Source organism: Trachurus japonicus, chromosome 13 (genome assembly GCF_045865225.1).
Source record: "Trachurus japonicus isolate A0001 chromosome 13, Traja_1.0".
NCBI lineage: Eukaryota > Metazoa > Chordata > Actinopteri > Carangiformes > Carangidae > Trachurus > Trachurus japonicus.
The window spans coordinates 24,383,406-24,444,353 of record NC_140919.1 but is presented as its reverse complement, the minus strand read 5'-3'; the positions used below and the strand labels follow the sequence as shown (position 1 = coordinate 24,444,353).

The 60,948-nt window shown below is 40.5% G+C and overlaps 2 protein-coding genes across 2 annotated transcripts in view; one reads left to right on the top strand and one right to left on the bottom strand.

The window, feature by feature from the left end:
- Positions 1–2,673: 2,673 nt before the first annotated feature.
- On the top strand, positions 2,674–43,854 carry gucy1a2 (guanylate cyclase 1, soluble, alpha 2). Its single transcript, XM_085795505.1, has 9 exons — positions 2,674–4,091; positions 10,710–10,771; positions 11,983–12,107; positions 15,438–16,339; positions 26,982–27,194; positions 29,195–29,467; positions 31,448–31,591; positions 38,393–38,547; positions 38,804–43,854. The coding sequence occupies exons 1-9, from the start codon at positions 3,780–3,782 to the stop codon at positions 39,021–39,023; spliced, it is 2,406 nt and encodes an 801-aa protein (XP_085651631.1). The 5' UTR covers positions 2,674–3,779; the 3' UTR covers positions 39,024–43,854.
- Positions 43,855–59,114: 15,260 nt separating this feature from the next.
- Positions 59,115–60,948, bottom strand: part of aasdhppt (aminoadipate-semialdehyde dehydrogenase-phosphopantetheinyl transferase) — a 10,484-nt gene continuing 8,650 nt past the window's right edge. The window contains exons 6-7 of the mRNA XM_085795504.1: positions 59,704–59,772; positions 59,115–59,527 (exon numbers count right to left, since the gene is read on the bottom strand). Of these exons, the coding sequence (XP_085651630.1) occupies positions 59,360–59,527; positions 59,704–59,772 (237 nt within the window). The 3' untranslated portion in view covers positions 59,115–59,359. The remainder of the gene's footprint in view (positions 59,528–59,703; positions 59,773–60,948) is intronic.

Here is a 60,948-nt window from a genome sequence, read left to right as displayed (position 1 = left end):
CTTCCTATTCTCCTATTTGTTGCTCAGAATTTGCCTAAACTTGCCAAAAATAGCCCGGACCCGACCCATCGCTGCGCAGCAGCTATAATTATTTATTGGTCTTATAACATCACCTTGGAAAGACCCTTTTTCATTGTCAAAGATCTGGGATGGGGTTAATGGGTTTGTTATAGTGTGGGTTATTGTTCATGTGTGCATCAGTGGGTCAGTTCTGTCATAAATTAGCAGTAATTCAGTTTGTCAGCTCCATCATCCACCCCTTGGCCTTGGATATAATGCAACTGCACAAAAAAGACATACCCCACAATCAAAATGTGTATTAAATGGGCATCTGAATCTGTAATACAATCTTCAGTGTAACACCACAACATGCAATTAGCTCTTCTTTAACCCTGTTTGTTCAGTGTCAACCGTCCCTCAGGACAGGACGGTGGGTTATTTATATTGCACAAGTGACAGAGAGGCCCAGGTTCATGGTTAATAGCAGCAGAGTGACGTGGAGTGATGTATGGTTATGGCCAATTAGACTGGCTCAGGGCAGATTTATGAGTGAGACAGCCATTTTCTCTTTCCCTGTCTCTGCTTTACATGCACGTACACACACATATATTGTTTTGCAACCCCCCACACCATGCTGTTTTTGTGATGTTCACACTATCTGCCTTGGATTTCTTCTTTTCTTCAATTCTTTCTCATTCTCTCTTACATTTTACACAGTCATCACACATGATTAGCAAGCAGAGGAAATATATCTGACAAAAAGATAAAGTATTTTCTGTGTCACAAAATCGAACCTCACACGCCTTCTAAAACACTTGACGCATAAATACAAGATCTAAACTCTGGTGACTAGTTTACAAAGCAATAAACTGCTCAAATTGTGTGTGTGTGTGGTAGTCACATAGGTAAATGTAGAACTGTGTTAACTGTCTGCTTATTTCTGGAGGAAGACACCTGGGTCTGACTTACTGGTGTGTCATGAAGCTGAACTTCTTCTTATCTTCCTGCATTCCACGACTTACACGTATTTCAGATTTGACGCTGTAAACTCTGTTCAGTGTGTGTGTGTGTGCGTGCGAGTGAGAGAGTTTCTGGATGTTTTTGTCTATATATGGTTTCTTCCCCTCTTTTTTCTTGCATTTCTACAAAGTAGGCTACCTGTGTGTTCCAGGCTTGACACTGTAAATCTGTCTGCCAAACATGCTAGTCATCTCCTCTTCTTCTCAGTTACTTTTTATTGGTCTATTTACTGTTAATATTGTAAACCGTATATAGCTTGATGCTTTATTAATTCATCCTAAATTAATCATGTGTCTGGCTTTAAGTAAGCTAGTGTCTTCAAACCATTAGGCTAAGGATAAATGCCAAAACCGGTATGTGCTCAAAGAACACGACAAAAAGTTTCAAGATTAGACCGATAATAAATTGAAATTCGTACCTTTTTTACTCATAACTTGGAAATGTTTATTATATGGGCAAATATATGGCGACCACACAACACAGTGAGTCCATCAAATCATTTCAATTCATAGGAACAGTGTCACTGGGAGTAGAATGTTATTTTGTGATAATAATGCAAATTTGATGCCATCCATGTTAGATGCACCTATTGAATGATACATGGTGGCAGCATGGCAGTGTAGCCCTCCTATCTTTTCAATTCCCTGATAGGATAGCACAGTTACAGAGCTTTTGCCCATGTCTGCAATCAGCTGTAGATGGCAGGTTGCCAGCTGAGAGCAGTGCCTCAGCCAGCGGCCTTATCTTCTCTGGGACTTTATTTATTCCATTGTAGGGTTGACTTTATTAAATGCCCACATTATTAATGATTGATGGCAGACCAATTGTTGAAAGCGAGCGACCAGATAAGGAAAGAGAGATGCAGACTATGTGTTAGAGTTGTGTGTTAGAATGAGAGTGTGTGTTAGAGAAAGGAGAGAGAGAGAGACAGAGGGAGCTAAATTCTAAGCAGTGTATTGGGGTCATGCTGCTCCAGAAAGTCAAATGAATTAGTAGGCACCTCCAGGAAATTGCACTGTGCCGTGTGTGTGTGTGTGTGTGCATGATGCACACTTGCATGATGCATCAAGTCTGTTTCAATGTCTCTCCACTTGTCCCTTTGGGGCCTTTAATGAACAGACATGGTCTGCCAATCAAGGTCAAGGTCATGGCTGTGATTAGTGCCAGACATGAGCATCATCCCACTCTCTGATGGGAGGCAACAAGCGTGCACCACTGCTGCCAGCTCCATTATCTTCCCGTGGAGCCATATTTGTCCTTGTATGCTCATGTTGAACACATCTGGCACATTGCCAATCAACTTGGCTTATTGGCCATGACTGTTGTTTGATTGCTATCAGATGTTGCCCGATTACCATTTTCAGTCAGTTAATTGAGGAACAACCACGTGTAAGTAGCCCACCATGTGTTAAAGTTAACTGATTCCACCTAACTTACCAAGTGTTACACAAGAGGAAATCTATCTATCTATCTATCTATCTATCTATCTATCTATCTATCTATCTATCTATCTATCTATCTATCTATCTATCTATCTATCTATCTATCTATCTATCTATCTATCTATCTATCTATCTATCTATCTATCTATCTATCTATCTATCTGTCTGTCTGTCTGTCTGTCACAGCGCGAGCCGCTTTCATCGGGAACATCAGCGGTGCGTGCTGCTGCTGCTGGCTGACCGCGCGCGCCGCGCTCACTGTCTCTCCTCATCTCGCGCCACCTCTCTGCTGCCCAGCACTCACACTCCGCGCGACGACCCAAAAAAAAAAAAAAAAAAAAGACAGACGCGGGCGACAAAAAGCCGAGAGCGGGGAGAGCGGCTCGGGGAGTCTAAGTGGAGTGATGAGCGGATGATGCGCGGACAGTTGGTTGGCAGACAGACAGACAGGAGAAGCGCTGTCGCAGAGGACGAGGAGAAGGAGGAGGAGGAGAAGGGACGGAGGAGAGAGGGAAGCGGCACACACATCTGGCGTGACTTTGGGCATTTCTCTCCGGCGAGAGTGTGCAGAAAACCAGGAGACGATGCTACGCTCTTCGGATGCCAAAATTCACTGCGCGCGAGAGGAATAATTAACATGTGTCGGAATTACCGTGGTGGACTAACACGTTGCGTGTGCTTGCGACATTTGTCATTTTTCCTCTTTTGCAATTTCGCCACTTAAAGCAACATCTGCTGCAAAATAGTTAGATTTTTAAAAAAAATTTTTATTTATTTATCCGAAGCATCCCTCTGGAGATTGTTTGGCTTCCTATAGGGAGCAGGTTGGATTTGTTTTGGGGGCAAAGCAGGACGGTTTTTAAGAGGCGATACCCTCCCCCCTTACATAAATGTTTGCGTGCCGTTAGTGCTCCAGTTCTCGTCGACCCCCCCCTTCTCCCTCTGAATAGGTTGCTGAGTCTCACACGCAGACACAGACAGACCTGGACATTACCTCACGCGTACATACACACACACAACTCATATGCATTCATAATCACATAGACGGACCTTACCCCCCTTCACCCACCCAACCCTCACCCCCCACCCCACCCTCCTCCTCCTCCTCCTCCTCCTCCCCCCTCACAATCTGATGACTCCCCGGCGTCGAGGTGGACGTGGTACGGAACCGGCTGTAGCATCATCACCATTATCATCACCACCATCACCACCACCACCACCATCATCATCACCACCATCGTCGTCCTCAACACTACCACTACCATCATTACCATCCTCCTCCTCCTCTTCCTCACCATCACCACCACCACCACCACCATGTCCTCGTCGTCGCGCAAGATCTCCTCCGAGTCGTTCAGCAGCTCGGTGGGCTCGGACTGCGGGCTCGAAAGCCCCGGGGGAGACGGAGGGGATGGCGGGTTGGAGCCGGCGGAGGAGAGCCGAGGCTGCCCCTTCTCCTCCTTCCCCTCCTCCCACAGAGCGCTGCTCTGGAACGGCCGCAGCCTGGCCGAGAGGTCGGCGTGCCCGGCGGGCGAGGAGCAGCTAGGACCCCACAAGAGGGTCACCAGGAGGAGACGGGTGAACCTGGACTCGCTTGGGGAGAGCCTGAGGCGACTGACCTCACCCACGGTAGGCACCCACCATAAGGTCTGGAGAGCTTGACTCTCCCATCAAGAAATGAAGAGTTCATTTGCAAAAGCAGATAACTCCGTTTTTAAATTAAAAAAAAAAAAGTTTAATTATTATTTACACCAGGTGATATCAGTCAAACCAAAGTTGAGTGGCTTTGACCAAGGAGATGTACAAAAACAGATGTAACTCAAAACAATAAAGCTTTATTGAAAACAACACTATGTAAAGAATAATTCAAAAACATCAGCTCTTTTTTTTCCCCAAAATGGAACTTATCTGTTTTTGCAAATTAACTCTTCAAATATAATTCAATGGTCCTATAAAAAGTTGCATTGCTGGTATCCAATGGTTCCCACTTAAAGGTGAAATGTATAGCAAATATCTTATTACTATGTAAATTCAAATTCTCCCAAAAAGTTTAAGAGCATTCGTTTGTAAAATGTGTCACAAAAATATATATTTCATGTCTGTTTTTTTTTTTTTTTAACCTGTGTACAATTAGAGCATCTGTTCGTCCTCAGATGATATGCAGTAGTAAACAGTCACTGGCCAAACAGCCAGAGGCTAAAGGCTTTCTCCAGAGTTCACAGGAACACAGCATTTGATAGCATGGGAAAGGGCAACATTCAAACTCGACCACAATATTCTTCAGAAACCCAGATGATGTCTCATATCATGATATGATGATACAAAAAAACCCCCACAACTCTTCATTCCTCTCTCCTACCCTGATTCATCTGGCAGATTATATAATAAGTATGTTGTTGTGAGCAAGAGAGAGAGAGAGAGAGAGAGGTACCCATGCCATGTCTGTGTACATGTAATGATGTGAGGAGTGTGACGAATGAGCCTGTTTCTGTGTTTGTGTGTCTCGGTTCTATCCGTGTCTCAGTTGTATTACAGGCTGTAATGTAATAAAGCAGCTATTAGAACTGAGTGCAATTGTGATAGATGGCGTGTGATTAGGACATTTGCGATTGGAATTTGATTGCATCTCCTGTAATGTGGCTCCCACTATGTAGCTGCTCAACAATAAGATATAGCTGGAAGTAGACGGATAGACAGACAGATGTTCAAGACGGAGACAAAACAGAAAAGCCATATGAGATGGGACATAAACTTTCACAAGAATAACTCATATATTGTCTTAAAGCACCTTCATAATCCAGTGATATTAAGCTAAATGCCCATTACGATTATGTAGTTTCAAGACTTCTTGCCATCACCATTTCTCAGTAACTGTTCTTTTTTCCTACCAAGTGGATTGTTCTCATATTTTATTGCATCTTGTAAAATGCAAAGTATTATCAATAAATGTTGCTCCAGATTAGAGAATTGCACTTTAAAAATAAAGTCAAACAAATTGACAGCAGAAACTCATGTTTTCTAACCATGACATTACATGAATGATGCCACAGATGCCACGGAGGTTACTGACCTGACCTCATTTAGTCAAAACCATACACTGTTAAAAGGGATGGACGCAGCCTCTGTAGAGTCCTACATGCTGTTTTGAAGCTCAGAGTGGCTGTTCTGTTTTTTCCATCTTGCAAGTACCCGACTACATCAGATCCTGCTCAACCTAAAAATGGGTTCAGCTAAGACTTCAGTGCAAGCATAAGCTCACCCTATTGTCATACAAGGTGACATGTCCTCAGTTATGTTCATTTTTAGGCCTTAATGAAATGCATACATATTTAAATACCTAAACTAGACCTGATGATGGCCATGGGGGTAATGACGGCTAAAATCTCTGGTGTGATTGATGTCAGGCTGGACTGTATACTCGATACTACACAGCTGAGAAAGCACGTTGTTGTTTTAACTAAGTCAGTTAACAAGCTGAAACAAGTTTGATTCAGCACCAGTGGCCACAACGTAACTATATTCCATTTCCAGCTGAACTAACAGCAACACGAACTACAGTATTAGGCATGAATTCAACTTCATGTATACTGGGAGTTCAAACTAATTGGAGGGGGTTTCAGCTGTCTGTTGGACCCTGGATAAATCCCCTTTAGAGAAACTTTCCCCCAGCAAAACTGCTTGGGCAGTAATAGAGCTATGTGAGGAGATTGGATACCTTGACGTATGATTACACATCCATGAGAGGATAAGTCATGTGTCCATTAGAGCAGCTCAAGAATAGGTTATTTCTTTATGCAAAAGTCTAAATTGAATCTGATAACCTCCTGCTCTATTGGAGATCTCAAAATTGGCCCCATATTCCTTCAACTCCCCCCATGCATAAGTCACAGCATTGTAATTCATGCATGGGGGGAGTCGAGATGTGGATATTTAATTTGTCATTTCTGAGCAATTTCAATTTTAGCTCCAATTTTATCACTGAATTCCAAAATATTTCAGACAATAGTCTGACAGTAGTTACCACATTCAGGTTGTGGGCTACTAAGTGAAAGTGAGAAAACTCCTGACTCCTGCAGTGGTACAGGAATTTGTCTAAAAAGTCACAAATAGCATCATGCACATCTTAATGTATTCATCCTATGATCACCTATAGAATCTAAAGATCAATAGTTAAAGCTGCTCTGCTTCATGTTTGGTGTGAACCCCGGAGAACAATATCTCCCTCTCTGGCTTGCCTTAATGCTCTTCTCGAGTCACTTGTGCTGTCTGTGGGTTTCATACTGGACTTCTGGCACATTATGAACCAGAGTCAGCTGTGATTGGTCGGGCATGGTTCAACAAGAGGCAGTGTCAGTTAAGACAACCCAACCAAGAGCTGTAAGCTTTTAGTATGGTGTTGATTCTCAGTGGTACCGGCTGCATTAGCAGTGAGTATGCATTGCTGTGAGCCATTTTTAACTTTTAGTTCATGTAATCTTTATTCTATCAGAGACAGAGACAGAGATGAGTTAATGGGTTGAGGATTAATGATGCATTAATAGATAAATAAGTATTTTTGGTGCGCAAGTGATTGCTTCTGATCTAAGAGTTTTGATCTCACATATGTTTCAGGTCTATTTATGTTGGTTCCCCAGATAATAAGAGCACTGCTGTGTTTTCATTAGACTACAAGAGGTTGTGGGAATAGATTTCTCCAAACTGCAAATTCTCAGACCCTGTGGTCCCATCCCTGGGAGAAATAGATGTTGTAGATAAATCAATATAAGAGAGCAGTAAGTGTAACAGTCAGTCTTTTTGCTGCTCATGCACAACCTTGCAAAAAATAATGAAATTCAACATTTAAAAATCTGAAGTTAGTGTATATTGGAGAGGGCCAGTGAGTGGCAACTTCAGCTCTCAGCTGCAGCTCTTACCGGCCCTGATCTTTAATAGAGCTGGGAAAAAATACGGCAGAGTGAACACTTGAAGACGCGTTACGATCACACTCGATTGTGATGATATTCAGCATTTGCATGTGGGCAATGTTTGGGATGTGTGTGTGTGTGTTCACATGTGTTTATCTGCATAAATGCATGGATCTGTTTGTTGAGATGTGATTGCAATTACAGGTATCAACTGGGCACAAATTGAGCCTTTTTAAAAATGTAAATATGTGAGGGCCATTATGGTGATGTGCTTCGGTCACAAGGACAGGGAAAGGGTAAATATCCAAGGTCTTTTTACAGCTCTGAATACATTAGTACTGGCTGCTCCATCAAAACAGTTAATTGCTGCCATAAGTAGGTACATACAGAGGCACTCACTCACTCACTCACTCACTCACTGTTTTTTAGCTTTTTAATTCTCAGTCTGTCTCTTTGATACACACACACAGTGGCTGCGTGTAGTGGCGGTGTCTTTTGTTGACTGCAATGGACCATGACAGAGCGAACAGAGCATGCTCTCTGTGGTTGTCTTCAACCTGACCACACTGACCCAGAAGCAACAACAGACACATAAACACACACGCACACACACACGTGTGCAAACATTCGTTTTCTCCCTCCCTCCCTCACCATTGTGTATACACGTGGAAGGTGGCCATTAGCTCAGTGACCTGTGACGCTGATCAAAAGGACCTGAGTGTTGGCCACAAGTATGAACATTGTTATGAACAAGTTAAGCCTGTGAATGTGCTTGCGTGTGTGGTAAATCCACGTTTGTGACAGTTTTATAAAGGAATAGACCTGCCTTGTTTTATGGCTGGATATAGGGTTAAGTCATCAAACACAACACTCCTATGATATGTGTGGTCCTGGAGATACTACCTACTACCAGATATGTATATTTCTTTCAACACAATGCCATTGAATGACCAGTAAATGACCACCGAGGTGGTATTATAAGGTTTTCCGGCCTAAAACCTTAAAAGAAAAAATACATTTGAAAATAAATCATTGTTTCACCAGTTGGTCAGAATTTACATTCATTTTTTCCAAAGCAATTTACACCCTATTTAACCTTTCCAGAGATTAGCAGCTAGATAGTATATGGCCCAATCAGGGTAAAAATATTAACCCCTGCCATGGCTGCATTATATCCATATAACAGACAACAGCAATAACTATTTTCTTTGTACCTGCTTTATTATTTACCCGCTCTCTTACAGAGAGGCCTGATGCGTCTCGTGCTGGGATTTATCTTTCGAGGTCTCATCTGGTGTATGAGTTTCTATTTTCTTTAGTGGTGGTGGCAGCTTTCCAACTGTGCTGGAGCACCACTACCTACTGCCCTGTGACCATAGACTACGCCGGTTCATGCTAATAGAAATTTGGAGGAGGAAGAAACAATAAGAGGAGCTAACAAGTGTGTGTACAGTATGTGTGTGTGTCTGTTTGTGTTGGAGAGAATCAGTCACACAGACAGACAGAGAAGGCAGATTCACCTACTATAGGGAAATGTATAACTCAGCATCACATGGAAAGAGAGTAATACAGAGCAATAAGGGCAGGGAGTAACGGTGAGATTCTGCTCCTCTACCCAAGTAAAGAGACAGAGCAAATAAGAGAGACAGAGTGGTCTGGATAAAAATGATGAGAAAGGAACATAAAGTAGAAGTGCATGTCAAAAGAAAGAGCGCTTTGGAGAGTTCATACCCTATTATTTGCATAATTGAGTTCATATATATTCATTGGCATTATTTAGTTGCTCTCAATGTAGCTTTAAAGACTCATCCCAATTACCAGGCGATGTTGATTGGTCTTTTCGCTGCTAGCCATACCCAACCACCTAAGCACGTTTGTGTGTGTGTGACTGAGTGAGATTAATGTGCAACAGGGTACGGAGTTGTGTGTGTACAGTAAACATGCCAGCGATAGTAACAATGCAGACTAATGATGATGTATGTGTACAGTGTGTTTGCACATGTGTGCGTTTGTGTGCTGATAACAATTTGTGCCTGTGTGTTTGGTCGTGTTGTAGAGTCTTGTGTGCACACACTACAATGTGCAACCTCGGTGGTAAATGGTTAGCTGATTCAAGGATGCAGTTAGAGGGGACTTTCATGAGAAAACACCATTTCTATTGTTACACATGCACACAAGCATACACCATAGATATTGACACAAGTGTGTAACTGGGGAACAGAGCGCTCAGGGGTAACAATACCATTTTTTTTCCTACAAAAAATGCCCATCTTGCTCCTGTTGTTGCAAAGTTGATGTGAGGCTCACTGTAGAGAGAATGTTTTCATATCAGCAGGTGATGTTTCAGTTGTTTCATTCAGCATAAAGAGAAAACATTTGTATTACTTTGTCTAGTTGGTTAGCTACAATATGACGCCTGAACTAACTCTATTAACCTTTGAAATCTGAGGGAACTACCACGATCTGTCGCACTTCCCCACTTTCTTCTCACACACACACACACAAAATCACTCCTGTATCTGTCCGGGAAGGGCGGAGGCCCCCCCCCGAATTACCTCTCCAGCTGGCACACTGTGTTCTAGTCTTGTCACTACAGCACAGAATTTGAGCCACATCACAGATAATCACATTGGGCCCGCCCTATTAAGCTTAGATAGACAGCAACATAAAATCCGCCAGCTGCACACATCCACACATGCAGAAATGATTATTATCACCAGTAATTAAAAAAAAAATCCATACCTTTGGAGGGCAAAAATATGAAAGTCAAATGAAAAAAACAAAACAAAATGTTCTTTTTCCCCAAAAATTTCACAGAGGGACTCAATCATAATTCAAAATGTATTTATATAGGCCTATAAGATATATTTGCCAAGTGTACTTTTTTACCAGGAGCCTGTGGTCTTTGATAATTAAGATAAACATTTTTCGTAAGAAACAGACACAGCACAGGCGCTAATAAAAACAGATGGCTGTGTTCTTTTCCAAGTGTCCCAAGACATGACCGTGAGACTGTGCGTTCTTAGTTTGACATGTCAAAATGTCTTCTGTGTTTCGCCTGCAATAACACTTGACGTGACATCACAGAAGGGTTGATGGTTTGTTTAGATGTGAGTCACACTTGCCTAAACCTAAACAGCAATAATTATCGAAACCACGACCAAACAAAAATATAGGATGTTGATTGCGTTATGGATTTAGAGGTAACCAATTACAGTGTGATTTTCTTAGAAGGGATTTGCAGGATGTGTGCATTATTGAACCTTGTAGGTGCAACAAATGCCCGGATAAATGCACATTCACGCTAATGTGCGCACACTAACGTGTTCACTTCTTCCTGCAGACACAGACTGTTCAGGAGGCCCTACAGCGAACTCTACACTTCTACAGACAGCAGGAGATCAGGCAAGACTGTCTCCCTCATTTGCCCTGTGCTTCTCTGACTGTTGTCCTCCTTTATCAATGTCCATATACTCAGCTCTCTCCATGTTGTCTTGGTGTCCACATCACCCAGCCTCTCCCCCATGGCCTTTTTTATTCTTCTCACTTCTCGGTCAGTCAGTCTGTCTATCCGTCACACATGCACAGGCAAACACCTGTTGCATCTCTGTGAGCCTGACACCGACACTCTCCTTGTCTCCCTGTCCTCTCCCTCTCTTTTTCAGCCACAAACACACTCAGAGAGTCAGACAGACACATTTTATAGACACACTCCTTCACCTCTTGTTTCTGCTTCTCTCTCACTGTCCCTCCCTGTCAGTAAACAGTAACATTGTCCATGAAGCATATTGCATTCAAATACAAACACTGGGTTGGAAACTTTTCTATTGGAAATTTTTCTGCTTTTCATTGACTATTTTTACTCTTCTTGATTCTTGCACACTGTAACATAGTTCTTGATTACTTAAAGCAGATGACATGTTCACACACATTACTTTATTGTGCAGGGTGAACATTTTTCTCTGGCCTTCAGCATTGTAGCTTCAGGCTTGTAACTAACACAAGTTTCTGTTTGTATCTTTTGGGATATGACTGAGTGAATTACCAGAAGTAATACTTCATCCTGTGTCCGTGTGTTTAAGGCTTGTGCTAATAGAAACTTTTTATGGTATAAATATCTTGGCCAATGTTATTGTGAGTTGCGATGTCTCTATAAATCTGAAAATAAATAATATTCTCTCTGTTGGACAAAATGTGTGTGGAATAAATCTGCCCAGAGAATTGAGAGAGCTTCCTTGTTACTATTCTTGAGACGACTTTCTCTTTGCAGGTTTCACTGTATTTCTAATTGTGCAGCCAACACAGTAGTGAATCTGCTTATTGACCAGCTGATGAAAGTGTTGTGTCGCCCGATTCACAAAAACACATAATGTAATTATCTGGTATTTAGCCATTCAGATTGTGTCTTTGAGATTTTTGCCACCACAATGATTTGGATGTGTATGAAAATCTCAGCAGCATCAATTCATCTATTTTCTTATATAGAAAATGCTGCTGACAAGTTGGCTCCTGGTAAATAGCCTATGAATGCCTTATTAGCTTGTTCTAATATCAGGATCTCATCGCTAATCATGGCCTGTGTACGTGTGTGTGTTTTTGGTTTGTGTCTTTGACAGGTGTCAAGAAGTTGACAGTGAGGGGCGGCAACGAGAGAAGAGAGAGGAGAAGTGTCCGTTTCTTGAAAATTCTGGTTCAGAGGAAGATGTCCTGCAAATCCTACAGTACATGGCCACCATACTGGGTAAGTACTGTATGTAAAGTTTGCACGTATCAGTATGAGAACTGGACAGCACGGAGGGAGGGGCTTCATACACATCTGCTCTACTCTATACGAGTTAATGTGGTTATGTTTTGTGTATACATTTAGAATACACCTCTAATACCCTTTTATTATGGCTGTATTGTTTTTTTTTTTTGTTATTACAATATCGTACTGTACTTTGATTCTGAGTTGAGTTTTTTTGGTCAAAAAACTGACAAGATGCACTGATTGGACCAAAAGGTGTAGGCGGGAAGCGATAGCTTATTGTGCCCTTTCTATATAAGAATTGCATTTACATAATGAAAATAAAGAGCTTAAAAAATAAAAAAACAAAAAATAAAACCAAACACGACTGGACAGAATTAATATTATGACTTGTATTTGCAAAACAAACGAGAAGACTAAGTAGTAGAACAGACAAGCAAATTCTACAATGCGTCATGTTCATTGGTGTCAATAATATGGGATTTATTCATTTTTTAAAATTGGTAGATTGAGCTACAGTTTTTTAATTCATGATCAAGGTTTTTCCACAGGTTTATTCTCTTTATGGATATACAATGACTTTTCATACTTGCATAGCTTTTTTCAAAGATTCCAAATTATGGCTCTCTCTCGGCCTAAACAGCTCCTGGACACAGCGCGAAAGCAACTAGTTATGTGCTTTATACATAGTGACAGCGGTTTTAAATTTCACTAGGTGATGTATTTTTAAGGCGTTTAATTTAATAAAGAGTGAGTTTGTTGGGTCGAGGTAGCCTGCTTTGGAAACAATTCTTATGACTTTGTTCTGAAGTAGACATATTGGGTGTATGTTTTCTAGGTGTTCTCCCACTTCCAGACAATACATACAGCATGAGGGAGCAATACAATATGTAGAGAGATTTCTGGTCTAATATAGCTTTCAACTGTGTCCAGGACCTGCTCCAGATTTTTTCCTGAACAGTGCAAACAGAATGCAGTTCAGGTGTTGCCATGTCTCACAAACATCATTTATGTACATTATAAACAGCTTTGGTCCCAGTACTGAGCCTTGCAGGACTCCATGTCTAACTTTTCTCATTTCTGAATTGACATGGTTTATACTGTATGTACATATTGGTGTCTTTCTGTGAGATAGCTGTTGTTGTTTTTTATTGCATAACAAGACACCAATAGCTTCTCTCGTTTTCCAGCTGTGCATGCCCCTGAGTCTTAGTATTGTTTGGTTATTTGTGTGCAGACACTTCTATACTTCTACACACACAGAGCAAACTGGAGAGGCTACACCTCTAAAAAGGTTGTAGACAAAAAAAGAGAGATACAGTATCATGGCCTAGGTAGAGTACATGCAGACACAAATATCCGAGCATTAAGACATGCAAAAACACACACCACACACAAAATGACTCACTCTGGAGGCTTCTACTTTCACTCTGGAGGCTTTCACACACACACTGTCCCGGTGAGTCACCCCTTACAGCTTCGTCCTCCCTCTGTATCATCTAAGATCTCTTCCTGCCTCTATCTACATCCCTTCACCTCCTTCGTGTCCTCCTCCTCTTTCCTGCTTCTTTGTTGTGCTGAGATCTCACCACTGCATGAACTCTACACTGCCACTGTTGACTATGTTCCTCAGATATCTTCTTTTCCATCTCCATCACTCTGCTTTTCAGCTTTCCACCATGCTCTGCCTTCTCTTTCTTTGTGTCCACCTGCCTTTGCCTACTGACCATCCTTTCTTTTTTCCCTCTCTCTTTACTTTCCTTTTCCCTGTCAGTCTCTCTTGAGTTGTGAAACATTTTAAAAAGGCATTTAAATGAGTAAAACCCAGAGCAAACTTGTGGTATGTTGTCCATTCAATTTGTGCATGCAGTATATCGTATAGTATATATATAATTATAGTGTCTGTTTTAGTAGCTTGTTACACAATTAACAACTGGGACAGCCGTGAGTAAAGCAGAGCTGACTTGATGCAGTGAGTGTATCCATCCATCCATTAATGCTGCTTATCTGGGTGCTAGTTGTGGTAGCAGACATTTCTCCCCAGCCACATCCTCCAGCTCTTCCTGAGGGATCCTGAAGTTACCATGGCCAGATGGGAGATATATGATCCCTGCAGCGTGTTCTGGATCTGCCCTGGGATCTCCTCCCAGTTGGATGTGCCTGAAATACATCCACAGGGAGGCATCCAGGAGGTCTTAGTACTGAAGAAGGCATCTGTGCCCATACCACCTCAGTTGACTGCTGTCAGTTCAAAAAGCAGCAATGTATCTCCAACATTGAACTTGAATGTTTTTGATGTTTCCAACACAGTTTTGGATTTTGCTGCCTTTTTTTTTTTGGATTCAGGTTTTATTCATATTCATGTCAGTTTTAATATTTTGCTGTAATCCTTTAATCCCATTTTTTTCCTCCGTTATTATTCATTCAGTAGGCATGTGACATGATTATCTTCTCTTATCAATATTCATTGCAAGGCTTTGATCTTTGATTACTTTGATTTTCTGTGGTTGATATGCTCAGCTTTTCTTTTGCTGAAAATCTTGGAGCAAAGGTAACATTAGGTTTAATTTAGAAGGCAGCTGGAATGACATGTTATTATATACAGTACATTAAGTGGGCCAAGCACTTAAAGCAGAAGTAAGTGGTCCGGTCGTTTTCGCTAATGCTGCGTTCCAGGCAGGCTTTTGAAATCGTAAATTACAGCTTCAAGTCACAACTTACGACTTTGTAGCGTTCCAGGCAACCCACTCGTGTTTTTCCGACCTGTTTTACCGGTGAAAGTCACTATAACGGCCACTCGTAACTTCCGACCGGTGAACTCGTACCAGATCGAACTGGTACCACTTCACGGTCGGAAAAATACGAGTTTCCTTGAACGCACCATAACAGTCCTCGTCCCTACGTCGCCACATTCACGGCGTTCCTTGGCTGCACACACAGCCCTGCATGCCGTTCTCTCTCCTCATTGGATAAAAACTGTAGGATACGATAAATGTTTTCTCTTCGGCTCAGAGCAGAGCAGAGTGACTGACAGACCCGTGTTTCAGTCCAAACACTCTATGTAAGTGATTGCTGTCGGAAGATATAACTATTTAAGACTTATATTAACACAAATATATCACTTACTTCTGCTTTAAATGATACTGAACGACAGCAAAACAAGATGCAAGTCTGCAGAATGGGTCATGGCATTCAATCATACTGTGGGTATTCTTTATGTTTTATTGTGTATTCCTGTCTGTGATGTTGATGGTTTGTGTGTACCCTCAGTGGAGTGCAATCCTCCATCACTGACATTGGTGTTTTTGTATTGCTCTCTCCTAGGAATACCATTCTGTGAGCTGCGGGAACATTTCGGAGAAGAGTTCTTTGGTCTCTGCTTTGAAGAAAATGAACGAGTGCTTAGGGCCGTAGGTGGCAACCTCCAGGACTTCTTCAACGGCTTTGACGCTATTTTGGAACACATTCGCACCTCCACAGGGCGCCGTGCATCCTCTGAGAGCCCCTCCTTCCAGTGCAAGGATCCCCTCGAGGAGGAGAAAGGGAGAAGGAAAATGGACAAAGTTGGAGAGAGAGGTGGAAGAGGGAAAGTGTTGCTTCTTCACTGTTTCAATCCTGCTCCTGTTGTTGGATTGGTCATGCCAGGGTTGATCAGAGCTGTTGCCAGACGTATCTTTCATTCAGAGATTGAGGTGGAAGAGGTGCCACCTCTAACTCCCTTATTGCCCAATGAAGATACAGAACACGCAGATGGTGACTCTGCAACCCCCACTCCGACTGCTTCCCCCACTGTTTCACCCCCCTCATCCCCGTCCCCTCCCTCTCTTTTTCCGACCACCGTCCCCACAGTTTGCTTGTCCTTCCAAATCCAGGAGATAAGCCCTCCTTCCCTCTCTTCCCTCCCAAACTCTGATTCAGTGAGCACCAAACGACCCCCTCTCTCCCTTTCCACCAACCCCAGTGATCTGCGCATTGGCCTGGCCACGTTTTGCCGTGCCTTTCCGTTCCACCTCGTCCTGGGGCCTCGCATGGAGCTACTGCAGCTGGGAGAGGGACTAAGGAGACAGGCTCGCATTGAGCCTCACAGGAGCCTCTCGTTCAGGGACTGTTTTGAGATTGTCTCACCCAAGATGGAGCCTTCGTTCCAGGGCATCCTGCTGAGGCTGGCATCCCCATTTACCATCCGTACCAGGCCTGATACCACGCAGTCTGGCACCAAGGAGAAGGTAATGATATCATACTTAACAGATGACATTAGCGCGTCTGATCCTATACTTATTTTCGCAGGAGTGGTAAGAGCCGCATTATGCCAGAGAAGAGGTGCTTTGCGTGATGTCCTATGCAACCATTTTGAAAATGAAAAGTATTTATACTTGATCCAAATGGCTGCACTCCAAGGCAGAGTGAAAAGCCGTCTGCCATAGCAAGTGGTTATGAGATCGTTTAGAAATGGTGGTAATGGTGGAAGGCATTGATAGTGTTTCACTTGATGCAGTGCTCAATTGGCTCAAAGCTGGTGTGTATAATGGATTGTGGGTTTTGTAAAGTTACTGGAATGGCAGGACACACAGATACCCAATCATCTGACATCAGAAACGTGTGGGGCTCCATGCTCAGTGTTGTTGCCTTTTGTTAAAGTTTCGTTGTAGCACCTTCAATAAAAATCAGTCAGTTTACTGTACTCTGTATATGCCGTATGTGTTACATCACAGCCGCAAGCCAGCAATGTTTTTACAGGAGTGAGGTTTGAATTGGTTCCAATTTGCCAGAAACAATTAATCAATTGGAGTTGTATGCTATATCCAGTTCTTTATTGATTGGATGGTCTCCGCAGGCTGTCAGTGACAGCACCAAACATCCTGATGCTAAACAGAACTGACAGAGAGGAGATTGATCAGCCCAGCCGCAGTGCTCTGCTGTGTGTCTTTTTGTTTGTGTGAGTGAGCTTGGTCTTGAGCTTTTTAAGTCTAGATTTTAGGTCTAAAAGAAGAAATCTGAAGATTTTCTTTTTAATTGCTCCTGTTTTGCAGTAGTTCTGTCTGTCCCCGCATCACCACGGCAGCGTATAATGGGAGCAGACTGATCTTACGCTGTTTAGGCTGTTTATATCCCACAAAACCACATTTTTTCCCACAGAGAACGTCAGATGGCTATTCAAACATACACCGAGGGGTTTGTTCACTTCAAGCAAGCGAACATGTTTGTAAATGGAGCTGTAATACAAAGTCTCGCGAAGTCTCAGGTGAGAGTCAAGTTGACACGCTCAGTATGTTTACAGGTAGAATAAATATATCCAGACTTACTGTTACTACTACGAAGACGTTGTGGCTCTGAGGTGATATTCCTTTGTTGATAAAACAAAGGGGAACGCTTCAGACGTCCTGTTAGCCGTCAACTTGACTCTCACGTGAGACTTCGTATTATAGCCCCGTTTACAAACATGCCCACTTGCTTGAAGTAAACAAACCCCTCGGTGTATAAATTGTGGTTTGAGGGATGTACTGTAAAAAGCCTAAACAGAATAAGATCTAACTGCTCCCATTCATTGCTGCCGTGGCGATGCGCGGACAGACAGAACTACTGCAAAACACAAGCAATTAAAAAAAATCTTCAGAATCCTTCTTTTAAAATATAGCTCCAGGTTGAATTTGCCTGGAATTGTCCTTTAAGTCCCACACCAAAAAATAGGAGCACATTTGAACTAAAAAAAAGTGCTATATTCATAGATGCATAATGTGGCCCCTTGGGAACAGATCTTTTATCTGCCACAGAGGCGTGAACTAGTTCCTGGTAGTTTTGCTTACAAGTTTGAACTAATTCATCCTGAGCTGTAGAGTTATTGAAGAAGCACACTGAAGCAGAAGTTATTTGTCTACCACTGCAGAGACTGTGCTAAACACAAACGGTGCCGTTGGTGGGTGGGTGGGAAGCTGATGCAGGATCATCTGCCTGCCTCTAACAACTCCTATACCCCCTCCTCAGTTATGGGAGTGCTAAAAAAATAATGTAGGTTTCTCAATAACAATAAACAAATGTAATTCTAGGATACAAATGGAAGTATAAAAACTCCCTCAATAACAGATACTCTAATGTTCTTTTATGGTGCAAATGCTAATGATGCAATTCTTAGCCACTCTTTTACACAATTCCCCAACTGAATTATTTAGTCTTTTTTTCATATGCTCATGCCCATCCTCCGTCTTCCGTACCTTGTCTAGCTTGAGGCTAGTCCTATGCAGGAACAAGATGAGATAAGGAGTTAGAGTGGTCTTATAGTCTTATATACAAGAATTGTTTGGCTGTTTCTATGCACACCTATGCTATGCTTGTTTGCTAATGCAAGCAAAGAAGAACTATGAGTAAAAGGGAGGGTGACTATGAAGGATACACTATAGGTCTTGGAGGGTAAGGTGGTAATCCTTATCTTTTCAGAAAGTGACTTCATTTTTCTCATGGCCTTGAAACAAAAAATGGCTCACCAACTAGAGAGGTAAAAATGATATTATTTTCATATATACAATGAACCACACCAATGATCTACAGCCAAAAGCAATGTCTTGTCATGGCTTTCTTTATTTTGCTTCCTTGTCATAGTACTTTTTGCACTTTGTCTTAACCCAGATATGAATATAGAAGCTGTAGCAGCTAGCATCCTCACACTGAAATCAAAGTGGAGACAACAGATCTATGTGTCTATGTACTTATTGCATTCAGCATTTGCAGATTATGTCTAGTAATTTGTTAGAGGCAAGATGCATACAGTGCTGTAGAGTATGTTTTATGTTCAAAGGATAATAGAGTAGACAGTACGCTTTGTATAAATATTTTATCCAAGCATATGCTGCAAAGGATAACTGTCCTCATCCATTTTTAAGGATACAACTAATGATCAATCAGTACTAGTGAAAAATGTATAAAAGTCACCAAACTCAAAAATGATGTCTTTAAATGTTTTTACCTAAATTCAAAGACACTCTGTGTGTCAGAAACAAATGGTTTGGTCATTGTTGCTTAAAAAATGACTGACATTATGATTCAGTAAATGAGTTGGCAAGTCGTTCTCCGCCAGATCACTAATCAATTGATCAACCAATGTTGCTGTTCTGCTATTTTTATTGTTAAAAACATGTTTTACTATTTTTTTAATGTGCAAATTACATTGCCTATGTTTTGTAGTCATAATTAGGAGTTGAAGTCAGCGTGCAAACTCGTGAGCTATGAGAAAATGTTCGGTGATGATACTGTATGTCTGAGTGAACATCACAATGGGCTCAGTCATTTGGGCTCCTCTCATGAAAGATGTTTGAACTGCAGGGTAAAGGTTAATGTTTCAGCTTTGTGCACACAGAGCTCTAATTGAATAATTTTGGCCTTGCATTGGCCAAATAAATCAATCCCAGGGTTGTTTTCATTTATTTGAATAGGTGACAACAACAAAGCACAACTGCATTATGGTCACAGATTGTAGGCTACACACATGCAGAAGCACATCACAATGTCCACAGTCCACATGCCCTCAGGAGCAGCATTAGGATTTCCCTCTTCACAATCTGACCTTGACTAATAATACTACACTTCCTTTCGCTTCTTTTATGTTGTTTCTGTCAACGTGTCTCATAAATTCACTGTGTTCTCTCTCCCTCTCTTTTACTCGTGTTTATCTTAGTTTTCTTGCATTTTCCCCTCTTCCCTCTACATTCAGAATGTAAATTAATTTGAAAAGAGTTATATGCCAAAAAAAAATGCTTCTCTTTTATTTCTCCTCTCCATAAACTGGTTCCACTTCTCTATTAGAGTTCCCCGACAAGACACTGCTTTTTCTGTTTCACCTTATATGTTAGCTACTTTTGAGGAGAATTGCACGGATCAGGTCACTCACAAGTATGTATTGTGCTGGATCTGCAGGAACATTTTTTCCCGGTTACTTACTCAAGTATATCAGTTTTGCATTTTAAAATGACATGTTTTCTGTTCTGTATTTTGAGGAGATGAAGTGCAGTTGTACATTTAGTGTAAGCCTTCATACAACATGAGGTTTCATATTTGAAGAGCTTACTCTTGTTTTGCAAGGACCTTTTCTTTCAATTTTATTGATTACATTGTGCACAGCTGTTGTCATTAAAACAGTATGCATGAATGGCACTCAAGAACTTGTATTTTTTTATGAGGTTTCAGTTCTTGCCTTTTTAGATACTCGATGCTGCTGTCTGATTCTGTACAGCGGTCTGTCTCACCTACATGTACAGCCCACTGGTCAAAAAGGTACTTCAGCACATTCATGCTGGTTTCACTGAGTCAATTTAGCTGCCTTTTTTGATTCCATTTTGTGTGTGTCAGCAGTGCTGAGGCGCTGCTTAAGTTTAAGCCAGACACTGCCTGCGAGCTCCAAACACCATCACCTGGACACTTGTAACAGTGCTACAGTGTGTGTTTGTGGACCAGCGTGGGCGGACATTGTTTTTCTTCCTCTTTGCCATATGAATCTTTTGTCACCTGAGCAGAGAGGCAGAAAAAAGGAGAGAGAAGGAGAAGGACGGGCTGACATTTTCACTAGAAAGGGCAGCGAGAGAAGGCGACAGGCCAAGGTAAAGAGGCCACTCTCCCCTGTGCTGCACTGTGTGTGTGTGTGTGTGTGTGTGTTTGAGTGGCCTGCAGTGGTTTTTCAGTTTGACTTCGCCCAGGGACACGGGCTGTGCAAGAGATGTCCAAAGACCCACTGAAAAGGTCAAATTGCTTATTTCTGTCTCTCTGCTTGGTATGACCGCTGTGGTCAACACATAGGGGAGTATACACAGGGTGCACTGTCAAAAGCTCTCCTCTCTAACCACAGCACACTCTCATTCACCATTTCCTTCGCACTACACTTTCTTAAACCTCTTGATTTTGACATATGTCAGCCAAGTTTTAGTATAATTCATCAAAGTTCACAAAACCGATGGAACTTAACAGTAAATGCCTGGAAAAGCAATTTCAACATGACAAATTAAGTGCTGAGTGGAAAAAAACTCACAGATTTACAGTCTGACTTGGTGGAAGTCAGTTATTTTTGATATACACAAGACTTGTATTGTCAGTCGTAATACTTGAGATATGAACAGCTTCCTTACTCTTTACTGGGGCTGTGGATGTAGATTTACTTGGATGCTGATTTTTTTTCTCTTAAGAATAAAAGGGAGAATAAGACAGAGAATCCATGAATCACAACACCTGCCTACACAGTAGGCTAGTGATGCTGTTGCTGTAAATAAGTTCCCAGACTCTTTGGGTCAACGAGTCATATTTCTGGTTAGGATCAGTGTTTTTTACAGTAAGCTCCTTAAGTCAAAGTGAACAATGAGTGTGGAGTGTTAGATGTCAGAGCAAACATGTAGCGAGAGCTAGAGCCTAAACCTGCAGCTGTTGTGGCCTCAGCAGATTTTCAGTAGTTGTTGACATGCTTTGAGTATTCAAATACAAATCCTGGTCTTTTTGTATACTCCATGTTCACGCTTGTAAAAGATAGAGTTTGACAAGAAGGGACTGTGAAGACTGTCAAGGCCAACCAACAAATCTGCACTGTCACACATAGTTAACAAATGCTACTGTATTGTATTTGTAGGCTGTCTGATTGAGGTTTGTTTGTGCGTGCATGTGTGCACCTGCGTGTTGCGAGTACAAAGGGAATCTTGACATTAGCACCACCTTTGATCTGTTTTGAGATAAATCACTGCCGTGATGGTTTGTTTGTTTAGTGGAGGGTGCTTTGAAAACCACTGCCCCCTCTGCCTCTGCCTACTCTTGATAGATTCACAAAACAGAGCAGATAAAAATACAAGTGAAGACAAAAAGTGAAAAAAAAAAAAAATTGCTTTTGGCTACAGTCGGCTAAAGTTGGCTTGGTTTATGATCACTTCAACATTGGCTAGATTAGCCAAAACTGATGCATTTACAGACGTTTTGACCAGTGTGTACTCCTTCTCACAAGCTGATATCGCCTCAAAATATAGTAGAATAGTAGAGAAGTATTAGTAGTATGAGAACTTTTAAGTTTGAAGTTTTTCTTCAATAAAACAGTACAAGTTATCTGTGAGATTAGAAATCACAGGCGTAGTGTGTGCACCATCCTTTATCAGTTGCAACTTGACTTTTATTTTTACTATTATTATTATTATTATTATTGGTTTAAGGACATGCACGTCATCTAAGTGTTGTGCACCAATATCTGTTGTACATTTTCAAGATGCTAGCAGCCTGTCTATGATTCTGGTCCACTGGTGGATGCCTTTAGACGTTAGCCATGACCAATACAGTAGTAGGTAACACACAGTATGAACAGAACTGAGTCATGGAGATGAATCTGTTAAGATTTGTTAAGCGTGTTACACTGTGTGTTTATTTCAAAAAGACTCACACCAACCTCTGATACAGCAGGTGCAGGTGTGATTTTCTTTTTAATGTGACATCATCAGCATTTTTCAGCTTCAACTGACTCGATCTCTCTCGATCTGAAACAGCAAAGCACAAAGACACTTCATGTCCTTGTTCCTTCCGCCTGGTGTGTGTGTATGTTTACTTTTTTTTTCTTCTAGGCTACATGCTGTGTATGCATTTGTGGTCGCGTTTGCGCACATGCTTTATTGTGAGAGTGGGATGTACTGTAGGAGTACTGCACGATATAGCCAGGGTCTGACAAGATAAGAGCATTGCAGCATTTCTTTGTGTGTGTGTGTGTGTGTGTGTGTGAGAGAGAGAGAGAGAGGGATGAGAGAGGCTGACTCATTGACTCTTTGCTGCTCAGTGCTTGTTCATGCAAATGAGAGTCTGTTGACATGCAGAGTCTGCTCACAAAAGACAATCCATTAGCTGTTGGTTCCACCTCATGCTATCCTCCCCTCCATCTCTCTCTCTGGTACCTCTCCTCCATTTTTCAAGTCCAGTGCATCTTCTTCTTCTTGCATGTCCGTCTCTGGTCTCCCCCTCTCTTTCTGCCTCTATCTCTATCTGTGGCCACTTCCCCTCTCTTCACTTCTTTTCATCTACCCTCAGCTCCCCGTTGCCTGTGGCGGTAGTAACCTGAATCTGTTCATTTTGATAATCTGTAATGTGTGAAATGTGCACATCACCATGTGTGCTGCTGCTCAGCTGTTACTGGTACAAGGCACAAGAACATTTACACAGATTTATGCATTGCAGCATAAACCTTAAGCATGCATAAATACAAAATATGCAAACTACTTAGAGTCAGAAAGGAAAGTCTCACCTCTTCAGGACTGCAGCCATCAATAATATTCGCTGTACAAGTCACGAAAAGAAGAGAGTTTGGGAGCGAATCTTTGACAAATAAAGAACTGTTAGTTCCCTTCTGACCTCTCAAGCTCTGGAAAAATTTGCTGCGGTCTGGATGTAGTATTTTTGTGAAGATAGTTTTGATTTTGTTGTCTATCCAGTGTAGGGTTTAATTTTTCCATTTGTGCATTTGTTATCTGGAAAAAAAAATACTGGTGAAACGAGAGTGTTTTAACCAGGCTGCCAAGGACACAAAGGATAAAATGTATAACTTTTTCCTGGTCAAGCCTTACAGACACAATGTCCTCATGTCCTGATATGTCACATTATTAACATTCTAACATGCATCTTATCTGTGAATGTTTCTCATCGTTACAGCTGCGGAACAACCTTGAAAAAATGTTATCTCCTTACACGGTGACCTTGAACACATGCTCAGTGTAATAACCCGCTGTTATAATAATTACTACTACATTGTACTGGACAAAAAAAACGCTTTCTGGTCTTGTCTCTAGGTCGAAACCTGGTTTGTGGTTGGACCACCTATGGTCCTCAAATCCTGATTTCATAATTGTAAACTTCGGGAAAGACAGACTGTCTGTCTATTATTTTCTCAGTGCAGTATAATATACAGTCATAGTAAGAGTGAAAGTTGGGAAACCAGAGTGGCTCGATACATCAGTACCATCAGTCAGTAAGTCAGCCAGGGACATTCACCATTATAGGTCTGGTCCTGTTGTTACAGTCCCCTCAAAATGACTCCCTAAAGATCAATCATGTATTATTACTGTATTGCTGTTTCTCTCTGAATATTTAAATATATATATTATTATTATTATTGTCTCATTGGGCTGTCATCACTTCTACAGTGTTACTGTTTCTCTGTTGTTTTCCCCATTCCTTCTCTCTTTTTTCGTTCAGCCGTCCCACCACACTTTCTATATGTCTCCCATCTGTCTGTGTTGTTTTCTTTTTCCTAACCACTATCTTTTTGCCCTGCTTTCACTCACCTCCTCTTTCTCTGTGCTGGGATGGCAGGAGATGTAGGCAGAAGGAGCGGAGAGTGCTGAGTTAAACAGAGACGCACAACTAGGCCAACACAACTGCCTCCAGGGATGTGCGAATGTGTGTGTCCATGTATGTTTGCATCCGTGTGTGTGTGTGTGTGTGTGTGTGTGTGTGTGTGTGTGTGTGTGTGTGTGTGTGTGTGTGTGTGTGTGTGGCAGAGTAAGACAGAAAATGAGAGTGACAGAGAAACAGAGACAGACACATAGAGTATAAGGTAGTGAGACACTGGCATAATTATACATACTGTTCATGATCAAAAAAGCTACAACAACAGCTGTTGGATGGAAATTCAAACCTTCACTTTCTGGCAGTGAAACACTAACAGAAAAACAAAGCAACACAAAATTAAAAGGAGGACGCAGGATGGTTTAATGAAGCTCCTGGCCTCTGGCAGGATCCGTCTCTTGTTATGCTGTGATGCAGAGCAACTGAGGCACTGCAGTGCAAACAGAACACCGACTTGTCTGGACTTCATAGTGTAGTGAACTTTGCCTTACGTTGGGTTTAAGCTTGGCCTCATTAGACATTGTTCCAGCCTGCACTTTTTTAGTAACAGTGTACCTACAGTAACCTTTTTTCATGTGAAAAGAAGGATAGAAGGATGCAAGAGCCGCACAATCTTTATTGCTGGTCACACTGCTGCTGTACTACATTGAGACAAATTGACCTTCAACAAATAATTATCTAACCTGTAACTGGCTGATCCTCCTGCTACTGCACATATCAGTTGTTTGAAAGCATGAAACAAATCTCCACTGTTTTCACCACCATGCCATGTTGGATGGCTCAGAAAATACTGAACCAATTTGCTCTAAACTTGGTGCAAGGAAAGGACATGGGCCAGGGAAGAACCCATTACATTTTAGTACTGTTGGCTCTAAGATTTAAAAAAAAAAAATAATAATAATCTTAGGACATAATATGGATCTTGATGAAAAAACAGACATATTTATGGTGCAACATCTGTATCTACTGTATGTGATGCAAATCCAGATCATAACCCACATGGATAATGGTATAGAGTTGCTTGGTCCTACCTCTCGCCATCATTGTTAATAACATTATTCTCACCAAGGTAAATGGTAAACTCAATGAAAATGGTGAAATGAAGCCATAAAAGCATAAAGCTGTCATATGTTTCCCAGTTGGACTTCACTGGAGCATGTTGCTGTATTCCCAGATGATGGTTGTAAGAAAAGTTACATAAACTGGAATTGTACTCTTACTGTAATTTGTAGTTTTAGCCTCACCTAAATGTTTGAAGATTAAACTTTTCTCATATTCTGTTTACTGAGTTAATAGACATATGAGAGAGACCGAGTGTGGATAGATAACAGACACAATAGCGTAGATGTATAAGCAGCATCAGACTATGTTATTAATTTTGTATCTGGCTTCCCCTTTACAGTCTCCATGGAGATGGTTGATAGTAAGCTCACGTTCTTCCACACAGGCCTATATACACTGAATCACACCAAGTTGTGTTTCAGGGGATGGGTGTGTTTTGAACTTGGACCCTGCAGATTGTACGCTGCATATGCGTATATGTTTGCATGTGTGTTTATATATATGTATGTCAGTGTAGACAGTCAGAGGCAGTGTGTGTGTCTCCCTGCTGGATGTATATTCTGTGTGTTGTGTGTAGGGAAATACTGAGTGTGTGTGTGTGTGTGTGTGTGTGTGTGTGTGTGTGTGTGTGTGTGTGTGTGTGTGTGTGTGTGTGTGTGTGTGTGTGTGTGTGTGTGTGTGTGTGTGTGTGTGTGTAGATGTAGATGTAGACTGTATGCATTATGCAGACCTAGGAGAGCCTTGTGCTATAAATAAAACAGGGCTGCAGTGTGCTCACTGGCGGAATAATCTATCTGACACTATGGAGAAAAAGAGAGAGAGAGAGAGGGAATGGGGGAGACAGGAAGAAAAGGAGCTTGGTGGGAGAGAGAGAGAAGGGAAGGGGGGCAGGGATGTAAGACAGGTGAGGATAGAGGGAGAAGGGAAAAGAGAAACTCAAGAAAAGGAGGGAAGAGGGGCATGTAGGGAAAAGGAGAGCAGTAGCTTATCCACAGGGCCTCAAGCAGAGGTAGTTAGCACCATGAAACAGCAAGGAGTCATATCCAAACGGGCAGTAATGTGTTTCTTCAACATGTCCTTGGGTAATCTGCCAAACATGCCTGTTTCAATCTCTCTCTACATTATCTGCTTGGAGTTAGAGGTACAGTTCTCCTCACACCTGTGTTAAGCAGGTCCTGCACATATTTTATCATGCTCAAGTGCTTCTGAGCAAAATGTCAAGAAGCTAATGAAACACATTCTTATTCAGATTGTTCAGATCCTACTGGATATAATTCTGCAATTGCTTGCTGCGGTCGTTCATAAATATATCATCTCCTAACAAAAATAGCTGCACTTAACTGACAGGTTTGATACTTAATTTGCTCCATCCCCATTCACATTTACATTCTTCACTGATTACAGGTTAAGTAGGTCACCAGTTTACCCAGTTTCCTTTTCTTTCCCATTAATTTCTCTGCTTGTTAGGTCATGGAACTGAAGGGTCAGATGATCCATGTGCCTGAGTCCTGCTCTCTGATGTTTCTGGGCTCGCCACGTGTGGATAAACTGGAGGAGCTGATGGGCCGGGGCCTCCATCTTTCAGATATTCCTATCCATGATGCTACACGAGACGTTATCCTGGTGGGGGAGCAGGCCAAGGCCCAGGATGGCCTGAAGAAGAGAATGGACAAACTTAAGGTAGATTGGTTCATTGCAAAATTTGGATCTATTTGTTTGACGTTAGGGGAAAAAAAATATTCTTATTCTTCTTTGTAACATTTTTTTGCTTGTTTGTGGCTTTGTGACAATTTATTTTGTTTTGTTTTATTTGTTCGGATCCCCATTAGCTGCGCACTAGAGCACCGCTAGTCTTCCTGGGGTCCACATTTAAAAGCAGTACATTCAAACATACATCTACAATCACAACACGAAATAGACAAGACAAGTCAACAAAAACTTACATTAAATCTGCACAATCGGATTGCCATCTACATCAAAGAACGTATGTAAAATACTCTAATGTACAGTGGTTATAAAATAACATAACATAACATAACATAACATAACATAGCATAAAATGAAATAAAAGGGTAACACAACTGAAAATGAAATTAGCAACTACTAATAGTTTGCAACAAACACAGAATGCCCCCCCAGCGCCCTCTTCTTACGTCAGCTGCCATGCCATGGGTTCAGAGTTGGTTGAGTTCTTTTAGGTTTACAGCAGACACACACAGAAACCAAACCAAAAATACTTTAAGGATGATGACTAATAGTCATTGTCCACTATGATCTATGGTGAGAACCTGTGACCACAATACTTAAAACAGTGAAAATAAACATCAGTGTGTGCATCACCGTTTTCAGTTTTCACATGTGCGAGCCCACCCTCTGATGTTAAAACCAATATCATCTGGCAACTTTATGTGACCAAGTAGTGTTTATCCCCCCCTTGTGTTTTTGTATTTCTGTATATGTTTTTATTGATTGAAAAAAATTAAGTTTAAAAAAAAAAAAACCCAATATCATCATCTGTAGTGAGTGGTTAAAGGGATACTTGACCCAAAATCGATAATTCACCAATTTTCTACTCACCGTCATGCCAAGGAAGGGTTCGGAGAACTTTCAGAGTCATCAAAACACTTTTGGAGTTCCAGGGGGGTCCGGCTGGCAACGGATTCATATAATGGCAGCGAATAGAGCTCACTTTTGAATCGTCCAAAACACACTATGAAACATCCAAATACCTCCATACTGCTTGTCTGTACTGACCCAAGTGTCCTGAAGCCGCCACATGAAAAAGTTGTTTGGAAAAAAATTATTTGATCTCTGTTTTTAGCCTTGTTGTAGCAGTAACTCCCAGTGGCTCTGTTGATGTTTGTGCACATGCAGGAGATTTGCTGCAAGATGTTTGTTCATCGTTGTAAACCACTGATGTAAACACCAAAGAACATCTTGCAGGCTAAAGGCTAAAAACAGAGATCAAATTAATTTTTGTCGCGGCTTCGGGACACTTGGTGTCAGTACGGACGAGCAGTATGGAGGTATCTGGATGTTTCATAGTGTGTCTTTTGGACAATTCAAAAGTGAGCACTATCCGCCACCATTATATGAAAATCCGTTGCCAGCTGGACCCCCCCTGGAACTCCAAAAGCGTTTTGATGACTCTGAAAGTTCTCCAAACCCTTCCTTGGCATGACGGTGAGTAGAAAATTGGTGAATTATTGATTTTGGGTGAAGTATCCCTTTAAATCTCAGGGTTGCCTGTTTAGATCCATTCTGGCTGTGAGATCGTCACGCCTGGGACTTGTTCTGATAATTGTCTTTCAAAGTGCCCTTGAGCAAGTCACTGAGTCTTGACCCAATCCTGTGCATCTGCTCGCTGCATCACTCCCTCACTGCAACTGCTCCCCCGGGCCTCTGTTATAAATAGCTATATTTTAGTCGACGTGCCTGCTTGAACAATGGTATAGCACAGCATCAGATGGGCTTGGCATTAAGAAGCTCGCCCACAGACACTCAGAGCATATGCAGATACACTATCAAAAATAAATCAAACTAATACACAACTACGTTCACGCACACCGGGAGGTTTAATTTGGAGCAGTACTACTCCCACATCTCAGCATTGTTGTCATCAAAAGCAAAGTAACAGAGAACAAAACCTCTTAATCTCCCTTTCTTCTATCCTCCCCCAGGCCACATTAGAGCGGACTCACCAAGCACTGGAGGAGGAAAAGAGGAGGACTGTGGATCTCCTTTACTCCATATTTCCAGGTGATGTGGCGCAGAAACTGTGGCAGGGTCAGCCGGTGCCCGCTCGCAAATTCGATGACGTCACCATGCTGTTCTCGGACATCGTGGGCTTCACTGCTGTGTGTGCCCAGTGTACACCTATGCAGGTCATCTCCATGCTGAACGAGCTTTACACGCGCTTCGACTACCAATGTGGCATCCTGGATGTTTATAAGGTCAGTGGGAGGGCAAAGATGCACACATTGACTTATTGATTTATTCAATGCAGTAATACCTGTTGACAGGTTTTCTACACTCAAACAAACTGGGATTGCCTGAAAAAATGTCATGGCTTTAGTGGTTTATGTGGAAACCTGTGTAGAATGAGGTCATCGAGTAGTAATTGTTTTCCAGGAAGTGACAAGTTTCCTATCCCTCGTGTCTTTAAAGGGGTTAGCACTTTCAGATAATGTGTGCGTGTGTGTTGTGGAAAAAGTAACTGATTAATGGCCAGTCTGGGAGCTTAACAAAGATGTGTCAATATTGTCCATCTGACAGTGCAGCTTTGGGCCTAGCTACAGTCATCGCCGTACTCTGCTGTCTCTTCATCCTCATCTTTTATTCTCAAATCACTTTTTTTTCCTCTTCATTCTTTCCACACTCCTTCTGCCATCACCTTTTCCTTAATCCTTCCTCTCTATCATTACCTCCTGTGACGACAGCATGCACTCACCACCTTCTTATAAAAACATGCTCTTCCTCTGTGTTATCCCTCAAAAATGTATCCGATGTCACTAGCAAATGAAGAAGGGATGCAGAAAGGCTGACAGATTGAGTGTATGTAAGAGGATTTATTTGTATCACTGTGGAAGTGTGTGTCTGTGGAAGAGAGAGAAAGCAGGAACAGGAGGACATGACGAGGAGATTGAGGCACCCATATGTTGCCATTGTCATGGTTACTGTCAAACTGATTTAGCTAGAGGCTGGCCTAAATGAGACCAGTTTGTCTCCTCGTTTTCTGTTTTCCTTCCTTTTCTCCCCCGGCAACTTTTATCTTTTTTTTTTCTTACGAAGGACTGCGCTCACTCATTCATCTGGAAGTGAAAGTGGCATTGCTTCATTCACATTTGAATAATACGACATACTGCTGTTGTAATCTCTGGGCTTTATTGGTTAAATCTTAGTTCATGTTTACAGCTTTGTTTACTGTCATTTTACTACTACTACTACTACTACTTAACTAATAAAATGGAAACTTAAAGCCCCTGTACGCAGCTTTTAACTGGATATGCAAAAGTCTCTGGTTTCTGCTGATGTGTCTCTGTTACCTACAACAGCAAATGAGCCCATCAGTGTGAAGATACGCTATTTCTAAGTAGTCTAATTCTATACCTTTGGAAGGCATGGTCGGGTCGGACCACTAACGAAACCATACGAATAGATCTATTACGCTGCTAAAAAAAAAAAAAAAGCAAGTCCCGTCTTCTTTCCAACATTTCCAAAACAAATCTACACGCGCCGGCCAGACAAACGTCTTCACGACAGTGGGAAATGCAGTCTTCATTCCGCCGCTTTCGTCCACAGGCGCCGCCAAAATCAACACTAAATGAAAAGTCTACAGGGGCTTTAACACAACAATTCACCATGCAGATAGAATAGAAACCTTTTTGCACAAATATATAAAAAGGAACAGCAAGATTTTTGACTGATTAAAACCTATAAAATATTTGTGAAAATATCCTGGGACATCACTACCATCTGAGCATCTGTCTAAACATTTACCCGGTGATTTTGGCTCTATGTAGTATGTGACATTATGGTAAAGACGAAGTAGCTTTTAGTGAACCTCAGTATGGGCGCTGTCAGGGATGTGTGTGTCTGCAAATTTTGCTTGATTTTTTTTTTATACTCTCGTTATTTTGACTCCTCAGACTGGGTCAGAAGCAGCACAAGTTTTCACAAGTGGCTTTACAGATATCCACTCCAAGCGCTCACCATCTCTTACTGTGTGTATGTAGTAGGTCTGGACAGAGAAGCAGACAGAAACAGTGCTTCTTAGTATATTACAAGAGGAGTGAAGGAGCGCTTTTAATTTCCGTTACTCAGCGGAGATGATTGTGAAGTTGCTACTGAGTTTCACTGCATTATATTCACAACCACACGTATTATTTTCAATTTTCGGCCCTCTTCCTCCTCCTCTTGTATTTCTCATACAGATCGAGACAATAGGCGACGCCTACTGTGTGGCAGGAGGACTTCACAAGAAGGTTGATAGTCATGCGAGGCCGATTGCGCACATGGCTCTAAAGATGATGGAACTTTCTGAGGAAGTGCTGACACCTGATGGAAAACCTATCAAGGTGAGTTTTCATTCATCCCCCCCAATGTGCAGTGTCTGAGGCAGTTATGAATATAACTGGCAAAAGGCTGGTTTTGTGTACTTGCAAAGCTCTTTGAGGCTTCTCTGTTTTCTTTAAAGCTGCTGTGTGATCATTGAGGGGAGGATGTAGGGACGTTACATCCGCCCTGAACTTGCCAATTTTGAAGCATTCAAGGGAATCGGCTCTAAAAAGCCTGATGCCTATTTTTGTCACACCTCTTTGCTGTCAGCACACAGACACTGGCTTAAACTGTCTCCCAATTTGCAATGTTCTTGTTCATCTGAGCATGTACTCCATTTCATATTACTGCTCTTCTTCCTTCCTGTGTTTGACATGTTTATATTTTGCTTTTATTTATCATAATCCTTCCTGACCCCATGATAGCAGCATTAAAAAAAAACGTTATATGTTTGTGTGTATTTTTAAAACATTTGTCAAGCTGAATGGTATATGTCTGTGAATGATTGTGAGGAAACTTATTGACATGAATGAATGATGGCTGATGGCTCAGCTCAGTAATGCATGTTTTCTTTTCATATCATTATCACAATCGTATTATTGGACAACAGTTGGCAGGATGCCTATTACACTGGATATGCTGTAAAACAATTATTGAAATTGTAAATGATTAGAGTTGAGAGCTGATATTCTTTATTGCTTGGATACAATTAGCAGAGTATTGTTTCTTACTGAGCAAAGGATGAGTAGATAATGTATGTTTAGCCATATGGACTTGGATTCATCTATAAAATTCCTGAAAATTATATATCCCTCAGACAAAGACCAAGAAAAGCTAATATCTGAATGTCTGATGATATAAATTTCCCGTCAATTGACTAAATGATTAATTATCTAATTTTTGCAGCTTTAAAAGTAAATGAATTAGTCTGTATTTGCTATAACAACTCCCTTGAGTTTGGTGTGTGTGTGTTTGCCTGTATCAAAACATATGTGACTTTCTGCCTCTGAATATGTTTGTGTTGGCATTTGCACATTATTGACTGTTTCGGCATGAACACTGATCGTCAAGCTTACAGTACCTCATACTGCGTCATGTGCAGTTTCCATGGTGATAACGGTATATAATATTGATTGGTACGGTCTGTGTTATGATTGACATATTTTGGTGCTGGAGATGAATTAATGAATGAATAAATGGTTGTTAGTTGATGATAAGGGAAAGATGGGTGATAACCACCATAGGACACCTGAACTTGGTATTTAAAATAACACATTAAAGAAGTCTCTTGTCATTTTCAGCATCACTCTAAGTTTTCTCAGGGAGAGCAGATCAATCAGCGCTATAATCAATGTTTTATTTCACTTTCATTACAAATGAATCACATTTCCTGTAATGTTAAGGAATACAGGAGGGCAATGTTGTGTAGCAAAATAGATATTTTAGACTTAGGTGCTAATGGCTCATGGACCATGCTTTCATGAAATGAGGCAAGAGACATGGTGCACCTTAATAGTGTGTGTGTGTGTGTGTGTGTGTGTGTGTGTGTGTGTGTGTGTGTGTGTGTGTGTGTGTGTTTGAGTTACACTTATTTCCTCTCAGCCAGCTGCATGTGTCATTCAGCCAGAAACACTACGTGGCTTCATGCAGCAGTCGTCATGTTTGTGTCTGTGAACGTTACATGATGTGCATGCATTTGAGTTTACAGTGGACATCCTCTTTTTTCTCTTCCTCTGTCTTCAGTTTGTGTTGTATTAAGATGAGATATGATGACACGATGTTGCTGTGCTTACAGTATGTTCAACTTACACAGCCTCCTGATGCTTGCTTGACATTGGTGCAGGAAACACGTTTTCTAATGGTTTACTCTTTTCTGTAGTTTATGTTCAGTGTTGCACATAAATCTGCTGTATTTTTCCCAATGCCTGGAGATTCTAGTGTATAATATAACAAGCTCATTTTGGTTTACCTTATTTTTTTACTGTCATGGTTTATTTTTGCATGGGACTTTTCAAGTTATGTTACGTTTTAATGGAAGAACTGTCTGTTTTTCATCCGGACTGGAGCTGGTGTTGTTGAGTCCTCTGTCCACAGGTAGCTACTGTCACTGTTAGGACAAAATTGATATCAAATCCATGTCAATCGTGGAAATTCAGTCAACAATATTCCATGTACTTACGGAGCAATGATTGATATCTTGTTAAAAATCAACTGAATGGTGTATTACTTGAGAGAGAGCCTGATAAAAGATAGTTAAAGGGACAACAAGGAGTTTCTATTTGGTTATAAAAAAGTCTCACGTTAATGTGGATGAATCTACGTTACCCGCACTTGTTAATGGGCCCATTTTCGATAAATATATTGTTTTGTCTCTATTGTTATTTTGTTATTATTAATGGTGGCGGAAACCGACCAGCGTTTCTTTACTTTCGGTTTCGTGGCGAGTCATGAGAATAATGCAGCCGAATCGCCGTTTATGGTCGGAACTATGACGGTATGTGATCGTCTTCGAACCTCTGACTTTAATTCTTGATGAATGAAAACATGAGTCTTGCGCCGGTCAAAGAATTTCACGGTGCGCGCGGAGGCTCATAAATGTAATGTGAAAACACTTTGCTTTTCCAAAACTCCTCGTTGTCCCTTTAAGTATTGAAGGAAGACAACAATTGCAACTAAGGGAATTGAGTTTAAACCTCTCATGTTAATTCAGTGGAATGAAAAGGGGACACAGGATATAATTTATTTAAGTCTATCCTCGGTCCAGTCTTTGTCAAGGTCACCCGTAGGCTGCCTTCGCTCAGTTTTGCAGGTCCGGTTGCTTACTTGAAATAGTAACTATGAAGCAAAGTCATGTCTACAAATGTGTAGCAATGACAAGGTGGATGAATGGTGTCCTATATTTGACTTTATTCAGTCATACAGGATAAGTCTGTTGATATTCTTAGTCTGTACAGCTTTTGTGATACAGTTAGTCCTTAACGAATGCAGGAGTGCACTGTTCAGTTCTGAGTAATATTTGCTAAAAACTACAGTACAACTATATACTATTGTTTCTGGGAAAAACTTAGCCTTTTTTTAAATGTATGAACTAATTCTTATCTATTCAGCAGCATTAAATGAGCTTGTAGCTAAATGTCTCAGACAATTCGGAGAGTATTAACACATTGCTCAAGATGTTGCTTTTGGTCTTTTCATGGAATTTGTTGACAATAAGAAAAATTATGATTTCCCAAGGGAGCCCATTTAGTTTTGGCGTGTTTAAACGCTACACATGGAGAGTGACACAGGCTGGAACAAAATGTGAGCAAGAGGCTGAGACAGATAGCTGCGGAATAACAGGCAGGACCCTGTTCTGTGTACTGCTGTGCTCCCAACATTGTCCATTCGTCTCAAAATAGAAAGGCCTTGCCAAGCGTTTTTGGCCTCCTCTCTTGCTCTTCCACTTTCTCTCTCTGTCTTTTTTCCTCTTTACCCCCTACCCCCCCTCCCCTCCCCTCTCTCACCCTCACTCCTTCCTCTGCAGTCTCTCTCTCTCTTTTGCCCACCCCCTTTCATTTTCCTCTGCAGTTTCTCACTTCATTTCTCTCCCACTCTTTATGCATGTTTTGTCTTTCTATACATTGTTCTCTATGTGATGCTCTCCTCTTTCTTATCTCTCCTCACTTCATGTTGGCATAAAGGAGAGTTATAGAGATATTCAACATTTCAGCATGATAAATGCTGGTCAGTGAGTGCTCTCAACTTCAGCCAGTGTTGCACTGTTACGCAAACTAGCATGAGAGCTGTGTGTGTGTGTGTGAGAGAGAGAGAGAGAGAGAGAGAGAGAGAGAGAGAGAGAGAGAGAAAGAGCTGAGAGAACTGTTTAGTGAGATAGAGACAGAGTGATCCAGGGGCACAAAGATTAATATACAGAGGAGCGAGGTGTCAAGAGAGAAACACGTATAGAAACCAAACACTGGTCGTTGTTTTCATCTATATTATTGCTTCAAATTGAGGCTTGTAACATGATCTTTGCATCTGTGCGTGCTTGTGTGTATGAGTGGGTGTATGAGTAGGTGAGTGGGTGTAGATATCAGGGACACAGTGCTAATATTGTTCGGGTGTTCTCACCATAATAACCATTGCAGCAAATTATAATATACCCACGCTCTGTTCTAGACTGTTTGAGAGGTGGGAACCAATATTTGACATAGGACAGAAAATAAACTCTGTCATTGCTTTTGTGTATGTTACAGTTTGTTGTAGCTAATGTTAATGCAGTCCTGTTATGAAGCCTTCATGGAGGTTGGTAGGTGTATTATTCAGGCAAGCTATTCATTGCTCCAAGTTAAACTCACAACATGCTTGCATAAACTTTCGGTTCATTTATTTTGTTTTCTGTGTTTGATTGATTTTATTGTTTAAACATGTATTTATAGGGTAGCAGCAGTATGTGATGATGCAGTTTCAAACCCTGAGATTTCTCCAATTTTTCCCTGTTAAAAGGGTTTTCTATGGAGTTTTTCCTCAGTGAATGTGAGGGCCTAAGGGCAGAGGATGCTGTTATGATGCCATGTAAAGCCCTTTGAGACAAACTGTTAGTGAAAATGGGCTATACAAATAAAATTGCCTTGCCTTGCCTTGCCTATGGTTACGTGTTTCTATACGATACTACTATATTGTTCGACATACATCAACTACATGACCACACAGACTATTTTAACTAGACATCTACGTTTGGTCTAGTTGGCCCTAAAAAATTGGTACCTGACACGGGCTCTCTAACAACTTCTCCTTCTCTTGGTTTTAGTCTTTCTCCATCTCTGTTATGTATCCCTATGTCAGTTTGGCCAGAGGCTAGCATGCGATTGTTTGTCAGTGCTGCCACGCCGCTTGCTCATTGGCTCGCCAAGGGGCCATGTGCTTTGGATGCTGACTCACAGCAAAAAAGGAGGGGAGGAGTGTGCATGAGTGTTACTGTGTCTGTGTTTTGAGACCAAGAAATAAAGAGGAGAGTGGGCGCTGGATACAGATTTGTTTGTGTGTCTGTGAGTGGTTGTCTGTTGTAGAGACACACAGACAAGTGCATGGCCATCTGTAAGCAGTTTAGCAGAAAAATAGGTCACAGCGGTGCACCTACCAGCCTGTTCTCTCTCTGACTCTCTAGTTTTCTTCATCTCTCCTCCAATGATGTAAAGGTTTTGCCATCTATTCATACGTTTATTTTTGCCTCCTTGTCTCTCTCTCTGCCTCTCCTTCTGTCTTTCTCTCGCCCTTCATTGTCTTCCTTTCTGTCTGTCTGTGCTCTTTCTACCTCGCTACCCCATCGCCAGTTGTTGCCATGACTACCTCGCAGTGTGCTGGCATGCACATAGTGGCGTTGGTTACCAAGGTGATGAGATCCTCAAGTAGATCATTAGAAATCTACTGGGTTCCACTGGCTTTTAAGTGTGTGTGTGTGTGCGTGTGTGTGTGTGTGTGTGTTTGCCTGTATCAAAACATATGTGGCTTTCTGCCTCTGAATGTTTGTGTTGGCATTTGCACATTATTGACTGTTTCGGCATACACATTGATCGTCAAGGTTACAATACCTCATACTGCGTCATGTGCAGTTTCCATGGTGATAACGGTATATTATATTGATTGGTAGGGTCTGTGTTATGATTAACATATTTTGATGCTGGAGATGAATTAATGAATGAATGAATGAATGGTTGTTAGTTGATGATAAGGGGAGGATGGATGATTCCACCATAGGACACCTGGACGTTTTCTCAGGGAGAGCAGATCAATCAGCGCTATAATCAATGTTTTATTTTACTTTCATTACAAATGAATTGTATTTGTGTGTGTGTGTGTGTGTGTGCGATGACTTGTTCCCAAGTGGACGTAATCAATAGCTGGTCGAGTGACCATGAAGTGGGGTGGTCAAACTGGAATGATGGCTTGATAGCTTTCACTCTGCCTCCAGCCATTTATAGATTCATAATTCAGCCAGACTATAATATGAGCACCATGTTGCCGTCCTATATCTGTTACCAAGAGGAGATGGAAGAAATTATTTATTTGATTAATTTCCTTCTCTTGCCCACTGCTATTTTGGGATTTTCATCACTGAAAATCTGCTGCCACAGGATATCAGATTAGATAAGAGCGGCTACACAAATTCAGAAGTATGATTGCTGCGGTACATTTTTCATTCAGTGGATCAATGTACTTGTGGTTCCAAACATGATGGCCTTTGTGCCACAGGACAGGCAGCATGTGAGTGAATGGCATCAGTTCAGGTCACCAGGGAAATCTAATTCAGTAACATTCACAGTATTGTCAGGTATGTTGTTGTGGTACAGCTCAGTCATCTTAGATACCAGAATGGATTTAACTCACTCACAAAAACATTGCTTTGCTTTTGTTTGTTACAGATCTTCAAAACCAGAAATTATAGGTTTAAGGCTCACTGTGAGATGATGCCAGGGCTACAACAACTTATTTCTATTAATACGTGGTCCCTGATGCTGATTATTTAGGATTTTTAAATGTTTACAGTACATACAACCAACAATACAAAACCCAATTTGCTGGATAAGTATTATGCCAATTATGTTTCAACCGATTGATTATTCAGCTAATCTTCAGACTTTACCAATTACTACAAAGCTGCATGTATGCACAAATAACAGCAGCAGCTGCATAACTTTAATTTTCAGGCAACAACAAATACACAAAACACTACTTAGACGCTGCATTTTTTGAATCCCACTGTTTATGTTATCACTCTCTTCTCTTTTTTTCTCCGCAATCTCTTCCCACCACTCCCTCCTCCTTCTCCCTTTTCCTCCCAGCTACGGATAGGTATCCACACGGGCTCAGTGCTGGCAGGTGTGGTCGGGGTTAAAATGCCACGTTATTGCCTGTTTGGGAACAATGTGACACTGGCCAGCAAGTTTGAATCAGGGAGCCACCCGAGGTGTATCAACGTCAGTCCCACAACTTACCTGTAAGTGACTGCAGTGTGCATACAAATATCCACAAACATTAACATGGTCTTGCATTAAACCATGCAACCATACATTTTTGGACCAATATGATCCTCTTGTGGTGTCACAACTGTATATAATATATAATGATAAATATCTGTCATTGCTCCTCTCCTCTCCTCTCCTCTCCTCTCCTCTCCTCCTCTCCTCTCCTCTCCTCCTCTCCTCTCCTCTCCTCTCCTCCTCTCCTCTCCTCTCCTCTCCTCTCCTCCACAGGTTGCTGAAAGATGACCGTTCTTTTTCATTTGTACCTCGTTCACGACTGGAGCTCCCCGAGAATTTTCCCAAAGAGATCCCAGGGACATGTTACTTCCTGGAGGCGGGAACATCTCACAGTCACGCCTCGCTGACCAGCTCCCGCTCCGCTCCCCCAGCCTCTATGAGGAAAGTCTCTTACAACATTGGGACCATGTTTCTAAGAGAAACAAGTTTGTAGGTCCTGTACACGGACTAGGATGCACAGATACGTATTCATTATGTGAGAGGCTGGATTTGAACCAGGGGAACACGCAGGGAAACGATCACTTGGATCTTTGGATATGCAAATGCATTATGTGAAAACTTGGATTCAGGCCTGTGGGACGGCCTTTATCAATCAAACTTGAAAAATATAAGTGTTCACATCATAGGTGAAAAAGAACAACATGCCCTCATCTCCCCTGTGCAAAGGGGATATGGTTCAAAAGACCTGAGGAACAGCAACTGTCCTAGAGTCACATGGACCCTTCCCCATGGAAGTGTACTGTTGGGGAAATTAGTCGAGAAACCTTAATATAAAACTTAATATCTAGCTGGATTCCTCAGCTCCATACCTGGTGTCCAGCTCTCTCCAGTCGTCCTCTATCCCAATTGGTACTGGGTCTAGAGGCAACAGTGCTTGGAGAAAGCCTGGAGAGAGACCATTTACACGACACAGTGTTGCACTCATTAATGGAACTGCGCAAACAGAACAAATCCACTTTCCATGACCAACATGGATGCTGAGGAATGAGGTTGTATGAACTTTTTTGGAAGGTGGCAACATTGATGTAAATGTTTGCTGTGCATCATGGCCTCTTGTACAAGGAAGACCACTACTGAAGAACAATACAACCCCCCGTCCTCTCCTTACAGCTGCCCCTAAATCACATCATGCGCTTTTAGTAAACATACTCCTAACACCCGATGCTTGTTACATTCATACATCAAACTTGGACCAGTTGGTTGGGTTGGAGAGACATAAATGAGAGGCACATATAAGGTTTGAAAAGGGGTCATCAAAGGACAAAACGCCAAAAACGCTAAGCTGATCTTAGAGCCTTTCCTGCTTCTAACTCACAGCAAATTATAACCAACAACAATCCAGCCATTCTATTGCAGGTAATATGTTTAGGACTGAAAATTATTCCCAGCTCAGTGCCTTTTTACTGCATAAATCAGGACAAATACTAGATGGATTCATTTTAAATATTTCAAAAGAAAAAAAAGGAGGAGGAGCACTTCATTTATCTTATGTTTCCACTTGTTTGAAGACATTTCTGTGCCATCAGCTAAACTGGAGAGTGAAGAATTCAACTGAGGAAGTGTGCCAAAGTTTATCTAAAGTTTATAAGCTACATCAAAACCTGTGATCTTGTGAGTCAGGGGAACTTCATCCCAGAGAGCTGCCGGGAGTCCCAGCTAGTTGTGTAATTAATTTTGATGAGTGGCTCGCAAAATAAATCAAGTGCTCTTCCAATATTTGAAATTCTGTTCATCAGTGTTTTGTCCAGATCAACCAATAACACACATTATACAGTACTGATAATATAGTACCATAATAACTTGTACACATAGTCACAGTATGCACGCTTGACACGGTTCACATTTACGTACATATATAATCTTTTTTAATTGCATTGTTTTTTTTTACCACATGGATATAAAATAAAGCCCCTTGCAAACATAACAAAATCAAGTCTACAAGTAGATGGAGGATGATTCGCTCAGTGGAAATCTCAGGCCTTTCAAATACTTAACCGTAGCTCAGTAACCCAGACATGGTAAAGTAAACGTCAGGAGTTTTCTTCATAAACAGTCGTCACAACGTGGGAAGTGAAGGGTGAAACCTGGATAGTCTTTGAGTATTTTACTTGACCTAATCAAAATTACACTGCTGCCATTGGTCTTTATCAGTGAATTTTGAATGACAAGTCAATTTTATATCATAGGTTGAATAAATGGCTGTTGTTCATGTTGATAGAAATATTTTTATTATCATTAGAAGTATACAGACATTTTTGTCAAGCTTACAATGGCTTTAAATGTATTATTGATGACCCCCAAAAAGTTGTGTAAATCAAAGGTGTTGTTTACCTTCATGGTATAAAAAAGGCATTCTATGAGGGTTGCCAATGAAATGATTTTACAACTTAATTGTTGATAACTATTAAAAGGCAAATACATTAAACAGAGGATAAATGGGAATACCATGTTACTGATTGCTGAACCTGAATTGGATAAATGTGCCAACTGAAATCTGATACCCCACCAGCACAGGCTAATCTCACTTTTAAAGAAAAGGGTTTGGGTCTTCTGTCTGTTGTGTGAGTTGTTGTAGGATGAGAGATTTTAATAGTCAAATGCTTTGTCATCTCGTAGGCTGGTGTGTGTGTTTAAAGTACAGCATGGAGGAAAACACCTAGAGGATAATTTAGGAGGACACAAAACCGATAAAAAGTGAAAAAAGAAGGTAGGGCAGAGACTGACACCAGCACAACAAAGTAATGTGCCATATTAGTGTAAAAAAAATGGTAGAAGGAGTAAGCAGAAAAGTAAACCAGATGATGATTTATAAGGTCTGAGTCATTTCTACCATAATTGCCAATAGATTCTCTGAAAGCAGAAGCATCAGAAACACTTACTCATTTACAACATGTTCTGTGAAGATCCTGATGGCATTGAAATAGACAATTTTGCTAACAAAGAAAATGCAAATATATTTTTGAGAATATTTTTTCCATACACCCCATACTCTTAACCATTTTCACTATAAACAAAGAAAAATAGCTACATCTTGTTTTTAATTAGTTCCTCTCGCTTAAACTATACTATGCAGTGTAGAACTATCAATGGACTAGACATAATAACACCTTAAGATAAATCCAATCAGTCAAACACACGGGGGGTTAGTTTTTTAGCCTAAAAATATCAGGAATTGTAACACAAAGAAAATATGTGTTAACTCTGAGCTAGGTGCCATTATTTAGTGGGTCAGAAATGGCAACTGAAATTTAAATCAGTATTATTTTTAGCAGAGGCTTGCTACATCTCTTAGAAAGCAAAACAGTTCCCAAAAGGTTGGTTACATTCATATTTATTGTGTTATTATAGAGAACCAGAATCTGCAACACCCAGCAATCTATATACATAGTATATAAATCAGACCAGGTTCAGAGGAGTAACACTTTTGTCTCTTTTTAGTGACAACGACAAACCTGCAAAAGTATAATCTGGGTCAGTATGAAATGCTAAGAACACGAGAGAATGGTTCACCAGGATCCAAGAGCCTGAGGGAAGAGTCCCATGTCACTAAGTATAATTTCACAGAGGCCATGTGTGCCATATTATGAAAACTTAAGTTTTCACAGAGTCAGTTTAGCTCTATTTTAGTTTTATATAATTCTATGGAAAAATGAAACTATAAGTTATCCCTTGTGCATAAACTTGTTATGTTGGGTTAAACCAGAAACATGGGGCAAAAAGCAATTTGATGTCATTACTGCAGGGTTTAATATCCACAGTGTACTCCAGTCCAGGAACCAAATAGACAAGATTAGATACAGATAATTGAAGAATGATGAAGAAATGCAAATTAATGGTGGTCAATGATCTATTGTGTTAATGAGCGGATGGTTTGCGTGTTCGCTGCCATTGCAGACCTATTTAACTCCAAAATATGACTATAGAATTAAATAAGCAAGAAAAAGCGATGTTAAAATCAGGAGGACTACCACCTCTGCCTCCAGGCCAGCAGTAGAAACATGAAAAGACTGAATTTCTGTAGGGTTCTTGCAATGTAGGTGAACCAATCTCAAAGTCAGAGTAGGTTTATATTTAAAGGCTTTCACATATAGACACCCTCAATCGTTCTCTGGTATCATCCTGTCCTGCATACATGTACTTAATACATCTATTGTAGCATAAATGTAGTGCAGGTGTCGTTTACACTCAACTTCAGCAGTGCCTGAATTCTGTATCTAGGCTAAATAAAGGACATTACACCAGCGTTACACCCACGCTACTTGTGTCCAATGTTCATGTCTCCAAGTGTGTAAATTCACGGAATAATATTTGATTAGATTGGCCAGATCTTACACGTCTTACTGTTATGATGTGGCGGTGCTGCAGGTACTGGTTCTGTACAGAGTCACACACACAGGCATAATTCACAGTTTCAGTGGCAATACAACTGAGCTGTACTGTGTTTTTTTAGCTGTGTCAAACAATGAGCTTCATGAGCCTGAGGTTAAGTGTGGGCGGGTCCAGTGTCCAGCGAGACAAAGCCAAATACATCCATAACTCCAGCAATTGTCTGTGTGTGTGTGTGTGTGTGAGAGAGAGAAACAATATGAGAACATGTTTAGTTACATACAAACATAATAATTGCTAATGAAGGCCCATTGTACCCATAATTCGTACAATTGAGATATATTTAATATATTAAAACTCTAACATGGACATTGTAATAAAATTATATAGCAGACCTTTTTTTAAAATGATTCACAAAATGATTTGACATATTCATATTTTTCACAGCTTTGTTGTCCTTTGTTCTGTTTCAGTAAGAAACGTTATGTCAGTGTGTGTGCCATGGCCAGGCTGGTTTTTTCCAACATGGCAGTATCCCACTAAATCTTCCTACCCTGAAGTACAGTCCTTTTTTTCAATAATCAAGGGGGAAAATAGAACATTTTTCATATACACTATAGTCATTTTACATCACATTTTGAATTATCTTTGTCAAAAATGCATTTACAAAAACAACTGAATGAGCATGACACTGTCAGTTTGTCAGTTTTTTTTTTTTGATAGATCTAATTGCTTAACATATGTTTGTTTTTTGGGGGTTTTTTTTTGCAGGACATTGTTATAAACTGTCTAGTTGCCAAGATCAACTTCATCCCCATTGACTTTCTGTACAGTGGGTGTAAGCTGATGGGAAACTGGTCCCTATTGGTTTAACATAAGCCTGGTTGTAACAGCAGAAACAAACTCGGTTGACGCTTGTCATCCATGTCCAGGGTCCTCAAATAAAAAATAATAAAACAGAGCTCCCAGAAAGGATACACATCACTCAATCTATTCAGTTTCATCCACATGAGAATAGTAGCTTCCATGACATTTGTTCATCATCTTAGTTTAAATCAAATTAAGGACGAATCATCATTTCATTTCATTAGGATCTTTCTCCCAGACTTCGCTTTGGGACCTGATGTCACGTGTCTAAAGCCCGGTCAGTGTTTTGTACTTGGATGTCATGTTGAAAACGTGGAGCTGACCCTGTTCATGAAACATGTTCCACCCTGCTGTTGTAACCAGGCGTGTATGTGGAAGAGGCTTGATGACAGCTGTTGGTTTCTGACTGACATTAAGGGCACATCTTCTGTCTTATATGATGTAAATAAAAAGCACCAAGTATCTTTAATAAGGAAAAAAGACTATGACTGTTATTGTGTATGAATTCATATGAGTAATGTGTATCTGTGTGTATGAGGAAAGTAAAACAAATTGAAAACAATACTTTATAGACATTCATATTAGTATTAATTTCTCTTGATTTTTTTTTTCATAGTGCCAGCCTAAAAAGTGTAGATGATACTGAAACACAAGAACAGCTTCTACATATTCCATAACAGTGTAGCATGGAGTTGCATAACACAGTGTCGGTCTGATCCAGATGGATCCTCATCACTTGGCAGGAAGAATCAGAGAATCATTATTTTCTGAGCCAGTTAATATATATTCATTTTGACTCTTTTTTGGTCTTTGATGAGTGGTTATTATTCTCTTATTCCCATTCCTTATGTGTGTGGTTTTTTAGGTGCCTTTGCTCCTCAACTTCAATGAGTCCTCACTCTGACCAGCTTACTTCACTTCAGATGTCCTGCTGCGTCTTGTCCTTTGTTCACTGAGCCATCCCATGTTTGAGGCTGGACCTGGTCCTGGATATCCAGAGCTGAGGAACTCTTGAATCTTAAATCCAGGACAGAACATTTAATTTACACTCATCAGGTTTGATTTTAGTTTAATTCTGTCAGTGACTATTTCAGTAAAGACGGATGAGCACCTCCAGCCAAACTATTAATCGTAGCAGACATTTTGACTTAGCGCAGGTGTCGGTAATAACATTAACTGTGGCTCTGTTTTGTTCCAGAGTTGCCTTAAGCCATGACAGTGAGAGAGTGAGCCATCATGCACAGCTGAAATTAAATCAGTTCCTAAGACCACTCTTGCATTCAAAGATAATACAGTGGAGATCATTTCAATGTTGACATAAAAACAATCCCCCTCTACTCTTTAAGTCTGCAGTAGCCTACTGTGTTTGCAAACAGCACAATTCTAATGATCAGATTGTTTTTAGAGATTTTGCAGCTTTTATGTGCAGCTACAGCAGAGTTCATGTACTTGCAATTGGTTGAAATCTCTTCCAACTCACTAGAAAATACCTAATTTAACCAGCTTGAACCGAAACCCATGTACAGTGTGCGCCAAAAAGAAGATGCGGGCCGACTAATGAAGTGATACTGACCGTTCATGGAAGCTTCAAACTGATAATTTCCAGCCTGCATGCAAGATGCAAAATAAATCTGGTTGCCATGTAAACTAACAATGGTTAACAATTTTTATTACCTGTAGTAACCTTCAAATGACACTTAAGCCAGAGTCCTGCAAAACATCCAATGGCAATCCCCCCCCCCTCCCCCCACCCCTCCGCATATGCAAATACGCCTCCATTACACTAATTGGCTGTGGGTGGTCTGAGTATTTCACGTGATCCATTTTCACTGATGAGTCGGGTGAGAATGGGATTTGGCATAACTAACACATGAATGGAAATACACACACACACACACACACACACACACACACACACACACACACACACACACAGGTATTAAGTATAAATGGATGAACAAAGGTCATGTAATTTACACAGTGTGCCCACCATATTAGCCAAATGAAGCAGGACTGAGTTATTGGAGGTGTCAACAATATTAACACAGAGGCAGGAAGGAAGTCATGAGGGTGGTACCGGGTTAAGGTGTGTGTGTCAGACCACTCAGCATCACCATGAATTATGTAGTCATTATTCATGGGTGCATCTGTAAATGAGATGCTCTATGTGTAGACCAGACTGAAGATCACAGGGCGAAGTTAAATATGTTTGATTTGTCGTCATCACTCGACCTCATGCTGGGAGAATTTCCTGCAGTGACAAACTTTTTTTGTACTGTTGTAGGATAATGATATGTTAGATTGTTTCACTTAAACAGTATTCAGTGCTTTTGAGATGTAAGTCTCGATCCCCCTCTTTCTAGGAAGAGTTTCCTAAAATGCCAAACTATAATTCTGCTCAATACAGTATCCTCACACTGTCATATATGGTTATATAACCCAATTTCAATACATGAAATGTATATATTATGTACAAAATCAAAAACAAAAAAAATATGTAAAAATTAATTTTGAAACCTGTTGAAATTGGAAAAAAAGTTATACATTAACCTTGATGTCTGATCAATATACATCTCTGTACTTATACATATACACTTTTAGACATATGTATATTCTTCCTGAAGCCTGTCAATATAGGTTGATATTTGCTATAGTAAGGTCCAAGAGTCTGAGACACTTTCAAGGACCCGTTTCAGATTCAACAAAACATGCACGTTACATTTTTATATGTTGTTTAATGTGTTGTTTTATCTGTAATATTTTTTTTAAATATAAACTTATGTATATAAATCAAATTAATGAATTGTCAAATACATGCAATTTCACTATGCATATGTTAAATACTGTACTTATATCTTCATCAATCCAGAAGGTTTATGCCATAATATATGATAGATATGGCAACATCACTCTTAAAATACAGGGCCAGATATGTCACTTCATTAGCACTGAAACAATCAGACAATTATTCAGTTACACCAAAATACAACCCCTGGTTCCAACTATTGAAAATGTGAATATATTTCACTGACAGTTTGGGGGTTTGAAGATGTCATTTTATAAACAAACTGATTAATCAATAAAGTAACTGGCAGACTAATCAGCTATGGGAAGCCCTATGTTTCCTGCATAATTTACAGCAGTAACTTTGACTTTGGTCATGTGTTCCAGCAATACACACTGTCCATTTTTACAGCAGGGCCAGTCAGCATTGTGAAAACTGGTTAGCTAGTTACATCCCTCCTTTCACATGAGGACAAAATAGGGGCAACATAAAATAAAGAAGAAACAACATGGGTGAGAGGTGCAGCACAGAGTGAACACAGTAAAGAGGTGATCAAATATAACAGTGCCATGCTCGTTCGAGACCTACAAGAAAAACAGATTCACCAACAGAAGAAATCCCATCTCCGTCTCGCGACTTTCATTAGATTAATATGTATCTGCTGGCTGTGAACATGTAGATGAAGATATATGACGAAAGGATTGACCTTCATCTTCCCCTGTGCTTCTTCTTTGGTAATAAACCGTCAGACGCTCTGGCTGAGGAGGCGTGTCAACACACACCCCTTCTCACACACCCACTAAGCCCTGCCAGCCAACATGAGTGTGTGTCTGTATTTATGCCTATTTTCCTGTGTGTATTTTTGCGTTGCTGTTCAGCCAAAGGGTGTGGGTCTCGGTAATGCATCACTGCTGCCCTCCCACCTGTCTGTCTTCCATATCAATCCATTCTTCTCATGTTCCACCCTCATAAACTGGCCTCTAAATTTCTCTGACATTGCCATCTCACCATATTGTTTTCCACTCCTTTATTTGAATGAATGACAGTAAGACATTCAGCCAGTTTCCCGTCACTGATTAAAAATCTGTTTATACTGTCCAAGCTGCATGGTGTCCGCAATGAGTCTGGATCAGAGGAAGCATTTGAAATTCAGGGCTTAATATTAATGAAATGATTTTGCTTCTAAACGATAGAATACAGGCATAAAATATTTTTACAGCAAAATCCATGCTTTAAATGACATGAAGAAGCAATTTATTTAGGATATTCACAAGCCAACCATATGGTCAAACAGTGTCCATTGGGTGGAACATTGGGTGGAACAGATGACTGATACCTCAGATGACTTTATCCCAAACATGCAATAATCCACACATCCTGCCTTGCTCTGATATTTTCCACCAGGGTCACTAGAGTGGAAGAGAGATGAGTAGGATTGGGGATTAGTGTTGATCCATGCAAATTAAAAGATCATAGAGGCAACCTCACAAGGCCGTGTGAGTAGGCTGCCCTTTGCATGAATCTGCTTGTGTTTTTTGTGTGTCTGTCTGTGAGCGCTTGTAACCTCCCCCAGGCACTCTCACTCCCTGCATGTGTGCTGTTTTCTACTTTTTTTTTTTACTGTGCTCTATGCATTCGCGTCGACAGCTTAATCTTCATGGGATAAGCAAAGTGATGCACATTTTGAAATTATATATTTTTCCTAGATGTCTCTACAGTCACTTGTATGTGAAATCCGTGTTAATCTCAGAGATCAGTGTATTTATTGAGAGCATCTTTACCTACAGTATTACGAGAAAACACCATTTGCACCAGTGTGGCAGCAAATATGATGTCGCCTGCTCTTCGTAACAGTCTGACCCAATCAGACACATTTTGTCAAGAGGTTTGCATCAGTTTTTCTTAGAGCTCAATGCAATACAATGCAAGCCAGCTGTTCCTGAGTTCATAACTTATACTCCACTTATCTATGATTGATTTGGCACCAGTGGGGAATTCAGGGCCTTGTATTATATCATAATTTTGTATTTAATCTCTTTCATTTGATAATTTATTTTCCTCCACTTCTATGTCTATGACTCATTTTCTATTAAATTCGGTTCAGTAAGGAACAGGTTAATGTCCTAAAAAATTAAAATAGAGATATCCAATCTGATTTTCTCTCTATATCTCTCTCTCTCTTTCAGACAGAGAGGAGGTTAGCTGGCTCACTCATTGGTCAGGACGTTATAACCAGGACGGAAGGCCTGAAGCCTGAGAGCTTTGTGTCTTTTTTTATGAACTGGCAGGTGAACTAACCAATCACATTTTGATTTGGTTCACTCATGACTCTCCTGAGGTGAGGAACTTGGACAAAAAGGATAACACTTTACTTGAAGGTCTCATCATAAGAGTGACATGTCACAGTCATGAACATGTCATAAACATTATGTCAATGTCATAACACTGGGGTTTAGGGTTAACTGAATGACACTTAATAACAACATTATTATATAATATTATGTCACTCTTATGACAGTGTCATATGAGACCTTCAAGTAAAGTGTTACCAAAAAAAAAAGTGAAGTGTTGGAAAAAGTGAAGTGTTTCCAAACTCCTGAATGCATCCCCTTTGAATGTAAAAATAGACTCTTTTTTTTTTTTACACTTCTTCTTCTTCTTCTTCTTCTTCTTCTTTTTTTTTTTACTACTACTGTACTGTACTACTATTTCATGTTTAACTTTAAACCTTTAAGTTGCTAGGATTTTGACACCAAGGCCAGTTGTCTCTATGCTAACTGGCAGCTGCTTCACATGTAGCCTACTGTAGGCTCCCATACAGCTAAGGAGTGATATCAGTCTTTTCATCTCACTATAAGAAAGTGAATAATCATATTCCCCAAACATTCAACAATAAAGTATTAATGAAATAAATGCAAACATACATTTCTGATTGTAATTTAGATGTTTGACCTTTCAAAAAAAATGCTTTTGCTACAGCTGAAACTTGAGGTGAGCTAATACAAGCTGTCCTCATTTAACACTGTAACACTCTAGAGACTAACTGTATCTAACTGTGTGTGTGTGTGTGTGGCTTTGAAGTCAGCCTACATCAAAGGATGTGGCTGGACACGCAGCTGATGAAACAAACTGTACATAACAAACATGTGTGTGTGTGTGTGTGTGTGTGTGTGTGTGTGTGTGTGTGTGTGATTTAAGTATACGCTCTCTGTAACCTGCTACTTCCTGGAACATCCTGTAACTTCATTACCATGCTCTCATTAGATACTCATTTAGACCAATGAGATTGCTCTGTGATCTAATCATGCCGCATAAATTATGAAAGAAATCCATTATTACAGCAAACATCCTGCTAATTAGGGATGGGGACACACCTGCTGTGTGTCTTTGTACATTGCTGGGGGTTTACCTCCTGTTCACCACCTCTCTGAACTGTGCTATAGTTTGAGGACAATGAAAGATATTAGAGTTGTTGTTGTTTTGTTGTCTGTGTGTGTGTGTGTGTGTGTATATGAGAGAGGGAGACAGAGAGAGAAAGAAATATGTGACCACGTGGATGTGTGTCCTCAGCTGCACACACCTCCTGATAAATACCCAGTTCCAGTCAAGTCAAATGAGGGCACTTTGACCCACTATGCTAACAGGTTGTGTCCTGCTTCTGATTTGGTGCGGCATCAAAAAACACGGCACCAAAAAAGAAAAAAGAAAAAAAAATAGACGGTCATTTGAACAGCCTGCACTGAGCAGTCCCATTGCATAAACTTACATGCACTTGGCTGTTATCTCTGAAGCAAACAGGATCAAAATAAAGCACTGTCAGAGAGTGGAAGAAATTATCTTGGAGAATATTACTAATCCATTTAAGGAAAATAACAGTAGTAGTCATAAATTAGGAGATAAAGAGTAATATTTTAAGTGGATCTGTTAGAAGGTGGGGGTGACTTCATAGAAACCAGCAGTTTTAGCCCTGGTGTTTCTGTGAAATACAAATGTTCATCCTGTCATTTTTCTGGAGCTGGAATATTCAAATTCAGGCAGCACGGTGGTTTCTGAGGCAGAATAAAGGAAACACACAACCAATTATGATCTTACTTACTCACAATAATTCATTATGGAGTCAAGTCTGAGATGAATTTAAAAGGATTATGTCTGTCATTGACTGTTGCATCCTTTCCCTAAAACTGCACTGTAGGGAGTTGAAGACATGTTTTTACATCAAGCAAACATTATCACTCATGTCAGTGTTAAAAAAAGCAACATGTGTTTATGTGCCAAATAACATCAAGTTCCAAAAACCTTATTTTCTTTTGAAGTGTTATGTGATAGCCTCCCTCTTTCATCCGTATTTTGATTCCAACAAAAATTAACCACATAAGAAAAATAATACGATTCATAAATTAAAAGCAGATTAAAGTGAAAACACTGGATTGGAATGTTCCTTCCTCTCCATGTTTTCACCCTCCTCATCTCTTCTCGTCTTCTGCTTGTTTTCAAATTTGAAAGGCTCCAGCGTATACACATTCATTTTTTCTAAAGTACAGTATATATATTTTTGGCTTTTTTTGCCTTTAATGTACAGGTTAGTCGAAAGAGAGACAGGAAATGGGAGGCAGAGAGGGGGGGAATGACACGCAGGATAGGGCCGCTTGGCACGGGATTTGAACCGGGGTCGCCTGCAGTGAGGACTATAGCATATCATAACCGCATATTGAATATATACACAGACTGTATGTAGCATGTAGTGTGAGATCATGGTGCGTCCATCCACGCTTGTGCGCCCGAGCATGCACAGAGTTTAAATACAGTTTAACAGTAAACATTCCCCTGACTTGTTTGACATTTGACCTTTCTGAACTCGATCCATTCGTCTTCTCTGCCTCAGCTGCAACAACAATCCAACAACCCTGTGTGAGTGTGCATGCGAATACGTGCATTTATCCACATGCTTTTTAAACCTTTAGAGTTTAGAAAAAAAGAATTAGACAAAGCTAATATTATTCAAAGGAAAACTAAAAACAAGCTGGGAGTGATTCAGTGCATTATTTTTTTGCATTCTTCATACTTTCATCTATCGAGTTGTGTCTGGACCTTTCTTATGTCAAGAACTGAATTCCTTATTTTCCTTTTAAAGTTAGGAAAGTTGCTGTATGTGTTTTCTGGTGTGCTTTCATTTCTGGGATATCTTTCATCCAGTGGAAGCTGCGGAGCACACACAGTTATTGTGCTGCACTTTTGCACATCAATATATGTTTTTAGTCTATACAGTAGTCATTATAGCCACTGTGCACTGAATGGCATTGCCAGAAAAATAGATAAAGTCTGATGTATTAATGTCTTTTCCCTTTAATTAAAATCAAAACTCTAAATTCAATCATGTATGTACCGTGACCCTGAGAACAGCAAGTCCCAGCCTGGTTCATCACTTTTTAGTGTTTGTGTTCACCACCGATTTGTGTTGATATATATTTGAAAGTTCATGTATTGTGTGTGTGTGTGTGTGTGTGTGTGATGCCTATGCCCTTTGTTTCCTTGCCTCAAGTGAGGTTTATTTTTGTGGTGATGCGTGATGGTTCGTTCCCACAGGACATTCACACTGTCCAAACAAATCACTCTGCCTGTGTGTTGAGTGTGTACATATGTGTGTGGCAAGCATGCAGGTGTGGGTGTGGCTGTTTTATTTGCATCTTCTATGCGTCATCAGCGTGCATTAATGCTAACACTATGGATATGGATGAGTTGCCTTGTTTCAGAGTGCACTGTGAAACACGACTGCAACTGGCTGCACAGTAAATTTAGACTATGTAAACTAAAAAACTCTCTTTAAACTAAAAAAAATTCCTGAAGGCCACTTAAATCACCAGCAGTCATACTGTATTTATTCAATGGTAAAAACATTTCAGGCAACAGCTACAGTAAACTGAAAGCACAAGGGGCGGCCACACTATGTAAAAGTTTCAGAACCAACCCCTTCAACCTTTTCACCTCTTTTCTGTGCTCTGATGCCTTTCATAGCTCTGACAATGAAAACTGACCTGACACCTGCCTTACATGGTGCTCAAAACTGACTGAAACTGAGTTTGTAAAACACACAAATGTAATAGAAGTGTCTCATGCTGAAGCCCTTATACTGGTTTGATGAGACAAAACAGATGCTGGTTGTTGGTTTGTTAGTGACTATAGTTTAAAACTCATGGAAACAGTGTAGCAACAAATAAAGACTATAACTTTTGTCAATATTGACATGTTACCCATCAATAACTTTCTATTTTCCAATATTGATTTGTTTAGTTAATTGTACAGATACCATTGTACCATCATGATAATTCAGATTTATCAGCATGGAAACCCAGGAAAACAACAAAACTGTGGCCACTTCCTACATTTGAAGCTGTGGTGAAGTCAGATCATCTGTCTTTTTCTAATAGTCATTTATACTCTTTCACCCCTGCATTGCATGTCTGTGGTGGCTGCCATCGCTGAACTGCCGCGTAATGTGATGTGGTTAATTCACCTGTCACTTTCTCAACAAACACATGGCTGTGGGCTATTGGCATGGGCTAACTCTATGTTTATATTCTGGACACTTACCCTTTCATTTCTGAAGCAAACTTGATAGGAAATTAGGACAACATTAGAATTAGAGAATAATTATTAAATGATAGGGATTACCACACCCTCTTCAATTATTGGCATGGGGGTCATTTCATTACCCACCTCGACCGTGACCAGCTTTTTTTGTTCTCAATTTATACATCCTTTTTAGTCTTTTTTTTGTAGATTGTTCTCTCATACAATGTTCTCCATCTCACCTTTTAGCTGAAGAGCCTCCATTTCCTCTTCCTTCTGCCTCCCTATCCTTCCCTTGCTCTCTCTAAGGAAACTGCAGTAACTCTCCTGTTGCCCTCTCCCACCCCCTCCTCTCCGTCATGCCCTTGTGGCTGATGCTAGATTTCTGCCTGCAGCAGTAGATTGCATTTGTGCAGATAGCTTGGAACACACACACAGATACACACAGACACAGACACACACACACAGAGGTTTTCATTAATACAGATGGCAGGATGTAGGTGCCCCAGTTACATATGGAAAATAGGGCAGCTACGGTGGTTGTGATTAAGTTGTTCGAATGTGTGTGTGTGTGTGTGTGTGTGTGTGTGTGTGTGTGTGTGTGTGTCTTAAGGCTGCTTGCTCTGCACATGTAAGAGATGGGTGAGCAAATGTCATGTCCCAGAGGCTGATGTGTCTATGTGTGTGTGTGTGAAGTGTCAGGGCGTTCTGGCTCATATTTAGACACCTGTCCAGAGCTGCAAAGATGAGTAAAATGTCCTCCTTGAATATTAACTTATTTTATGTTTAGGTATCAGGTGTAAGATTAAGGTAAGTACAGGATTATTAGGTTTAGTTTTGCATAATACACAGTTCACACAGTCAGCAGATTGCCTGCTTCTGTCTTATGTGTGGAGCAAAATCAAGGAAAACTCACTGCAGCTGAAATGCTGAAGCTGACTGAAATGGAGCAAACACATGGCTGATTTGTTCTGAGAAATATTTGTATTATCTGGTCATGTGAAATACAACAACAAAACACATTTTGGCTACACCAGTAAAAGATCATCTCCACGGTCTCCTACTTTTTTCTTTCCTTGGTGGTGGCTGTATATCTGGCTCACAGCTATCAGCGTCAAGTTGTGAGAATAAATGAGAAATGGTCATGGGCATCTTTAAATTGTCAATATCCTGTGACTGGTACTCTTAAGGGGAAAATGAAAGGAGGCTAGTGTTTCCCTTAAACTACTAACACACACTCACATACACAAACCACACACAATTATTTAAGCATGCAGCAGACAGACAGATGCATCTGTAATCAGAGCAGGCCAACTAGTCTAAACATGTGCTCATGTTTAAACTTTCTACTGTACATTGTGCCTGTGAGTGTGTGTTTTGATTGTGTCAAATGTGGCGTGATTTTCTAATCACACGTTGGGCTGCACAAAAGAGATGGCTGATGACACACATGTACAAACATAAAAAACACTCCAACCAGTTGATGTAGAAAGCAGCTCTTTCACATGAAGGAAAAGCTGGTCTGAAAAACACAGAGATGAGTGGTGATCAGAGCACATAAGTCATTTAAAGCCTGATCTAAATTTTCTCCTAGTCTCACTAGACACTTGTGGATGAACAATTGGCCTGATTAATGAACCAGAAGCATGGCGATTGGCTGTGACTGCTATGAACATGATGTTAGTGCGGTGTGTTTTGAGTCATTTCATGTGTTAGGACTTCATTCACAGTACAACTCTGTCCTGGAAACCTATGGGTTTAAACACTGCATACCTTTGAATAATATTTATTCAAAGTCACAATTTAAGTGCAAATGCCTGAAAATTCTAACTAATATCAATATCATGTGCAGAACTCATGTCATATCACTTCAATTGTGACACTTTTTCATATCTGAGAAAAGGTGAAGCTCAAAGCTCAGACTGAAAAAAGGAAAGCTTCAGTCAGAACAACATCAACCATGATTTACTGACTCCAAGCTGACAGCCACATAAGTAGCACCCCACTCCCTTAGAAGTAGCAAAGAATCAAGTATCCATGAGGAAAAGGAGAAAGAACAAAGAAGAGAGAGAGAGAGAGAGACTTTGAGTATGTTTTCCAGCTGGCCAAAGAGACATTACAAAGTCTGGTCTTTGACACCAAAGTAAATCACTTAAGGCCTCTGCATAAAACTTGTGCTGACTGCAGTGGATGAGGAATCATTTGTTTTTTAAACCTGAGGACCCAAAGCAGCCTACTTGACCACCTCCATCACTTAAACAACGATCTGATGTATCTGAAAAATCCACAGACGAGACTAAAACAAATCATACTAAGACTCTGCAGCTGTGTGAGGGTACAGCAGTGTTATAGGAGATGTTCTTACATGTTACGACTGTCAACCTGCAGTCCTCCCCAGAAGAACAAATGAACAAGCTATGCATAGTTTGACATAAATGTGGTAATGTGTGTATTTGCTTTGTGGCGAGTTGAGAGTAATCAACACCACTGTAATCTTTACCCATGAAATTGATAAACATGCTGCAGCAACCAGTTAGCTAATCATAAAAAAGAGGGGAAACAGCCCTCCTGTGCAAAATAAAATAAATACAGAACAATAAAATAAAAACTGATTTTATTGGGATTAAGCTGTTTCCATTCTTTACGCTTAGCAAAAGCTAACAGACAGCATATTTCTCAGATGAACTATTGTGTCAAAATTTTCCTGTTACAAAAAAACCTGAATGTCTGTACTTGCCATATTATGCATGACAAGACCGTACACAGCAGACGTGCTAACTAATTATCAAATCTTAAGGCTAAGATGCTATTTTGTAACTGGGACTGGGAATGTCACGAGGCGAAACTAAGTATGGACTGTTTGAAATTACAACTTGAGCTGGATGAAATGTCACTGTTATTATAATTCATCTTAATGATTACATTGATAGTAGGCCTTCTACATTTCATGAGACCATCAATTCGTTTTTAAGATGTCTCTCTAGTATGGACCAGTAGACCAAGCAATGTTGGTATTTTTAATCTGTCACTAGCATCTTAAAACTAAGGAGCAGGTTACTACCGTTAAGTTGTACTTTAGCATTCCCCCTACACATACTGTAGAATCGATAAGCATTATGCCAAAGACAATATTTTAATATTCTTTTTATTGCCCTGTGCACATACAGTACATGTTACAACAAAGACAATAAATCTGAAATTTAGGCCTGAAACAGTGGCTTACGTATGTGGTGTTACTCTTTGCAACAATGGCTGGAAAACAGGAGTTTAAGAAACATTCATGCAGCATTAAAACTGATCTAACCTTTTTTTTTTTTTAAACATACCAGTGAAAGTCTGAATGTGACGCAAAAAGGAAACTTTGCTCTTATCCTCAACTAGCAGGCTGAGCCAGGTCTCATCTCTCACCTCAGGCTAAACACACAGCCTGATGCCCAAAGCACTCGTCTCCATCCCACATGTGAGAGAGCGAGAGAGAAAAAACACGGCAGTAAACTTGAGGCAACTAAAAAAGGCCTCTCTCTGAGGAAAGCCTGTGTGACTCCAGTCTGACCCTGCTGCCTCGACTCTCCTCCTTCACTGCCGCACACAACGCAAGATTTAAGACGGTGAGCGAGGAGGCAAAGTAATTCAGTCCAGCTGGAGGCATCGACTTTGTGTGTTTTCATGCTGTTTTTCTTCCATTCATAGTCGCGCATGATCACCTACACACACTTGACTGACTGCGCTCTTTCTCTGACATACTGTCTATATTTAGCTATGTCTCTCACTTACAAAAGACCTACATGGAAGCCATATGGACAGCAAGATGTCATCAATAGCCCTGATTCCCCTCTATTGTCCTGAACCACAAGAGGTGACAAAAGTACAATCAGTCATGTGAAAATAATAAGACACAGTGGTCAAGTTAGAAAAAATAATCAACAAATCCTAATATAGAGTGGGTTTCTGTAAGTTAATGACAGAGAATGCACCCTCAGAGTTACTGATAAATGTCACAATTACTTGTTTTCACAATTAACCGTGGTATTACAGTAAGAGCCACAATTAATTTATCGTAAAGATTCCTAAGTACCGTCACTTCCAAAAAAAGATTATGTCTGAACCATATCGGCAAATGTGCACCAAAATAAAGGTAAATGCTCAGATACTGGCCCATTTAACTAACGTAACATTGAATTGGTAGGAATTTAAATGTTAACCTGTCATTTGTATTTAAAAAAAACAAAACAAAACAAAAAATGATTAAAATAACCGTAAACATTTGGTATAGATGACAATTTATTTCAAACACTTCCCTTGGGGGATAAATAATTGGTCATATATTAATAGACACTTGAAATATTTTGTGTAAACAATGAGTAATATAATTATATTTTGATTATATTTGATTTTACACATTCATAGTGTTGTAAAACGAATGAATGCATTATAATCATGATAATCGTAACACCGTGATTATTCTCTGACAACAATCGTACCAAGAAAATGTATAATCGTGACATCCCTACTGATAACTAAACTGCATTACCGTAAAGAATCATACTTGTCCATCTGGGATCAGTTTTTGTGTTTGTTACGGCCCATAAAAACATAAAGTAGTAGTAGTAGTATTCTATATAAATGAATCAACGGGCAGGCAGGTGAAAAGTGCTTTCTATATTCATGTTGGTTGTGCCACAGGGACTCTTAAGTTTGTTTTGAGCTTGATCTGCGAAATGGATCGAAAACAGTTGGTAGAAAGAAATCTCATTTCTGACATGAAGTGTGGTGAAACAACAAATCCTCGTCAATGTGTGTGTTTTTGTCTCACAGTGTCAAGTGTCAGGCTCACATATGTGAGTTCACAGCAGTTCTGCCAATTGAATGTCTACATAAGAAATATAGCAATCAATATGTTGCTTTTCCTTTGAATGTTCTGGCTGTTTTGGATTAGAATTGATCTTATCTTAATTCATATCTAATGACAAATTCTCATTCATTTCAGCAGTGGGACAAGTCATCGATCTTGACTTCACTTCATGTGTTTATGTATCAGTTCACCTCAGCTCAAAGGAGGGGATGGAAGCATGCAGGATGTGCAATGCTACAAACACATATTGCATACATTATTTGACCTCTGACTTCCTATGATAGCCAGTTATTACACAGTTTGTGTGCAGGTTAGAAGGCTTATGATTATAGGTTGCGATTAAACTAATGTGATGCTGAAAGAAACGCGCAGACAGGCGGTGCATCTACTGTATGAGCAGTCCTCCAGAGAGAGAGAGAGGATGGAAGAGAAATGAGGTGCAAAGAAAAAGAGGAGAGAGAGAGAGAGAGAGAGAGAGAGAATGTGATGGTCAACTAAATGTCCTCGACTAAAATAGATGCGCAACCAGATGGAGAGACGAGATGGAGACGAAGAAGGACACAAAATGGAAGAGATAACGCGGAGGAAGCAACAAGGGAGAAAAGGAATGTGAGATAAGGTCGAGGTTAAAAACAGAATCGAGGGTGAGAGATATTTAGCTACATGGGGAGAGAGGAGAAAGACAAAAGGAGACAAAAGCACGTCCCTCTATTTCTCTCTCTCACACACACTTACGTTAACACCACATACTGTACATACACACATTTATTATTTAAATTTAAAAAATCATCATCAATTTTTTAAATATTATAGTATTATTAATAACGCAATATCACATGTAAACTTTTGAATTTCAGAAGTGATCATGATCTGAAAAATAATATTAATAATACTGCCCACGGAGTGTGCAGCAGTTATCAGATGCTTTATCTGTCTCTTTGCATTTACAGTAACACACAATAATTGCAAGAAAAGTAAAAAAAGACAAATGGAAACACTGACCTAGGGGGAGTTAGTTCAAGATCTGTTGCAACACACAATGATCAATAATCAGGAATTCAGCACATATCCTAAAATTACATAATCTGCATGTGTTTTGCGTAATAGCCAGAGCCGGAGACTGTTGTTCTTCGTGTGTTCCTGAACCGAGGGTCTAAAGATCGAGGCCGTCACATGCTGGATAGATCCTGAAGTCCTCCGAGACAAATTTGTGATTTTCGCCTTCATAAATAATCTTCACTGGACTTGTGTTAGATGAGAAATCAGCTGGTGTCATTGTACATGGGTGTCTTTTTTGCACTTTTGAAAGGTGTGTGTGTGTGTGTGTGTGTGTACGGACATGGACAGGTGTGGTTTAGTGTGAGACAGGTGGTTATCTGTGTACGTGTGTCTCTCTCTGTCTCTGTGGAGCTTCACTCTTATTCTTGAAGCTGTCCCAGTAGGCGGGGTCCTCCTCTGTCAGAGGTGAAGCTGAGGCGATGAGGTCGCTAAATGACAGCAGCGTAAATGTGGTGGGAGGAGGAAGAGATGATGGATGAGGCTGGACATAGAAGAAGAAAGGTTTAATTATAGAAAGAGACTGCCTGCTAGTGTTGCTACAGATCATTAATCTTGATTAAAGCCTGCTGAGCCTTTAACATGACTGAAGATGAACAAAATATGTAACATAAAATCTTTTAAATTAATTTGGAACATGTAAATGTTTTGTGTCCTTACCGCCGAGTGTGCTTCGTCTGCTGGTCCGAGTGCCACAGCAACATGATGGTCATTATCCAGCAAGCTCTCCTGCACAATGACACACACACACACACACACACACACACACACACATGAGCACATGCAAACACACGCATAGCTAGCATATCATACTGAATAAAAGATCACCTTTAAGCTCATTCAAAATTCAGAGCAACACACAATATGATGAAAACTGCATAGTTCTTCATCCTTATCAGATGTTCTTTCATATATTAACCCAGCCTGCGTCCACTCATGCATAATCACTCGAATACATGTGAATATCTCCATGTAATATGTGGCTGCATGATTTCTGAGAAGACAGAGGGAAGGTGCGGTCAGATAACTGCTGCGTTTCACATGTGGCTCTCCAAGCGAAAATGGAGCCTGCGATACCAGGAAACATCGAGCAGATGTGTATTCACTGAAAAATGTCACAGTGGCAGTTGTAGGGAAAAATCCACCCTACAGTATATACGTGAGTAATACATGTAACATGCTTTATGATGCGTGACGTGAATCTATGTGGATGTTTCTCTTCACTATTGACTTCCTTCCTTTAACATGAAACATAATATTACTGCATTTGCATCCTATATCCATATTTTAAAGAATACACACATTTCTCAGCATGTTAACACCCACTGTAATGAAATCCCAACAAACATCCATTTAACTTTTCTTCATTTTGGTCTGGGATTGAATCCATTCTATACCATGTGTATACCAATTGTGTGATATATATTTCTAATTTTTAATAGGGTGTAAAAAGGAAGAACCTCCGCGCTTCAGCTTGACAAACTGTATGGACCGGTGCGTCAACAATACAAAAACATGATGTTGATGTTACCGCCCCTCGGTGGTGGACACCAACCGGGTTGCTGTATGTCAGACAAACTAAACAACTACTCAAAGTCAGGATCGCGGAGCACAAAAAACCTCAATTATGCAATAGGCAGACATTACGATCAAGCCAAACATGGCTCAGTTGCCACCCTTAAATTCTGGGGGATTGAAAAAATGTCTCCACCACCAAGGGGTGGTAACATCTTCTGCAGAGGGAAGCGTTCTGGATTTTTACCTTGAACAGCATGGAGCCAAATGGTCTGAACGAAGAAATGAGTTTGTCCTGTTTTCTATGAATGGTGCCCAGACATGGTTTTTGTATTGCTGTGATTTGGTGTATTTTTCATGTCTTCGAATCATGGATACATTGTATTTCAT

Coding starts and splice junctions, on each gene's coding strand:
- gucy1a2 (XM_085795505.1), top strand. CDS start 3,780: ATGTCCTCGTCGTCGCGCAAGATCTCCTCCGAGTCGTTCAGCAGCTCG. Junction 4,092..10,709: donor GGCGACTGACCTCACCCACG/GTAGGCACCCAC, acceptor TTCTTCCTGCAG/ACACAGACTGTTCAGGAGGC. Junction 29,468..31,447: donor GCATCCTGGATGTTTATAAG/GTCAGTGGGAGG, acceptor TTTCTCATACAG/ATCGAGACAATAGGCGACGC.